The sequence below is a fragment of the Perognathus longimembris genome, chromosome 5 (genome assembly GCF_023159225.1).
Source record: "Perognathus longimembris pacificus isolate PPM17 chromosome 5, ASM2315922v1, whole genome shotgun sequence".
NCBI classification, from domain to species: Eukaryota; Metazoa; Chordata; class Mammalia; order Rodentia; family Heteromyidae; genus Perognathus; species Perognathus longimembris.
This window is the reverse complement of record NC_063165.1, coordinates 78708759-78780847: the sequence shown is the minus strand read 5'-3', so window position 1 is coordinate 78780847 and position 72089 is coordinate 78708759. Positions and strand designations below refer to the sequence as shown.

General features: G+C 35.1%; 1 long non-coding RNA gene and 1 pseudogene across 1 annotated transcript; one reads left to right on the top strand and one right to left on the bottom strand.

Moving 5' to 3' along the window:
* The first annotated feature begins 27775 nt into the window (after positions 1–27775).
* Positions 27776–42789, top strand: LOC125351133 (annotated as a pseudogene).
* Positions 42790–43039: 250 nt separating this feature from the next.
* Positions 43040–47611, bottom strand: LOC125351344. The gene is made up of 3 exons (XR_007210935.1): positions 47600–47611; positions 43998–44003; positions 43040–43145 (listed from the first exon to the last, which is right to left on the bottom strand). It is a non-coding gene; the product is annotated as an uncharacterized LOC125351344 (long non-coding RNA).
* Positions 47612–72089: the final 24478 nt, after the last annotated feature.

The window sequence follows — 72089 nt, the reverse complement described above, 5'->3', positions numbered from 1 at the left end:
GAGACAAAGTGATAAAGAGCGACTTCAGGACAACAAAATTAAAAAACATATCGAGAGACCCACTTGAGATTTTGCTTACCTGGAAGTTTTTTTAAACTATTTACTATAGGAATGCTTCACAGCCTATTTTATCAAATTTCCTCAGACTCAGTACAGTACTTTATAAATAGGAATAATTGTAGGATTGTAAATTAAGCAATACAACAACATTTATATGATTTTCATCTCTATGATCTCTAGTTGATATAAAATTAAAATACGAGAAAGAAAACTTTGTACCTTTTGTCAGTTCCCAAGATTTTTTATATGAAAGAAATCATGTTATATTTATTTGCTTTATTAGTTTTTCCTGTTAATATATTTATAAATGTTAACAACCAGTCTACATGAATATCATTCTTAAAGAAGAATGAGTAATATCTATTTAACTTTTTTAGAATACTTCAAAATATACTGGGATATCATTGCTATCATGTCTAAATTATTTTATGCTATTTTCTAAAAACAGGTATGTTTTGAAATAATTTCTCTTTTCAAAAATCAGGGAAATTCTAACATATAATGCATGGAGATGTTAACTAATAAAATACTTCAATTACTACTGCACAGTCTTAATTCACATCTCATATATTTTCTGAACAGCTAGAACAATTCTGCAAAGCAAAACGAAAGCGTATTACCGAATTTGACAGAAATGTATTGATTTATGTTGATATTCCAAAGAATGGATTTTTAATTGGAACTTTAAGGCATTTAAACCTAAATAGATGGGTTTTAGAAGATTCTGGAACAGGGAGTCTTCTGAGTAGGGCAAGGCCATCTTGACCTTTTTTTGGTTGGTCCTAGGATTTGAACTCAGGGCCTGGCACTGTCCATAGGCTCTTTCCCTCAAGGATAGTGCTCTACCACTTTGAGCTACAGCTCCACTTCCTTGCCGTTTAGATGTGTAATAAAGGCAACATCACCAATGACTTAGTTGGATGTACAAAAAATTAAATACGATTGTGTATTTTACACTTTTCCCCAAAAGGAGTCACTGAGATAAAATTTGATATGGAAGTGATTGATGACTATAAGCAAAAGGGGAGTGAAATGTGGACGTGAAGGTGCAAACTGCTTTGTTTAATGGCCAAGAAATCAATATGTAAGCTAACATTCAGGTAAATTAAGGGCAGGGTGGGTAGGGGAGGGATGGGTGAGGATGTTGAATGGGGTGACCTTGATCAAGAGGCATTCCATTCATAAACTGACTCTGAGAATGGCAACTCCTTTGTACAATTACTTAAAGATAATGAAAACATTTTTTTTTTTAATTCAGAAATACTCAGAAAGGTTACCAAACCAGGTTTTGTAGTGGAGACGACAGTGTAAATCACAACTCTTTTTGTTTTGTTTTGTTTTGTTTTCAACTTGTGAACACAGGAGTGTAGACACCCATCTTTTGTGAGGAGTTCTCAGACCTTTCCAGGAGAGTTACTGGGGCGAGAGATACTTGCATAGCTGATTCCAGGTGCTGGCCAGAGAAAGGAAAGCACACAGAAATGGCAGCGGAAATGAGCGCATCTGGGTAGGTTGCTGCCATGCTCTTAGAAAAGACGAAAAGTAATCATCCGAATGTGTCAGAGTGTCCCCAGTGGTCCTCAGTGTTCTAAAGAACTGGGTTGACCTCTGCAGGCTGAGTGTGGGGCTGGCAGAAAGGCAATGCCTTTCCCTCCATCAGGCACGCCGTGCCCCCCGCAGGACCTCAGGCCTTTGCCAAGCCGCACAGGTGGCGTCTCACCAATCTCATCCATTGGAGCAATCAGTTTGAGAGCTGTTCCGAATGGCAGCCGAGTTCCTCGTCCTCTGGCACGAAACCAGAGAGTACATTTAGATTTGGCTGTGCTATTGGAATCATGTAAACAATCAATGCTTTTACATGAAATGATGCCCAAAGCACCCTCACTAATTTTATAGTGCATTAGAAAATAGTAGATTTTCTTTAAAGTAGCTTAAAAAAAACAAACCCAAACAACCTTCTAATGAATGTGCTGGAAAAGGGATGATCTAAAAGATTTTATATGAATCACTCACATACTTGCAGACCATACAAGGTATTATTATTATTATTATTTGCTCTCGTGAGTGGCTTTTGCCTGAGTTTCTAGCTACTTGTAGGGCATCATTAGGTGTTTGCAGAGATGCAAATTAATCATTGAAATGACAAAGGTAACCACAAACAAGAGAATCACAGTCCATGTCACAAAAGCATAAAATGAGACTTGGTCTTGAAAATAACATTTAAAAAAGTTTGTTTTTCAATACATAAAATAAGAAATTTTTTATAATAAATGAGGGAAACCATGGGACCTATGTTTCTTTGGATCTGGCTTACTAAACTTAATATGATTTCTTCCAAGCCTTTCCATTTCCTTACAAATGGGGCAATGATAGTCCTACCAGAGGAACACAATAGCTCAAAAGCTATGATACTGTAACCTCTCTGTACGTCAGTTTGATAATAAAAATTTGAGAAAAAAAAATGGTTCTGATCTAAAGGAACTCCAAGATATGGAAACAAGAGAGATATTGTTAATGCATTTTGTGAAATTCTTTCTTACTTCTTTCATTTATTTTTCCTTTGGTTTATCTCCTGCTGTCACTGTTTTTTTTTATTTTGTTACCCTGTGTCTTGTACATATGTCTATGTGATTTGAGAAAGGGAAGGGGAACAACAAAATGATGAGATAAAGGACAAGGGGTGAGACAATGCAACAGGGCTACTCACAAGACAGCATGTTGGAAATGAACTTTACAACTTGAGGGGGGAGAAGAGTAGTGGGAGGGAAAGTAGGAGGAAATGAGGGAGGGGTAACACTATTCACAAGATATGTGCTCATTACCTTACTTATATAACTGTCACCTCTCTGTACATCACTTTAGAGACAAAATAAAGTGCTCTTTAAGAAAGAAGAAGCACAAGTACACAAAAAGATGTTATTGTGTGTAGATTAGACAGTTGTTCTACACTGTTGGTTTATTTTGTGTTTTTGTGCAGATGCTTGGGCTTGAACTCCCTGGTCCTGTCTTTGAACATTTTTTGCTCAGGCCTAGGATCTACTATTTGAGCTACAGTTCTATTTCTGGCTTTGGTGATCAATTAGAGAAAACAGTCCAGAGACTTTTCTGCCCAGTTTGGCTTTGAACTGTGATTGTCACATCTCAGCCTTCAGCATAGCTAGGATTCGAAGCATGAGCCAGCTGTGCTTGGATACATTTATTTTATACATGCATATTAATTGTTTTTGTGTTTTACATGCTCATATATGTGTGTGTTTATACATAAAATCTTCCTTCTAAGTTAATGTGTCATGCAAAAATTGTGGCTCCAATATTTTTTTGAGTTGGTTGTAGTATTAAATCATAGTGGAATTATAAAAAATTGAAATTAAGGTTAATTATTTGTGAAGAAACAGTTGAAATTCATTGAGCCTAAAGAACTATAGTTATGCCCATTGATACATAATCATAATAGAAATACTTCAGAAATTATGTGAAGAACCAACAAAATGCTGGCATGACTTCTGTTTTACCAACCTAATCCCAAAGGAACTAACCTCAACTGTGCAATTTCTGAATTGGTATCAACTATGGGGAGATTGTTGCCTACTCTTTTCTCACGAGCATGAGAATCCTGAATTAGCTGCAACATTGTCTGTTCTTGGCAGCACTAGTGACCACTGGGCCAGGGCCATGAAGGTCAGGGGCTTTGATCTGCTTTGTTTGCTGTTGTCTCTCACATATATAGGAGCTCAGGGGGCTTGCTGCTCAATGGATCAAGTAATTTTGATATATACACAATGGAATTCTATGCTTCCATCAGAAAGAATGGCATTGCTCCATTCATAAAGTCTTAGAAAAAACCAAGAAGACTTAGAAAGCCATAGAAGAAAAATCACACAAATTGATGTAAGCTAGACCCAAAGAAACATAGACTCTATTTTCCCCTCATTGGTAATAATTAGTGCATATCTAGGATAGTCCTAGCAGATGATGACAATAGGTCAATGGCTATGTACATATGAACACATAAGATGATGCTAATCAAAATGAACTCCAAGATATGGAAACAAGTGGTTGTTGTTATTTTTAATGTACTAAGAGAAATTATTTCTTTTATCTCCTTGCATTTTTCTTCCCTAGGTTTAGCCACTATTGTCTTTGTATTTGCTTTTGGTATTGTGGCTATTGTATATATGTTTTCCTGAATTAGGGAAGGGAAGGGAAACATCAAAATGGTGAGACAAAGGACAACGGGTAAAGCAATGCAACAGGGATACTTACCAAGACAATATGTTGTAAATTGACTGTTCAACTTGGGAGTGGGGGATTGGGAAGCAAGGAAGGTAGAGAAAAATGAGGAAGTCACAAGTTGGACAAGAAATGTACTCACTACCTTATGGATGCAACTCTAACTTCTTTATACAACACCTTAAAAATTAAATTAAATTTTAGAAAAGAAAAGGAATTAGTGACTAGTGATTCAATTTATCAGCCAGGGACAATTGAATTTAGGCTTCAACACTGTGTCTCACTTTGTGTTAATATCTACCCATATATATATATATATACACATACATACATATACACATGTACACATATATACATACATGTTGTGTGTACATATACATAATCATAATAATACGATATGTAAATATATACATGTTGTATATATACATACTATAAACATGATATAAAATATTATTTATTATATAAATATATGTATATATTTAAGGAATTATAGTGTTTGCCCAAAGCGTATATTACCTCCTTTAGAACCAGAGAAATAACTGTTGAAGTAGATGGTGCTTGAAAGTCAAGACCACATTTGGCAGCTCCTCTGAAGTTATTCTCATCAGCACAGTGAATGGAATTATTGCCATTCATTGAGTTCTCACAATCTAATTTTAAATTTAGATTTTACCAAGAACCTATAAACTTACTCTTTTGTGCATTTATTAGTGTTTTAAATTACATAATTGTATTTGTACTGTGGGAGTTGTAAAATGAATAGAAATTTATTTTCTTAGAAACAGGAAGCTGCAGGTTGCAGTTTTGTATAATTTGTCAATGTAATGTACGTTTCTTGCCTTATAACTTCTTAGGAATAATACACTATAAATTTTTATTGTAAGAAAAAAGTTTTTAAGACAAGTTGAACTGTAATCTGTTTTTCATATACACATTGGAACAGTTCAGCTTTGTGAGCCTTTTGACATGTATCTTTGGATTAGCATTATATCACCAGGTATTGCTCTTGCCAAAAATGTATAACCAAAATTTAGTCCTCAAGTAGTACTTCAAACTCTCAACTTTAGATATATGTTAACCAAAAAAGTAGCGAGTACGATATAAATATGTCAGTATTAGACAACACCAAGAAAACTCTTTCAAATTCAAGATCTGGTTACCCATAACATTTCTAATTTCCTTTTGGCAGAGTAAACCTTATTAGATCTATTGGGAATAGATGACTAAGGCTTGTTGATTGTGAATAATTTTCGATTGTTATTCATATTCTGACTTTAACATCACACTGCAATTGAGAGCTTTATAAAAACTCGCAATGTGTCATTGATAATAAGACGAACCATGTCTTATTCTCAAATAGTTTGGAAAATAATATTCATTCCTAGTTCAATATAATCTATATTGCCTAAACCTATCGGGTGTAATTAACAAATGGGCATACATACAGTTGTGTAGGTGTGTACACAGGAAAATTTGTGTACACAGGTGAATTTGTGGGGGAAGGGCCCAATTGTACCATAGCAAGTAACCAGTCCCAAGTTTATGTTACTTTAATTAAGCTACATATTAATAAAATTATACAAAATACATTAGATCTTCAGTTTATTCTTGCAAGGTATAGATATTTCAGTTTGGCTTCTCGTTTTCATTCCTTTTTATTAAACACGGAGAGCTAACATAGTTGTGGTTTAATTTAAATTCCCCTACTGATTAAAAACATTAAGCATTGTTTCATGTACTTATTGAGTGATATCTCTCTTCAGGTTGCTGATCCTGTTTTTTTTTTTTTTATTGAGTTGTTTGTTTTCTTATTATGAGCTCCAAGACTGTTTAATAAACTCCACAGACAAGCTATTTATTGGATATGTTATGAGTTAATATTTTCTCATGGTGTGGAGCTTTCCACTATCTTCATATGTTATTTTGAAGAAACAGAAAGTTAAGTTTTGTGCATTGAAATTTTTCTACTGTCATGAAGTAAAATTTCAATGTCACTTTTAGGGAAGAGCTCCAAACACAAATCAAAAGTCTTCTTTGCACACATTTCCCTCACAATTGTATAACAGCCTATGACAGCAAGGATGGCCTGATTCTTGCCAGGCCCCTCTCAACAAGAAAAGCTTTCTTCCACCACTACCCCACCCCTACATAATGCTGATTCTTTTGTGTGGAAAGTGAAGCCATTCTCCTTTCATCTGTTCCAATCTTACATATTCCTTTCTTTTGTGTGGGTAATATAGCTTGAACACAGGGCCTGGAACTCTCACTTGGTTTTTCTGCTCCAGGCTGGTATTCTACCACTTGAGCCACATCTCTACTTCTAGCTGTTCTCTGGTTAATGGGAGATGAGAATCACACAAACTTCTTTGCCTGGGTTAGCTTTGAATTGTGATCTTCAGATCTCAGCCTGCTGTGTAGCTAGAATCACAGGTGTGATCCACCAATGTCAATCTCTTAAATAAGTGATATGCTCCTTGTTTGAAGAGGTGTTTCTTCTTCTTCTTTTCTTCTTCTTCTTCTTCTTCTTCTTCTTCTTCTTCTTCTTCTTCTTCTTCTTCTTCTTCTATTATTATTATTATTATTATTCCCTGCATTTTTAATTAATTACTGACTTTTCCCAGGCATGAAGTATTGTTCTCTATTTCACACTGCTCTTTTCACATGTTCACGAAGCTACCTGCTTTCAGTTTTCTCTGGTCTCTCATTGGCTTAAAGTTGGGAGCGTTGAGTCAGACGGCCTTGATGTTGAGCCCTGAACTCAGAAAACTTTAAAATTTCCTTAACATTTATAGGTGAGGGTATAATGAGAGAACCCCATAAGTTCTGGTGTTCCCTAACTCTGTAACTATTTTACCCTGTGGATTCAAACTGTCATAGTAGGGTAAGGTCTGCCTTGAAATTGTTTAAAGACTTGAGGGAATTCTTCTCACTTAGGCATTTAAAAATAGTTCTAGCAAACAGCCAGGTATCTTTCCTCTTGGATTGGGGTCAGTTGATTACCCTGTGCTATCAGCTATGTAAGGAGCTCAGAAGTTGGGACTGCGACTATACTAAGTAATACTTTTTAGCAGTAGTTAGTAGTGATATAGCTTTGTACATTTTAAGTGGAAATTAGACCTCAAAGCTAAAAATAGATGTAATCAATTTTCACTGGACAGTTTCTGTCTGCTCAATTTGGTTACTAATTTATGATGGAAAGAATAATTGTTATTTATTCATTTTTAAGAATCAAATGTTAGCAAAAATGGTTTGAGGAGGTTAAGGTATTTGTTTTGGCTATGGTGTGATAATTTAGAAGTTAATTAGTTTCTTGATTATGTGTTTGGAAATGAAATGTGTTTATTATGAGAAAAAGATTAAAAGTACACCAAAGGATGGTTTCCTATAGTGTTTTTTTGTTTTTTTTGTCTGTTGTGTCACTTGAACTCAGGGTCTGGGCACTATCCCTGAACTCATTTGCTCAAGGCTAGTGCTCTACCACTTTGAGACATGGCGCTATCCCTGAACTCATTTGTTCAAGGCTAGTGCTCTACTACTTTGAGACATAGCAACAATTCTGGTTTTCTGGTTGCTAATTGGAAATGAGAGTCTCACAGACTTTTCTGCCTGGGCTGGCTTTGAACTGTGATCCTCAGATCTCAGCATCCTGAGCAGCTAAGATTACACATGTTAGCCACTAGTGCCTGGCTTTCCTTTAGGCTTAAGAATCATATCCCAATGGAAGGTACTTAGAAATCACAAAAATACTTTATTATGTTTGTGAAGATATAGAACATGTCTGAGATAAGTTTTAATTTGGCAAGTATGAAATGAGACAAGGGGGTGGAGAAAGAGAGAGAGAGAGAGAGAGAATTTTCTTTCTTACCATACTACCTCAATGATAAAAAAGAAACAGATAACAGGTAGTACTTTGGGAAAATGGAGATTTTTAAGGCCTATTGCCATAATTTCTGAAGAAATTAAGAACTCAGAGAAGGCTAAGAGCATGGCCTAGTGGTAGAGTGCTTGTCTAGCATACATGAATCCCTATGTTCGATTCCTCAGTACCACATAAAGACAACAAGCTGCAATTGGCACTGTGACTCAAGGGGTAGAGTGCTAGCCTTGAGCAAAAGAAGCTCAGGGACATTGCCTAGGCCTTGAGTTCAAGCCCCAGAACCAGCAGCAACAACAACAAAATAACTTAAAGAAGATTCCAGAAAGCTTCTATTTTCAAAAATATTTCAAGAGACATTTTTCTCACTAGGAGACATTGATTTTGGCCAATATTAGATGATAAACCTCAATCCTTCCTTTTAAAGATGAAAAATAAGAGGAAAATATTAAATCACATACAAACTAGTGAGGAAGGATCTAAATCAGAGACATTCAATGAAGAAAGTGAAGGCACTTGGAAAAATATTAAATTGAGGTACTCAAAATTCTTAACAGTATATAGTTAAAATTTGATAGACCTTTATACAAATAATTCCCAGAAATTGGTATAGATATAGTAAGCATCATTGAAAAGTCAAGATCGAATATCAAACATTGCCTCTAGACCATGGTTGAATATTCTCCTAAGAGGAGTAGTGAAAAACAAGGCAGTTAGAGAAGAGCTGAGCAGGAAATGGCCTTTTCCAGCCTGGTTCTCCATGGAACAGAGCTCTGGAAGATATGAAACTAAGCAGAATTTCTGGTACATCCCCAAATTGCTATTTTGAGGAAGATACCAGAAAACAAAATATAGGATTACATTTATAACAAAATATAGGATACTTCTGTACATATATGTTATTTATGGGCACAAACAGAGGTTCTAGCAATTGCAGAGTTATTGACTCTTCAACTATAAAACAGAATAAAAGGATCAAACACATTAAAATTTGAAATGTCTAATACAGGGACCAGCTATTGCAAATTACATTATAGGCATACAGCATTATGTCACAATGAAAATCTCTTCATTAAAATAGAATACACTCATAAAGACTTACAAAACCATTACACACACACATACACACACACACACACACACACACTTGAACATTTGTTCCAAAAAAGGATAATTAAGCCAGGTGGTAGTGCTCATGCTTATAATGCTAACTACTCAGGAGCCAGAGATCTGAGGATTGCATCAAAGCCAGCCTGGGCAGGAACAACTGTGAGACTCCTATCAACCGGAAGTGGCTATGTGGCTTAAATGCTAGAGAACTAGCCTTGAACAAAAGTTGCTCAGGGACAGGACCCAGGCCCTGAGTCCAAACCCTAGGACCAGAAAAGAAAAGGAAAATAAAATGTAACAATATAGTTAGAAACACATGTTACCTTCTTGAGAATGGTACTAGATAAAATATTAGTCTTTCAAGTAGCACAATTTTTCAATGACTAGAACTTTTCTTTAAAAATATAACATTTATTATTATCATCCTGTTTTGTTTTCCTGTGGAAGCATACAAATTAATTAAAAAAACAAACTAGCTTTATGATGCTTTTGGAAATGGTTACTGCAGGGAATATTGAACAACAACAAATTTACTGTCTCACCATAACTGGAAGCGAGGGCCACCCATCTGTGTCTCTTCACCAACATAGATTTTTTTTTTTAGTTCCATAATTAGCAATACAAATCTGTGTGTCATGAGAGAAAAGATAAACTTCATTTTTCACAAAGCATTTCAACCTTAAAGTGAATAGTTCTCAAGTATCACTTCATTCACATTCTCTAGCCCCTCCTTTCCTATTTTTTAATTAGCTACATTACTTGGACAAAAAAGTTTCACTGCGCTGGAATGTTTTGATTCATGAGTACAAATATCCTGAACAAACCCATCCCCTCAATTCCCCTACCCCACCACCTCCGCTCCCTCTAACCCCTTCTATGAACAATTTTAATAAGTTTTGGTGTTGCAGTTTCCCATAAGCATATAGAAGATATTGATCATATTCTTATACCTCAACAGGAGAAGATGAGCCATGGGAAACTCCCTCGGGAGGCCCCCTGGCAGTGCCTCCCCAAACCAAGAAACACTGTTTTCTTAAAGTTGACTTCCTTGAATACCAACAGAAAACTGGGTTTAAGTCTGGGGGAGTCAGAAGGTTTCCAGGGACTGGTGATTCCGGGATTTTTGTCTATATCTCTCAGTAGCAATTTGAACAAAGCTAAAGAATGTGACAACAGTGAGGATCTCTTCACATGTTTTCACATATTCCTACAAAAATTGAAAGTGACAACTGAGATCAGGCTGTGGTTGCCAGCAGTTGAGAAGCTGAGGAAGGAGGAGCGGGAATTTGAGGCCAATCTGGGCAACATAGCAAGACCTTGTCCTAAAACAAAACAAACATCAATGAAGAATACTGAATTGCCCTGACAGTGAGTATTAGTACGATATTTAAAATAACTTTTTCCACTAACACTAATAATTTATACTGAATGGCTTTAATTACACCAAAATTGAGTTACTGCGTCTGCCTGCCTTTTATTCTCTTTACCCCTTACTGAACATTTTACCCCTCCATCTGGATATACGGAAGGAGAATTAGGATATTGTGTTTGGCTTTCTAACCATGTATTTTTTAAAACAATTTGATAACATGAAGGGTCCCTCTTTTAGTAATGTACATGCACGCATTAGGTTGGCTGTCAATCGCAATATGGTACACATGATTTCCCATGAGAATCACATATTTGTTATTTCAAGTCATTAAGAAACTTTTAAAAAATCCTTATGAAAATAAATAGGACTTATTCCCTTTGTAGCAAAAAGACTAAAATTCGTTTGAAGACATAATGCAAGAAGAAAAAGCTATTCACATTTTTATAACCTAAAATTTAGTGATGTGAACTCTGGCTAATCAATTGATGACAATCAGTATTATGTTGTAGCTTTTCCTCCTCCTACACAAATAATTTATGCTCTTGAAACAAAAGCAGGAGCCAGCAATAATGATGTTAGATGCTCTGTTATTGTTAAGAGATGTATTGTTGCATGGAAGAATTGAGCCTACCCTGTACTTGAATTTGAATTTTATCTTTTTATCCTGTTTTTCTTATGGCACAGAAACAAATTCTCCCATTTCCAAAGAAAAGAGAAACAAAATATATTTGCCATATCATTATTTTGTAAAATGTTTTCCTGTTAAGTTTAGCTATTCTGTAGAAAATTTCTTGAACATTAACAGTTGTTACAGCTCAATATTGGTACATTCAAATAACGTTTAATTGATACACATATTACGGGTGTCCACCTTTTACAGTTTAATATTTTATGGCTTTGTATTGTCTCACTTAATAAAGTTTAGAAACTGGAAAAATATTATATGGGTAATTTGCTAAATTTTTTAACTCACTGAGCATATAAGGTCAACTTAAGATTCACTGAAAAATTGTCCTCTCTGACCAATCACATGGATTCATGTTTCCTCTTGTACAAAGATGATAGGCAAAGTGGTGAGCTTGATTTCCAAAATGAGTGCATTCTGTTAAAATAATTACAACTCCAGTGTCTAAGGAAAGTGAGCAAACCATATCATTTTTAAGGATAAGAATATAATAACTGCACTTTAAATGATGACATAAAAATAAAGAACATTGAGAATGTTTTCCCCTTCCGAGATTTCTCTTCACATTAAAAGAAAGATATTTTCTTCATACTTCTTGGTTTGTTTTATATGTTCAAGAGCAATGCTGACATTTTTATATCAAGGCTCAGTACAGAGAATGTATTGATGGCATTAAGTTAGGTGTACTTTGTGGCCATGAAAGAAAAATATGAACTCTCAAAATAGGAAAAAATGTATCCCCAAACCTGAACATTGGCTGGGGACCAATGCCTCACACCTGTAATATTAGTTACTCAGGAGGCTGAGATCTGAGCATCATGGATAGAAGTCAGCCAGAGTAGGGAAGTCCAGGAGAATCTTATTTCCAATTAACCAGGAAAAAGCCAGGAGTGGATCTATGACTCAAGTGATAGAGTACTAGTCCTAAGCAGAAAAGCTCAGTGATACTCAGGCCCTGATTTGAAGACCCAGGACTAACACACACACACACACACACACACACACACACACACAAACACACACACACACACACACATACACATCTCAAAGCTCAAACAAAAACAGCAACAAAAATAAAGGGGCTGGGGATATAGCCTAGTGGCAAGAGTGCCTGCCTCGGATACACGAGTCCCTAGGTTCGATTCCCCAGCACCACATATACAGAAAACAGCCAGAAGCGGCGCTGTGGCTCAAGTGGCAGAGTGCTAGCCTTGAGCGGGAAGAAGCCAGGGACAGTGCTCAGGCCCTGAGTCCAAGGCCCAGGACTGGCCAAAAAAAAAAATAAATAAAATAAATAAATAAATAAATAGAAATGAATTGAATGCATGGGAGATAGACAGGGCAGACCTACACAGTCTCTTGGAAGAACTCTAGCAGACTTTTCAGAAGTTCACTGTATGTACTACTGTATGGCGTGCCTTGGGAAGCAGGGTGCTGATTCAGGGTGATGGTCTTGGTATTGCACCTCCCCTCATTTTGTTAAGTTGAGGGGAGCATAATGCATTGATGTGAACATTCTACTGGCTTCTACATTTAACTAAGTGACACACATAAACAATGTCACTCAGAGGCCTTAATTTCATTAAAATAATTACATGCAATACAGTGAGAAGAGATATTAGTTATTGATCTACGTATAGGGTTGGGAGTCTGTGTTATGTATTAGTAGGTGATGATAAAATCTATAGAGAAGCAGCTTAGGTTCCTCTTGTTGTGTATATAAAATCTTGAAGACATTGAGAAGGACAGATGTGCAGGCACTTGGTATTTGATATTTCTAGGCATTGAGAATATCCAGTGCAGACTTGCACAGCCTGTATGAGAATTACCTTCCAAGTCATAAGTGAGAAATAAAAGAGGGAAACAGGTAGGGTTCACCAAAAACTCACATCTGATTTGCTTTAGGACGGGAAATCTTTCTCAGAGCCTCTACTGAAAAACAACAATGGCTGAGAATGAAATGTAAACTAGCATAGAAAATTCATGGAACTTTGTTGATTTAATTTTGATATCTACAATTGTAGATATCAAGGCGATCTGGTTATTACAGTTTGAAGCCAGCCTGGGCAGGAAAGAATGTGAAATTACTATCTCCAAGTTAAAAAAAAGCCAAATGTAGAGCTCTGGCACAGAGATAAAGTGCTATCCTTGTGTGAACAGTGAAGAGACAGTGCCCAGGCCCTGAGTTCAAGCCTCAGAACTCACAAAACAAAAGAAAAATGTGGGTATCAGAACCACAAAGGTAGTATCATTCTTTAATTTTCACTGATTCCCATGACTATATTTCCTGAACAAATCATAGGCTATTTATGTAGACTGTTAGTTGAGTGATGCTCAATTAACTACGAATATTTTTGCACTTTTATAGCTTTTCCTTATACTCTCATAGAAGAACTATTCTTCGGAATATACTTAAAGTTGTGAAAGCTCAGTCACAATTAAAATCATGTGCTTTCTAAAGTATAATCACTGAGTGCTCCATACTTTTGTTTCAATAATACAATTCATACTCTTGGAGAGATTTATATTTCTTTTTTACTTATTGGCATATATTAATATACAAAAAGATGTCACTATATTATCTTACTCTATGGTATGCATTTAATATATTTGATCTTATCCAGTGTCCTCATATTTGCAATTTTTTAACTGTGTTGTGATGAATTCAAACCTCACTCTGTGCCCTGAACTACTAAAGGCTATTCAAAGCTTCAGAATTCCATCTGGAAAATGCCCCCAATTCCTTTCTATTTACTATTCTAAACTTCTGGTGTTAGTTCTCATAACCTACCCAGCTACCCACTTAATAAATGTATACCTTATTTTATTTGAAACACATTATTATGTGCCAGTGTACTCCAGCTTCTTAAAATCCAATTTTGGCCCGGATACATTGAGGATGTACTTCCTCTATTGCTCATATACCTAAAGCCGTGTGTGTGTGTGTGTGTGTGTGTGTGTGTGTGTGTGTGTGACTTGTAATTACGTTCTCTTTGACAAGTTCTTAAATTACTTCTATTACTTATTTTTATCAACCACAAGTATATAGCTCAAGACCAAATGTTAGTCAAATACCATTCCTTAATAGATTGGAGATAGTTGTAGAAAGCAGAGATAACCAACCATTTTTTTTTTTCCAGTCTTGGGGCTTGAACTTAGAGCTTGGGCACTATCCCTGAGCTTCTTTTGCTCAAAGCTAACACTCTATCACTTGAGCCACAGTACCACGTCTGCCTTTTTCTGTTTTTGTGGTACTGAGGAATTGAACCAAGAGCCTCACATATGCCACTAAGCCACATTCCTAGCAACAGATTTTTTTTTATTACCTGTTATATATGTAACCGTGACAAACTGACACAAAAATAATGTGTCAAAATCTGCAGAATGGTGTTTAGTGACTTTATTTTCCTTACAGAATGTTAGACTGAGAAAAGTGGAGTACACTCACACCCAGGTCATGCAGGAGATTGGAGGAGTCTGATGAATCTAAGATACTGTTCTGAAATTTGTTAGACAATTGAAGGAAATAGCATCTCCATGACTGTTTAAATATATGAGTAAAACTGTCTTGGAAACATTTGTTATAGTCTAATAAGGAAGTAGAAACTTTTAATTATGAAATATTTCTGGAAGTATCAGAGATATTTAAAATAAGTTAATATGCAAAGAAAGTGTGACTCAGACCTAGTGGAGAATATGATTTGAATAAAGGGTATCAAGGAAGAGACATCTGAAGAGACCCCATATCATACTTCGGGCATCAGTAAGTAGAGGAACATAACAGTATTATAAAAAGAAGTTAGCAGAATTCAACTGATTAATAAATTTAAGCCTATTTTACTTTCCTTCCAGTGAGTATAGAAAAGTCAATTTCAATGAATAAAAGGAATGCATCTTACTAACACTTTCCAGATATTCCCTATCATCTTATTCAGAATTGTTCTAATGTTTCATACCACTTTAATGGCAGGGACTGAGATAAAGCATCTATTGTGGAAATTTTGATGAATATTTATATTTGAGTATTAGATTGCCTGAGAGACTTCTTCTTCCCCCAGAAAGCCACTGTAGTCAATAGATAATAATGAAGCTGCCTATTGAATAGTACATGCATATTTCATGCTACATTTTCCTCCCCGTGTACAGCGGAAGACTTTGCCAGATGAGTTTTGTCCTTTCCTGTGAAGACTGCAGGCTGCTTAGGAACGAGTTGACAAGCAGCAAAGCCTGTTTCTCAGTATGAATCAAGCTCTAATTAAAGAAGCATCAATTGCCGGAACCACTTTAATAGTAAATAGGAATTTGCACAGCAGCAGATGTAACCTATGAGTCTGAAAATTAGGTTTTCTTAATGAAGTCTATAGTTTTATTCCCTCTCATTGTTTATAAAGTTGGGTATTATCACTGAGATGCACCCACCTAAACCTGTGCTGTCATGGGCACATTTTAGGTTTTTTTTAAGAGCTCTACCATTTGAGCCATAGCCCCACTTCTGGCTTTTTCTGAGTAAATTATGGGAGATAAAATCTCACTGACTTCCTTCCCAGGCTGGCTTTGAACCACGACTCTCAGACCTCCATCTCCTGAGTAGCTCGGATTACAGACATGAGCAACTGGTACCCGACTACAGGTACATTTTATGTCATGTATTTTCTGCTGCACAAGGTCTTTCAAATATTTTTTGCCCTAAAATATTCATGTAACAAAGCACTGATATAAATAAATATAATGCATTATCTGTAATGGTGTTACTATTGTGATTATTATTTTCAAAAGATCTTTTAGAGGCGCCAGTCGGAAGTCCATAATAAATCTCTTGAAGCTAAAAATTTCAAGATATCAAAAGAGCTCCATTTTTTTTTTGGTAGATTCCAGGGCAGACTTCTCTTTGTTCTTTAAATTTTTTTGAACAAGAAATATACTCACTGCCTTACATATGAAACTGTAACCCCTCTGTTACTCACTTAGACAATAAAGGAAATAAAGAAAAAAATTGATAAAGATTCAAAAAATAATAGTTTTTAAAATTTAAGCTTATTGTCAAGCTGATATACCGAGGGGTTACAGTTGCATATGTAAGTTAGTGAGTACATCGCTTATCATACTTGTTACTCCTTTCCTCACTTTTCTTTCCCTTTAATTTTCAAGACTATTTTAAGAGCTCACAGCAGTGTGTGTGTGCACATGTGTGTGTGCGTGCATGTGTGTGTGCATGCTTGTGTGTGTGTGTGTGTGAAGGTGCTGGTCATGGGCCTTGAATTCAGGACCTGGGCATTGTCCCTGAGCTTTATTCCTCATGGCTAGCATTCTACCACTTGAGCCGCAGCACCACTGACACCTTCTTGTCGTCCTCCTCCTCCTCCTCCTCCTCCTCCTCCTCCTCCTCCTCCTCCTCCTCCTCCTCCTCCTCCTCCTCCTCCTCCTCCTCCTCCTCCTCCCCCTCCTCCCCCTCCTCCTCCTTCTCCTCCTCCTCCCTCTCTTCTTGTACTTGTTCTTCTTCTTGTTCTTCTTGGTTGGTTTTTCTGTGATTCATTGTAGCTAAGAGCAAAATGGACTTTTTTATTTAGGCTGGCTTCAAACTATGATCCTCACATCGCAGCCTCCTGTGTAGCTAGAATTACATGCTGTTCTTTTTATTTTTAACGTAAATCTAAAATAGAGGTACCTTTATGAGAAACTGCTTAATGGAGTCACAGTTCCATTGAAGTTGGGAACTTTATAACTCATCTAACTGGTAGGAAACAGAAGTCTTCAAATACTAGTCTGCTTCCCTAAGGTAGAGGAGACAATTTATCTCTTATTGTACCAAGAAATTCACAGGGGGCAAATAATATTGTATACTTCTTCATGTCGAGTTGTCAAAATAAAGGCCTTGATGACGATTTATAACCAGTGGGAGAGTGAGTGTCCAGATTGTTTTAAGTTTAAGATTCTGTATCATGAGAAATGTCTTCAATTCCAAACAAATTAAATCAAGAAGTAATACTGGCTTCTCTCTCTCTCTCTCTTTCTCTTCCTATCTCTCTCCCTCTTTCTCTCTCTTCCTATCTCTGTGACTATTATCTCTCTACCTACCTACCTACCACCTACCTATATCTTCTGTTCTCAGACATTTCTCTGTATTTGTATATATTCATATATTTGCATTCTATACGTGTATTTATACAAATAGATAAAACCACAAAGTTTTTCTCTTTCCTTCCTCTCTCCATATTCCTATAAAAAAATGTTCAGCATACTTTCTCAATCATTTTAAATCACACAAAACTCCAATCTAGCTTTCTTAAGTATCAGTGATGACTGTTCTGGAGATGGCCAGTGTATGGCTTCTATACATCCAAATTATTGAAACATACACACTTCATTGCTGGTACTTTGTTCCAAGATAATAACTGAAATGTGTAACTGATTTCCTTTCCATTGTTGGCAAAAATACATATAAACAAAAAGTCAAAAGTTTATTGTGTATGTGTGTCTAAGAGGGAAGGACAGAGATAGGAAGAAGATAGAGAAAGAGAGAGATGGGGGAGAGAGAGAAAGAGAGAGGAGCAAGCAGCTTGACTAGAAGGATTTCATTTACAAGAAACATGCACTGCTGTGGTAAGAGTAGAACTTTGTTCCCAAACATTTTTCTTCTGGGGCAGCATTAACCTGCTTCAAGCTGCTGTGGTGAATCAAGGTGACCTGCTGGCCCATTTGTGATGTATTAGCTGTGCTCATTTGGAACTTGTTCCCCGGTATGCAGTAATGAGATACAGTTACAGTAACTTGGAGTTCCTTAGAGATCTCTTTGTAGAAAAATGGGTATCATTTGAAACTCGGATGCACACATCCAATATTCCCATGGTTCATTAAGCAGCCCTGCTGGTGAGTTATTGGGGGAAATTCTATAAATATTAATATCTTGTATCATTAGAAGGAGTAGATTTCAGTATATGATTCCCAAATATTTCTAGAACTGGGATTTTGGTTAAGCCAAAATATTGTTCAACTTTCAGAAGCATTGGAAAAAATAATACACATGAACATTTCTAGGCACAAGAGAAGTTTTTTTTTTAAATAATTCCACTTTTGTAGACATTTATTCTATTATGCCCTTCCTGAATACACACTGTGGTACATACAGAAAAGTGTCCTAAGGTTTGAGGTCAAAATCAAAAGCTGATTTGTCAGTTCCACAGTCTAAGTTTATTAAGCAATTAAATACTATCTGTAAGCCTTGATTTTCTCAGTTTTAAAATATAGACACCTCTCTATTAGTGTGTGTGTGTGTGTGTGTGCGTGTGTGTGTGCGTGCGTGTGTGTGTGTGTGTGTGTGATGGTATGGAGATTTGAATTCAGGGCCTCTCACTTTGACTTGATTTCTCTAAGTTTGATACCGTGACTTGTTGCCATTGCTCCATTTCTGGCCTTTTGGATGTTAATTGTATACAAGAGTCTCAAGGACTTTCTTGCCTCAGTAGCAAACAAAGTGTGATTCTCATATCTCAGATTCCTTAGTAGTGAGGATCACAGACATTAACTCCAAGCACCCTTTGAAAAGTAAGTTGCATTTATTACTTTACTTACAGTACGTAGCTTATCATGTAAGGAATAAAACTGCAGATCCAAATAGTCTGAGTTTTTTCATATTTGAAACTCGTTTTCTGTTATATTCATAGCTGAATGACATATCCCACAGAAGGAAATTTAGAAAAACTTTATTCATGTCATTTTCAGTTCCTATTATTATTTTACATGGAGACATCCTAAGCTGAGCCAGGTTTTCTCATGTTTATCAAATATTTATGCTTATAGAATCAGTACTTTCTTGCTAAAAAAGTTCTAAGGAATTATTTTTTCCCTATTGACATGAGATAGTAAAGGATAACTATTAATTTTAAAGCTGGACAAAATATAAGTAACTCCTATTTGGAAACATTGGTGAGCAGACAAAGGTTCTGTGATTTCTGAAATCATGAATACAAAGGACAGGATGCGGGTTGCCACTTTACATACCTAAAGAAAATTTCAGGACACGGTTCTGGAAAAGGACAACCAGAGCCATATCTTAGGCCTATTTTTCTTCGTTGAGTATTTTATCACTCCCATCAGTGCACCTGTCCCTCACCAGAAACTTTGCTTCACCTGCATTCATAGATATTTGACTTTCAGGGTAAGAACTTTCAGAATTTCTTAAAAATTAAAAACAAAACATGTGAATTCCTCCAGCACTTAGGGGGGAAAAGAGGGAGACCATGGGGCCGGGATGGGGGTGGGGGGGCGGGGCAGAGACAGACAGGCAGACAGGCAGACAGATAGGCAGAGACAGAGACACAGAGGCATACAGAGACATATAGAGAGATACAGAGAGAAAAATCACAGGGAGGTGGTGCAATTCTCCTTCCTCATGTTTGGCTCTCCTGGTGCTAACTTTCTTCTGAAAAACACATTTCTATCTCTGAGGACTTTGTTAAATGAGCAGGCTTAATGTTAAAGTGTGTAGCCACAGAGGGTGTAAAGTTACTCCAGTTCAGAAATGCAGGTTAGTGAAGGTGGCTGAGTACCTAGGGCATTGCTCATAGATGAGGCTCCAAGAGCTACAGTTAACAGGGCTGGGCAAAGTTAAATAGAAGGGTGAGATTCTTCTTTCTCCTCACATTATTCTCTTCACAACTTTACTCTTTGTACTCTATCACTGACCATGGAAAGATAAAGTATCTGTTATCCTCCAGAAGGCAGTAGAGCCATCGAGATAATCATATATTCATGATATATAATGCAAAATAGTATAATATACTATAATGTAATCACATATCTTTGACATACTATGCACTGTTAGGAGGTCCAGAACAATCAAGGTAGACAATCCCATTCACTTCATGTCTAACACGACCTGTCTTTCTGTGACTTTGTAGAAATTACTTAATTTAATTTTTTGTCTCCCTGCATCCACTTCTTAGTTACTACCTGAGTTTCCTTTCTTGAAACAGTGTACTTACTTATTTTGAATTGATTTGTGGAAAATGTGGTGATCTTGTCAAACTTTATGCCATGATTTCTCTGACATATAATATTCCATTATATAACAATTTATTTTCAACAATTGCACATTTAAGTTTGGTAAGAAGACAAGTTAGGTGAATTACTTATCTTGACATGAAAATACTAGTAATTTTGCCTCTTAAGTCATCACAGTCCTCTGATGCTTTTAAACTACTGCTTATAATTTCCATTTTCACTTTTTTATTGAATTAAGAAGCTGTTTTTTTTCAAAAATCTGCCTAGATTATGTGTAATATTTCCAAATATGTATACACTGTGTAAATACTTGTATTATATGCTGGCTAAGTCACATAGAAGTAGAGTCCAAAGACAGAAAAATGGTGTTAAAATTAATACTTTCTCACAAAGTCTTAGCCTAGATGAAACCAATTTCATAAGCAATGTAGAATATATAAATTCTAAAATTTATTTCCAATCCTGTGTAATTCCAGTAAAAGTAATGTATGAGAATTAAGAGGGAAAGGAGAAAAGTGCAGCCAAAAATTCATAATATATACCCCCAAATTAAGAAAAGTAAGGGAAAGGGTATGTTAAGGGAAGGGGTGAGACTATTGAAGGAGGTGGTGCATTGTGTTCAAAATCTAATTTGTTAAGTGGCACCTACTTTGTACAACTACTTAAAGGTAATAATTTTTTAAGTCTATAATAATAATGTATCACTAGTGGCTTGCCTTTAAATGTTATTTGTCTCTAGTCTATATCTTAATAATTGTATTCATTCCAAGTTTGTCTCAAGTAGTTAAATCTACTCTCTGTATGTCATCAGTAAAAATATAAATACTGAAATATTGATATTGCTTGTTGGAGTATTACATTATTATGTCACAAAATTATGCAATATTGGCAGATAGGAAGAAGACAGGTTAGGGATGTCCTGTGTGTGTTATTTCCAGATTGATTGCACTCAGTTTTAACCAAGCACCAGCCTAAATGGTAAATTACAAATATCAGAAGAAATTTCAAAAGCAAAATATTTAAATTCCAACATATACACTACTCAGCTTAGCTAACATGAAAAAGAAAAACTTGCTCAGTGCCTTGCTCATGTGTGTTTTTGTGTGCTTGTTGCCTTTAATTGTATACAAATAATAGTAAAAGTGAATGTGTTTCCTTGAAGTGAGAAAGTAAATGTTTAGATTAACTGAAAGGTGGCTGTTATTAGTGGAAGTTGGGCAGTGTCATGGAGCAAATGAATCAAGGATCTGTACGGGACTCCACAAAGTCTGTGCAGGGGTGGTTTTTCTCAGTTCCAGTCTTTGAAAAGACATACACCTGGGTTCAAAAAGTTAATTCTAGCCAGTCAGGGACTTAAAATCTATGACAGGGTGAAAGCAACCCTTACTCAGTAGATCTATATTTTGAACTCTGAACTTTGCACGTGTGAGTGAAACGTGGAATGAGACTATGGTGTGTTCCTGGATACCTTTCTTGAACAATTTCCATTCAGATACGTAGTCATATTGGTCAACATGAAATATTCTGTTCTGCATGGTGCTGATAGGCAATAGTGTTGGGTAAATAAAATGTATTAAAATGTATTTGTAACGTAAAGTGTGTTTCATTTATTCTGAGAAAAACTTTCATTTTTTACTTACTAAGAATTGGCTGCATACATATATCTATCAATCTGTTTCAGTAATTAACCTCCATTTGTTTTGTTCTCCTAAACAATAAATCATTTTGCATAAAGAACAAACAAAGGAAAATCTACTTATCCTCTGTATGTGCTACTTTCTGATAACATCAGCTTATTATGAGTAAATGACAGAATGAAGGCAAGCTGTAATTAATTTAAACTTCAGTTACTGAATGCAAATTGAATGAACATATCAATAAAATTATAGTGCATTTCAGAAATATCAAAAGAAGTGCTTACATAAATATTAATGGCGAGTGTGATAAGAACAATTTCAAACATTTTTAATTTTTGAAGGAACTTAATTCTTTGTTGGTTTTCCTCTCTGTAAGATTATAATTGTTTTCTTTAATCAAATTGTTACAGCATGAGATAAAATAATATTAAACACATGCCCACCATGTTTTTGAAATAACTTACTTTAAGTACTTGACTTTCCTATTATATTGTGAGGAAATTTATATGATCAAGATGTTAGAGAATTATTTTGCTCAACATTTAAACTTGCTTTAAATAGGGTTTGAGCTATAAGAAAATTACTTCAGACTTCATAATTTTGAAAAGATTATTCTTTCTCTATTACATCAGAGACTTCCAAATGCTAAATAAACAGATTTATCACAATATTATCCGAGTTATTTAAAAAGTATTTGCCATGACAATGAGATTTCTCATTGCCTGACTCATTTCTCATTGCCTGTTCACTTCCTCTTTTTAATAATAAATATTAAAACTGAACTATTGCAATTTATTTAATATGTAGTGGTATTTTTATAAAATGCTCTAAAGGCTTTGTGTATTATGTGTATATATATATACACACACACATATATATATATATATACTTATGACAAAGTACATGTGTCCACTTGCAATTAAATTGTCAAATGCATAAATTTCCTTTCATTCTTACCAATTTTTCTTTAATACCATTTTGGGAATCCAAACTCAAGAACTCACACGTTATGAAATTAAAATAAAAAAAAACCCCTTAGCACATCATAATCACAAAAATGAATTTCTAAAAATTTGTGTTTCTACTCTATAGCTCTTACTTGATAATTAATTGATAAATTTACTTGATATTCTATGAAGTTGAAAGTTGATCATTTTAATGCTTTTTCAGGCCTATTTCATTTCTCTATGCTATGATACTTGATTAATATGAAGTAAAATTGGAATTTCAATTTTATGTACCTTGAAATTTCCCTTCAGAACTATGTTCATAAGCAATTTAACATGAGAAGATTTAAATAGAATATAAATACTTCACATATCTATAGATCAACAAAGAATAACGTTTGAAATAACAAATTTACATGTTGAACCATGCATGTCAAACAGTTTTACAAAAAAAAAAAAATGGGAACGATTCAGGGTGAGTGGCCCATTTCACAGTGTCCACCCATAATTACCCTGGTGAGTGTTTTTCTCTTTAGAGTTACAGAAGCAGTTTAGAAATTGATAATTGGGGGAAATTTTCCAATAAGCTGTTAATCAGAAAACTTCTGTAATCATATTTATATTTTAGTTTGTGGTTCTTAAAATGTGCAAAGAACTATGCACATTTTTGAATAGGTGATTGGAAGAGAGAGCTCTATCACCCAACAACCTCACTGCACACACTAGGAAATAGGTCATTACATTTGCTGATTTGATCAACATTTCTTAATATCATTCTCTGTTTTGCCAGTAGCCATCATAATAAACTCATCATTAATGTTTAAAATTCTCTGATTTTTACTATAATATAAACTATGTCAGTAACTGTCCGTTTGCTCTCATCAATTTAGAGCAGGTACTGAGTAGCAGTCTGTGGTTCATAATTAGTTTGTCTCCTACTGAATTTAAATATATTATCATTGAATATATATTTTGTGATCACAGATGTTTATAATGTATATTTATCTTTTCTTTCTATTTTGGAAGTATTTTTGTCTATTTCTTCCACTAATATTTAAAAAATGTAGCTCTTTCCATCCTTAAAAAGTGTAGAAAAGTTTTTAGTAAATATATACAGCCTAATTTGTGACTACACACACACTTCAATCAGGAAAATAAAAATAAATGAATAAATAAACAAACCAGTTTAAGGAGGGATTGTGTTTTCACTTAACAAATTGTTAATTCATTTGCAAATTTTTTTATCTCCAAGTTCTTTGATCTGGTTATTAAAAACGATACCTATGAGAAAGGAAAAAGAATCAAAAGATTAACAGCAGTAATAAGGAAAAATAATTTCCATTTAATCTCTATTTATGATTATATTAGTGTATTAAATAAACAGCTAGACAATCACACCCATGAATAATTTTGTGAGTATGGAAATTTTGCCCAATAGTCTATTGATTTTTGGAACCCCAAGAATCAGCTACTTTTACTCAGTGTCATTCACAAAGCCCTCAGGGTCTTTATAACATGATATTTTACACAATTATCAAATAAAGTAAGAGAATAAATATGTCTAAATTGTTTGATTAATGTAATACAGACCACATATATTATAGCATATATCATAGAATGATTTTCACATGTAAACTTGAATATATTTATTTATTGGTATCTGTGGGAAAGCATTCAAAAACTATGGTGTGTAAATTTATTTTGCTTTATATATGTATTTTTTTTCATTCAGCCTTCAGAAAACTAATTTTCTGACAATTGTATATTTGGTTTTCAATAGTATATATTGATTTTATAAAGTAAGATGTTTCATAATGACATTTTCATACATGGTTTTATGTAGCTTGGTCATATTTATTCCTCTATTAACCTCTCTTAAACTTTTTCCCTTTTTCTGCTTTTTCCTTTTCTCTTCCCGCCTAACTAGTCCTTCTCCATTATCACAAATGAACCTAGTTATTCCTTCTAGTTCCCATATGTGAGAATTGCATGCACTGTTTCAGTTTGAATCACTGAAGTGTCTCACTTAAATACAGAACACCATAGCCACACCCTGGAGGCTCACATCTATAATCCTATTTCTTCTAGACATGGAGATCTGAAGATTGACATTCAAAGCCAGCCTAAGCAGGAAAGACTGTAATACTCTTATGTCCAATTAAACACACAATAAAGAAAAAAGACAAGTTCCAGTTTCATCCATTCACTCTTCTGAATAACTGAGTATACAAAAAATAAACCTGGTATATGTTTCACATTTTCTTTATCCATTTATCTCTTGAAGGGCATCTAGGCTGATTCCATATGATGGTGATTGAGAATAGTGTCATGAGCATGTAGGCTTATTTGTAGTCTCGTATTTCATTCCTTTTATTATATACTCGGGAGAAGCATATCTGAACCATATGGAAGTTTTAAGTGTTTGAGGAACTATCATACTGATTTTAATACTGACTAGAATGAGTAACATTGCTACCAACAAAGAACAAACATAGGACTGGGAATATGGTCTAGGTAAGAAGCCAAGGACAGTGCTCAGGCCCTGAGTTCAAGGCCCAAGACTGGCAAAAAAAAAGAATAAGCATATCTCTTACCACCCAATGCCCACAACCTCACCAGCTTGTATTATTTATTTTCTTGGTGTGAACCATGTGGTTATGGTGAGCTGTGATCTCAATATACTTCTGTACATTTCTGTAAATAACTAAGAAGTTGAAAATCTCATCTTATACATATTGGCCATTTACACTCTCTCACTAGAATATGTCTAATCCATCCCATTGCCCATAGCTGTGAATTGCACAGTTTCTCAGTAAAACTTTTCAACATCTACCATTTCTTTTAAAACTTAATTCGGTAAATAATGGAGAGCATAAAATATTAAGTAGAAATTTATTGAATAATCAGTTAATATTTCAGAAATAGTTTACATATCATTGCATGATACACTTCAGAAGATTATTTTAGTAGTATTAGTTTAATGTAACAAATATGTGTGATAAAAAGTAAAGCTAATCAATATATAGACTGCATCTATCTATTCTACTTTGACATAAAATATACACTATAGTTTTCTTAAAAAAATATCCTACAAATGCTTATGTGCAAGTTTGTGGCTAACAACCTAGAATTGTAGTTCATTAAATTGTTCTACAACTAATTATGATACCGCAGGTGCTGTTACTTCAGTAACAGCAAACAGGATCTGTGCACATCGAACATTGTCAGTAAACACAATCGAATCAAAAGTGACCATTGTCAATGAATAAAGACAGGATTGAATCTTCTATATTTTAGGAAGCTCATAGGTAGATAAGTGTTTGCTGCATTTGACATCTTGCTTATGCCCCCGTGAGTGAGGAGAGAATGATGTTCATTTTGTTGTTGTTATTCCAGGAGATGTTGATCCTAGAGAGATGAACTGTCACTAGCTGAGAAATCTGTCAGACAAATCGGAACATTAGAAAAGAGTATCTCAGTGAATTTTATTTATTATGACAGCAAGTGTTTTTTTAAGTTAATATCACAATGCCAAGTAGAATGTATTTTTGTTGCAGCAACTAAGAGTAACACCGTTAGACAGAAACTATCATAGGTAACAAGGAAGGTGTTAATGTATTTTGAATAAGATTTTGAAATATATTTAAATATTTTCTTATACTCCAATTTCATAGCAAATTTGACATTTTTGGGGAGACAGAATGCTGATATACTGGTCTTATTTGTGTGACTACTAGACTTTCTATTGTGCTACAAAAAGGTGATCAAATATGTGTAAGTAGCACTTTGGTTAGAGAAATTCTTAATATTGTTTATTACTGTGACAACTGAGCAGCTGTGAGAATCTCAGTTAAATTAAGATGGCTGGTACCTTTGTTCCAAAATTCCTGCCCTTAAAAAGAAATAAAAAGAGTTAACTCATAAGCCTATTTATGATTTGAATCACTCCATTTAGTGAGGATTTAAAAGATAACTCTTAGAAGACTCAATGTTTTTGCTGCTTATTAACAGTCCTCTGTCCTGATCATCACCGTTCTGTCATTTAGATGGTAGGGCAACTTTTATTTTGAAATATGTATACTGGAAGTTACAAATTGTCATCAAATCTCATCCACATATTCCAGATTCCCCAGTAATTACTTTTAAAACAATTCTAGTACAGTATCAAAAGTGAGATATAGGCCAGGAGCTGGTGCTCACACATGTAATCCTAGCTACTCAGGAGACTGAGATCTGAAGATTATGATACAAAGCCAGGCTAAGAAGGCTGTAAGAGGAGTTCATGAGACTCTTACCTCCAATTAACCACCAAATTGCCAGAAGTGGCTCTTTGTCTCAAGTGTTTGAGCACTGTTCTTGAGCCATATGCTCAGGGAAAACACCAGGGCCTGATTTCAAGCCCCTGGAACAGCAAACACACACACACACACACACACACACACACACACACACACACACACACACACACACACTCACTCATGAAATTAGAATACTGATAGCATCAATATTTATTACATGCAAGACATGTGCATACATTTTATTCCATTTGAAACTTGGTAGGTTGTAGGCTTAAGAAATGATCTTCCCTTGAATGCTGGACATTGAGGATAGAATATTATGGAACCATAAGAACCGTGACTTGGAATCTGTCCTGTGGATGTAGATGTTTGATGCCCTGCATAAAGACGTCCTGAAGCCTGAGTGAGATGTCTTCCTTCCAGTGGGGTGAGGTTTGTGCTCCCTGCCGGGAATTCCTGATACCATTGGAGATTAAAAGGAGCAGAGCAGGACATTACTGCCCCCACAGCACAGGCCCTGATATCAGGGCCAGGGACTCCCTCACTGTTGGGCAGGGGGAAGATGCGACTTTTTATGTTACTAAACCTCCTTCAACACTATCAGGAGGGAGATGATGCGGAGGCCCAGGCTCCTGCTGTGGTCTCCTGTGATACGGAAACCTGTGTGAACTTCGCCATAACTCAAGTGGGCCAAAGATACAGAGAAGGCTGGGGCCCGAGGCAGATTTCAGGCCATTCTGTCTGCTTTTGTTGCTGTGGGTACGTGTGACCTTGTAGTCCGGATGGGAAGGAACTTCCTGAAAGCCACATGTGCTGATGCCTGGTTCTCCTGTCAGAATTCAGGACTCCTAGGATGTGACTTGATTGAAAGGTGGTGAACAATTCCACGGGTGGACTCATAATAGACCAGACCATTGGGAGGCGCTGGGCAACTTGAAATGTGAGGCCTTGATTGGAGGAGGCGAGTGTCTGGGGCTATGTCTTCCAAACTTCAGAAAATTCCACCTTCTTCCCTTCTGGTTCTCCATCCTGGCTGCCGGAAAGTGACTGTTCTCCCCTTCAGACTTGTATGTGGGTATGTGTCAGTGAGTGTGTGTGTGTGTGTGTGTGTGTGTGTGTGTGTGTGTGTGTGTGTGTGTGAAATAGAGAGACAGAGGCAGAGACAGAGACACAGAGAGAATATACCCAGGGTCTTTTGCTCTATTGTCTTGCTTGCCTGCCCTAGCTCTCTGAAACAGGAACCTCCTCCAGTTTTGTCTTTGGTCAATAGTTTTGTAGCTAATAGGTAGTGAACTTTTCTGCCCAGGTAAGCTTCAAACTACAATCCTCCAGATGTCAGCCTCCTGATAGCTAGGATTATAGGTGTGGACCACTGGCAATTGTTCAGTTATTATTTTTATGTGTTGCCATGGACCTAAGAACAATGAAGCCTGGCAAAGATGAAGGAAAACTTCTGAGTATGTGATCCCCAGTAAGACTTCCCATCTTTTGTGTGATTTTTCTCAAGTACTATTTATTCAAAAGGAGTGACCATAGATTTCTTTGGAGTTATAAATGGCGTTTTTAAATATTCTCCATCAAAATAGTCCAGGATAGACTGCACCATTACTGAGTATAGAGGTAGATGATATTGATATAGGCAGATAATGTATTTATATACGTAATTTTAAATATTAATATGGACATAGATAAGGTGCTATATGCATAGATGTAGCAATAGCTGCAGACAGATAAGTCTTATAGATAGATAAGCTTTATAGATGGATAAAGATGATAATGATATTGACAATATAGATAACACGTACAAAAATATTATTTTAGAGTTATTGCTATATAAATATATATATACATTTATAAATATATAGATACAGCTAGATAGTTGGTGGAATTATATTCATAGCTTGCACCAGATTTAAATGGGCTTAAACTTGGCTGAACTAACAAAAAGATGTCACAGGGTTTTGCAATTATTGATACAAAAACCTTTTAGTTTATAAGAAAGACGAAAGATTGATAGCTCCCAAGAGGAGAAAGAAAAGCCATATTTTAACCTCAAAGGAATGATGAAAGTTGATGACATTTACTACAATTTTAAGACCACAAGCTGTTACATTTCTCTGTAGGAAACCTTTAAAGTCAGGAAAAACAAATTAATTACTGAAATGACTCTCAATGGCAGTCTAGGGGAAAGTAGTTTATTTTCACCTCTAGAAATAAAACTTTACAATAAGAAATAACAATAAAGCATTGGAAAATAAACTACAAGCACAGAGAGAATGGGAGGAGTAAGATAAACTCACCTGGTACATTTCCAGTGTGCACAATTTTTTCTGTGAACAATTAAACCATCAAAATGGCATTATATTAAACAGACTCCAGCCTTTATATTTCCCCCTGGTTTGTACTGGTGTTAAATACAAATGTCCATTTAATATTTGCTTCCAAGGAACATACACGAGAATTAAAATAATTCTAAATCCACTTTTCTTAATATAAATGCCATCAGAATAATGTATGTACAATTACTTCTTTCAGCCATTAGTGAATTGAGAACATTGTAGACGTTTCAGAGTTTACTTTGTTTTATCTACTGTAAGATTTTCAATATTTTCTTGAAGTTTTCATTACATAAGCAACATTTACAATACCAGGTTTCAGCATTTTTATCTCCTAGAATAAACCGGAAATACAGTCACTTGATTTCTGCAGTAAAACCTGGTATTCAACTGCAGATTTCTTCCGAATCCCCTAGCTTTAATTACTTAGCAATAAGGAATGGATAATGTTACTGACATGTCATTTATAAAGTAACAATGTATCATTCTTTTGAGGATTAAAAGAAGAAATTTAAAAATGGATTAAAAAACTTTCATAAGTATTAGTAGCACTGTTATTTTTTAAAAGTTAATTTTAATGACAAGGTGATGTACAGAGGGGTTACAGTTACATATGTAACAGTGAGTACATTTCTTATGGAACATTGTTACTCCCGCTTTGTTTTTCTCCCACTTTCCCTCCCCTTACCTCACACCCAAGTTATAAAGTTTACTTTGAACATATTGTCCTTTATCCCAGTTGCATTGGTTCATCCTTTGCCCTTTGTCTACCCATTTTGTTCTTCTCCTTTCCTTTCCTAACTCAGATCGACATATATACAATACACAGGGTACCAAAATCAAATACAGTGACAACAGGGGATAAACTATAGGGAAAAAAATGAAAGAAAAAAGAAATAACTTCATGTAGTACAATTAAAATAACACCATCAAAGAAAAACCTCTTGTTTCAATATCTTAGAGTTGGTTTTGCTTAGCATCATCTTACATGGTTGTAAAATCATAGTTACTGTGCTAGTCGTTAGTGTATGTCCAGGATAGTCCTAGAAGAGGATCACAATAAGTTATTCTTCTCAACCGTGGAACTCTTAAGAAGATGCTGCTCCATTCACATATAAAATAATTCAAAATACATTATTCTTAAAGGCCCAATTTTTTTTCATTTCAAGACCATTCTTCAGGTGTTATATTAAATATATTTGCATTTTTCAATTGGAAAATTAAAAGAGAAGCCAAAAGCATATAATTACATATATGTTTTTAAAATTGTACAAAATACTTCCTCCTGAAATCATATCTCCATTACAGAAATACAGTGTAGAATTTTTAATTATTGAATAATTTAACTTTAAATGTGTCCAATTTTGTCAACTTGTACTATTTATTTACATACAATGAAAACTGTGTCATTCCTTCTCAGCTAATGAAAATGAATAGAGGAAAAGCATGTTAGACAAGGGAGTTCCATAGTCCTTGTAGGAACTTGACTTACCATCAGCCTATACTGGCAGTTTCAGACAACTGAGAAAAGTCACATTAAAATGAAATTTCCAGTATGAACCTAATGCTATTGTTGAAAGCAGCATGGAAATGTAAGGAGACAAAAAAGCCGTTGTGATAGCTGATGTTTAAGCCAATAGTGCTTATGCAAATGCACTGCATAATCAAGTGGGAAGAGAAACAGGCTGAATTGGGTTAGTTTTTTCTTACTTCTGGCAAATTTCTTTCCTTTCCGGTCTGGTAGTCATAAAGAGAAACCTTTGCTTGTATACATTATACAATTACTTATGGCAGTTCTGGTGATAGAGCTATACATAGACAGCAGGTGATAGATAAATAGATGATAGATAGGGAGACAGATAGATAAAGTATAGATAGTTAAAGGTTAGATGTATACATACAACATACCTGCATATATATATTTGGTTACACACATGTGCATACACATGCACACACATATTTGGTACCGTCAACTGAACATATGCTAAGCACATAATTTCTTTGCTCTGAGCTCCATCCTAAGCCTCAGTGCCAATCTGTCATTATCTCAGAAGGCATGCTTGCATGCATTCTACATTATGTAAGTAACACCAACTTACTCTGCTACCCAGGACTTCCCTCTACCTTATGATATTACATGACACCATTAAGGTGAGAGAGCTTGGTAGTTCCAATAAAGCATATTCATACAAATATCCACATCTATCCATTACACAGCCATGAGATTCAACATCGTGTTTTACAAATATTTGAAATTGTAACTGTCAACACATTAGCTCAGAAATTATATTAAGCCCATAGAACACATTAGTGTGGCAAAATACAGATGTCATCAACTTTCAATTAGTGCATTGAATACTACCTGGGAGTCATTTTAAGTGCACAAAAGTGGCCTTGGGCTGGGACCATTTCCTTTCATTGAGATAAAAAGCCATCTGGGCATATTGCCTTGTTTGAGAGAGCCATTCTCTGCTGTGGGCTTGACGGGTGCGTCGTTGTTCTGCTGGATCCTTGGGCACCAACCCAGGACCGGGAGCAGCCAGAAGTGAGGCCCGAGCTGGGTCCTGAGCTCTGGGGGACTCTAGGCAAGCACTGCACCTGAGCGTGCCAGTGCTGAGGGCAGGCTGCGTGTCTCCTCTCTACGCAAGTAACTCCTATTCCTCCCACTTCCGACCTCCTCATGGCATGGCCAGCCTATTAATGCTGTCTTTCTAGCATGTTTTTGAACAGGTGTATATTACAAGATAACATGTTGTTAAACAGTTAAAAAAGATATGATTCTATACAGAGAATTGTAAGCACCTCAATATTAATTAGAATAGGGCGGTGCTGATCCTGTGGTAGAATGAATCTATGTCTATCTGTCTGTCTGTCTAGCTAGCTAGCTATTGATAGATAGCCAGCTATAAACAGAAGAAAAACAGAAATTGAGTTAAAGACTTGCTGATCATTCCTTTGGTTTCCAACATATGATAGTGCTTCTTTGGGAATCAGTGACATTTGTCAAATGATAGAGACAAATACAGTAATATTATATTTTGAATATCAGCATGTGTCTCAAAAGAAGACTGGAAAATGCACAGCAGCAACCATTAGAAAATGCCAATTAGTTTCCTGTTGCTTTTTATAAAGGGATTTATGAGATAATAAGCATATCGGTCATTTCTCCATGATAACATATTTGCAGGATAAGTGACCAACAGTTTTTCCACTTCATTCATGGATGGCTTCCTAATTTTGCTTTACCTCCGGGCATCTGGAAAGGTAAATTAGGAGCAGCAAATTTGGAAGAAGGTCATAACCAAGTGTATGCTAGCGGGACACCAAGACATTTCTAGAATTAGTGACAGAAATTCACACATAAATACATACATTTGCACACACACAAACATGTCTGTGACCACATACACACACATGCACATGCAAGCACATACTTATCAATAAACTCTCTGCTGTTTCATGGATTATTTTGTTTTAAGAACAGTCACTTTTAATTATCTGTTGTGTTCTTTTTTTCCTTAATTAAATAATAGCTCTGTTGTTTTAAGGAAAAGCAATTCTTTTTTGCTGGTTTGCTAAATGTTAAGAGATTTACATAGGAAATGGGGGGGGGGGGTCTCCAAGGCAGAGATGAGGCCCGTTTGGGAGAGCAAATCCCTTGCTCCCCTTGCGTGAGGATTGGACATCAGAGCTCATGAAGGCAAAGCGAAACAAATGCGAGGTAAACAAGACCAAAATCCAGTTCTTGGCCACAGAGTTTAAGCAGTGGTGCTTAGTTTTGTCCCTGGCATGGCAGGGATGCTTCTGGGCCTCCCAGGGAAGGGTGCTGATATGGACATGGCCATTATTAACGGCCCCTCACGAAGGACTACTGTGCTTTGATCAAGGTAGAGACGGAGGTGTTTGAATCTCAGCCATGCACTCCGATGTGGTGGCTTTTCACACGTTTTTCCTGAGTGATAATTGCAACATAAGGAGAATGAAGAGGAAATTTAAACACTGCATATTTTCAATGAGATTTTCAATATTTGCCAACGGTAGAACTTGTAATCAAAGGTGTGAATTAAAGCTCTAGCTATACAAAATGTACTTAGGCTAGAAAATATTATTTAAAAAATTGCTCTTCACGAATATGACAATACACCTAAGTGTAAACTATTAATCTCTGTGGATTGAATTAAAGGCTTATATGCTACATCAGGCACTAGGAAATTGTCAGCCTAACCGAATGGAAAGTAATTAGGATTGCAGTTCAGGATGAGAGATAAATATTGCAATAAGGGGAAAGTTCTTGAATATTTCAATCTAAGTGTGTACATATGTGTGGGTTGTGTGTGTGCATATGTGTGTGTGCACATGTGCACAAGCCAGGGGTTTATCTTTGAGCTCTTTTGCTTCATATTAATGCTTGACCACTTGATCCTTCCTGCTTCTTAGTGGTTAGCTGGAATCTCACACACATCCTTTCCTATCCTGGATAGTTTTAAACCAGTTCTCAGAGCTCAGTGTCCTGAGTAGCTAGGATTACAATCATGAGCCACTGATGCCAGCTCAGAGTATATTCTAAAACAGGAATTTTATGAGGCACATAGAGAAAAGGAAGTGAGGAGGGGAGGGGTAAGAGAGAAATAGGGAGGTGAAACAAATAGCAAAGTTGCCTTGAAATAATCTCAACACTATTGATAATGTGGTATGTGGAACTGGGAAAATCAGGGGACAAAGTACCCAGGAGGTTGGCAAACATCATTTGGCATGGAGGAGAAGCAGTCTGCTGTTGGCAACTCCACACCAAGCCAGCAAAACACTGCTAGGAAAATTATAATGAATTCTGGATTTTCTAAATTTATACTTAGTATGCAAAGGTGTGTGGAAAATAACAAAGAACCCACAGCAGGGTTACTTTTTATAAGCTTTTATTGTCCCAGTCCTGGGGATTGAACTCAAGGCCTGAGCACTGTCCCTGACACTTTTTGATCAAGGCTATCAGTCTTTCACTTAAGCCACAGCTCCACTTTCAGATTTTTGGAATTTAATTCGAGATAAGTGTCTCATTAAATTCATTGTCTGGGCTACCTTGGAAGCACAATCCTTAATTCTCTGCCTCCTGAGTAACTAGGAGTACAGTCATGAGCATCTACACCTGGCTAAAATTTTTAAGCATGAGAGTTAGTTAAAAATTCTTATTTTCTTCACGTAGGGCTACTACTGTATGTAAGAGCAATTTATAACAGCATCATAAGCAGGTGAGTCACCTGAGCTTTGCCTAGTTCTTGTTATTTTGTGAATTTGCATGCATGGGTCATCTTTACAGAGAAAACTTGAGCTGAAGTTTGAAGTGTGGTAAAATCTGTTTCATGGCATTTCTTTGGAGACATTATTAGGCTAACTTTAAAGTTGAGTGCTTCAGAAAGTAGTGACAGAATCGCATATGTCAATACATATTGCCATAACAGATCCACTCCATAGCCACTTAAAAGACAACTGAAAAAGCTCATCACAATATTTTGTAACTCCACAAAACTGTATTTACTACCTTCTTAAATTTCTAGATTCATCTACCTTTGAAACCTTATATCATGTGTAGGAACAATGACCTGTTGCCCTCTGGGATGAACTCTCTCTCCACCCTTCTCAACTCTTCTCACACAGCAGAGTCTCTTCCCTGCTGTTTTCTCTCTTTGGTTCTAGATAGTCTAAGCTATGTTCGGTTTCCCAGAGTTTCAGTGTTTGAAACTGCTTTCTATTTAAACATCTCATTCAGTTCCCTTTTCTCTCCATCCTCAATATTTACTATTCATTTGTCTCAGAACCTTTGGTTTCATGGTTTCTTTTCTCAGAATTACTTCTAGGGAAAAGACATATGGATTCTAACTCATTTGAATGGTAAAGTACAGTGTTGCTAGAAAACTATCATTAATTAAGGTGAACATGAGAGCATACAACTTTAATCGGGACACGGATATTGGGGAATCCTGGTTTGAGATAAATCACAGCAGAAAGTTTTAAAAGACACTGTCTCAACTAACAAGCAATGCATGATGATCACAGTTGCAATCCGAGCTGCATGGGAGACATAAGAAGATTCCAGTCCTAGTCTGACCCCAGGCAAACGGAAAGACAGTATTCAAAAATAAAAAAAAGCAAAAAGAACTGAGCGCATGACTCAGTTGGTAGAGCACCCGCCTAGCAATTGTGACCCTTGAGTTTAATTTGTAGTGACAAAAAGAAAATCTAGGGGCTGGGGATATAGCCTAGTGGCAAGAGTGCCTGCCTCGGTTACACGAGGCCCTAGGTTCGATTCCCCAGCACCACATATACAGAAAACGGCCAGAAGCGGCGCTGTGGCTCAAGTGGCAGAGTGCTAGCCTTGAGCGGGAAGAAGCCAGGGACAGTGCTCAGGCCCTGAGTCCAAGGCCCAGGACTGGCCAAAAAAAAAAAAAAAAAAAAGAAAATCTACACCAACAATTGCTTTTTAAGTTAATCATGATTACTGTTTTTGAGAATGTGCCCTTTTCTTATCTTCTATATCATAGTGAAAATAAGAAAAACTCAGTTCTTAAAATATCAAAGCAAAATAAATATTAAAATATAGTTTAAGATTAATGTGCCATCTTTTAGTACGAGATACTTGCTAAATAAGGTAGTACTTTCAAATTGCTGACAGTGGCCGTTGCGTGTCACTTACATAAAGTGGGGTGACTTGTTCAGTGTAAATTAGCTTTGACAGCAAGCAGAAATGAAAATGCCAGGCTTCAAACCATAATTAGTGCCTGGACCATATCTCTCAGATGTAACTTAGGATGTTAAATAGATATGTATTTTGTATTTGTCCTAATAAATCTCTCCAGTATCATTGAGTCGGTGGTCTATGCTGGTGATTATTAGCCTGACTTTCCTGGTAACTCAGTAGCTATTCTTTTTCAAATTTGTTCCCCCAAATCATAAACCAAGTGAGAGTGTAATTTTCCTTAAAAAGAAAGATCCTGTAGGGCTCCTGGTACTAACAAATGCCTGTGTTGGCTGAACTTTCAGAATGCTGACATTGAGATAATTGGCAGTCAGTGGTTGAACCGATTCGCTGCTCTTATTTTACTTTATGACCCTTCTATTACTGGAGGTAAAATGACATAATACTAGGGTAGGGAACAGAACACCTTCGCCATAATTCAGGATAGCAAACATATGGACTATGTGACTGCTTTGGTTTATTTTGTGATGAGGTATTAAAAAGCCATATCTAAATGAATTTAGAGAAAGCTAAATTGTTTCTTGAATTAATAAGAAATTGAAAATTGAATTAAAAATTAATTTTAAATGTAGCTAAGATTAAGCAAATTGGAAATACTTGATAAAATCACAGCAATTTGCAAAATTGGAAGCATGCCTTGAGCTACTCATTTAAAAATTGCTATAATTTCCAGTTTTCTTGGCCTTACAATGAAATCATTGGAATAGCCTGATACATACCAAGAGTGAGTGAGTGCATATTTTAAGTTAATGTACAAATGAGGAACAACTCTCTACATCACATCTGAAGCCCAATATTCTCTTAAAAAAAACTGTCTTAAAAAATGGGCTTAATATATAGGATCATATTATCTTTCAGTAATAATCTTTCCTCTTAAATTTCAAAATATTTAAAAAATCCTACAATGGAAGTATTACAAAGAAACCTTGTAAAATTTGCATATTCTAACTTAGAAATAAAATAAATCACTAACTGGAAAATTCAGTTTAACTGCAAAGTAAGCACTATGTTGTTTTTTTTTTTTTTTTTTCAAATGCGCAGAAACATAGTGTGTTTGAAGGGATTGAACAGAATAATGCTTGGAAGACAAATTTCGAGGTTTTTTTTCTTTCTTTTTTTTTGGACTGATTACCTGTATAAAAATTAATCAGATAAAAAGCCTTGTAATATTCTGAAAATTAGTTTTTCAATGCATAGATATCAATTATAACTTCAAACTTGATTAAATGTCATTTCTCCATATATATTAGCGATTCAGAAAGAACAAGAGTTACATAAATAATTGCAAGTGCCATAATGTATTTGCTGTGGCAATAACAAAAATCAGCAGAAATTGCCTCAACAAAAAGTGAAACTAACTCTTAGAAGCCTAAATACTGACAAGTGATATAACATTTTGATTTCATTGTGCTTTGAAGGACAAGGAACTCAGTCTTTAACAAAATAAAAGTCAACAAGAATCTACACATATAGGCCAAAGAACTTACAGTACTCTGTAATCATTCACTCATGGTGTAGTTCTCTGCCACCTGTGAAATAGCAGAGGGGTATGATGAAACTAGAGCCTGTCAATCAAAGCAACTTTTGACACCCTATTAGTCTGTGATAAGTGACATGCCTGATAAATTTTGGGTAGCATTTAATTTACAATATTTTTATTTATTCCAAAGGGTTCATTGATCATTGGTGTTTTAAACAAAAGCGTACTTTCTTTTCTTGAAGAAATCTGTTCTTTAAAATTTCCAGTCTTCATTCATTTGTTATAAGAGATAGTTTCTTTTAAATATCTGCACACATGCACATAATGTACTTTGAACTAATCCATCACATGTTCCCATTGATCTTCTCCTTCTTCTGAGCTACAAACAACTTTGGTAGATGTCACTATGCCTTAATATATAACATCTCATATATATGTGCACATATACATGCATGTATATATATATGACTGCAATATATGATGTCCCATATACACACATAAATACATGATATGTCATGTATTTTATCATGAACAATATTATATAAAATAATGTAATATATTATGCATGATACATAGTATATTATATACTATAGTATATAGCAAGCTGATATAATACACTATGAGATTATTTATATATGTATGCATATTTCAACTAATGAATGAAAAGAGGCAATCCAGAAACAGTCTTTTAGAGGTGTTTCTATACTATAATGAAAATTTAGCATTCAATAAGGAGACACCATTGGAAGTATTGATGCAATGTCTGGTCAATAAACTAAGTTCTGAAAGTGGAAAGAAGTAAGTACTTTCTATTTCATCTCCCAGAGGGAAACTGCAGCACCATGTAAGATCCAGCCAAAGCCTCAACCAAGAGCCTCATATATAAATCCACTGAGTAGGAAAATTCACTCACAGAAAAGAGCAATTTTACTGTTTGGGAAGTTACAATAGTCAGATGTTTGTTCTTGTTTGTTGAGATAGAGAATGTTTGTTTTGGAAATTGACCAGTGTGAAGAGTTTGGTCCAGGATTCATCTGAGGAGTAGAGCCAGGCCTTGTCAGGCAGATTTTCTAACCAGGTCTCCAGCTCACGAATCATCCCTTTTCAAATGAACAAAACATGTCCTCATTGAATTCTTAATAATGAACTGTAGTCACATGATGACACATAAGAGATATTTGAACAATTAAAAAATGAGTCAACCTTGTAACAGAGTTTTAGTCTACATATATTCATTTTAAATCAACTTTGGATAATTATGATTGTCAGGATTTTATTTTTACTTCATAAAATCTTCATTAATTTGATGTTCAATTTTTTTCTTAAAACAAAAAGTGACTTTCCTTTTACTATACAGATATATTTTAATTTTGTTATGTGTGTGTGTTCCTGTCCTAGTACTTGAATTCAGACCTTGGGCCCTGTCCCTAAGTTTTTTTGTGAAAGGCTAAAACTTTACCACTTGAGCCACAGCTCTACTTCTGGCTTTTAGGTTGTTAATTGGAGGTAAGAGTCATAGAATCTGGATTCTCAGATCTCAGCCTCGTGAATAGCTATGATTAGAGGCATATGCCACTGGTTATAGCTATATATTTTAGTTTTAATGTCATGAAAATTATTTACTTATTTTTCGATCTGTGGTTTTCATTCTAAATATGACTGCATTCTAATTCAGCATAATCTGTACTAATTATTCAAGCTTCTATTTATCCACATACATTTATATTTACATAGTTTTCATCACATTTTCTTAACATATTGTATAAAACCAGTTCAGTTTCCAATGATAAAAAAATTACATCAGTATTTCTTAAGAGTTTTTCTTTTTCCAATTGTTTGTACAAAATGAAAAATTCTGTAACTTTTATCAATGTAATTCATTCCATTACATTTAACATAATTTTGATTACCTACTTATTTTTACAGAAGCTCATTGAATCTTGATCTTACTGTCTACTGTTTTCCTTGAACTTTTTTAAAATAATTGCTTGAGAATCATCAAGAAACAGAACAAAAATGTGATTTCTAGTGACACCATTAATTTAAACAAATTAGTGAAGGGGATAACTCAAAATTAAATAGTACTCATAGGAAGATCCAGAAGTTTTACTAAATGATTTCCTGAAGCTTATAACAATCGGAATGAAAGTGAGTGTTTCTTCCTATGAATTCAGGAAGCCATAGCAAAATTTTATGGAAAGTTAAAGGAATAAATATTTTTTGAAAATTATACTACAGGGGCTGGGGATATAGCCTAGTGGCAAGAGTGCCTGCCTCGGATACATGAGGCCCTAGGTTCGATTCCCCAGCACCACATATACAGAAAACGGCCAGAAGCGGCGCTGTGGCTCAAGTGGCAGAGTGCTAGCCTTGAGCAAAAAGAAGCCAGGGACAGTGCTCAGGCCCTGAGTCCAAGGCCCAGGACTGGCCAAAAAAAAAGAAAAAAGAAAAAAGAAAATTATACTACAAATAATTTTGTCTCTATTTTATGGTTTTCTTCCTCATTTCTCCTAAGCAGAATTTATGACTACACTCTACTTTTATCACTAGCATTCCTTTTTCCATTTTTAAGATTTATTACTGCAGAATTTTACTATTGTATTAGGTTATTATGCCATTGGTATTCCACATAGAGATTTGTAGTACTTGTGAATACAATATGAATGAGAACGTGCATATTTGCTTGCTCCCTTTTTTCCGTGTTATATGAATGACCTGCATTTGGCTTTGCATATGGCCATCCAACATCTATTACACTTTGGCTGTAAGGACTTTTGCCATGTATAGTATCCCATAGGGAAATAGCATAGTTTTTTGTTTTTTGTTTTTTGGCCAGTCCTGGGGCTTGGTCTCAGGGCCTGATCACTGTCCCTGGCTTCTTCTTGCTCAAGGCTAGCACTCTGCCACTTGAGCCACAGCGCCACTTCTGGCCATTTTCTGTATATGTGGTGCTGGGGAATCGAACCCAGGCCCTCATGTATACAAGGCAAGCACTCTTGCCACTAGGCCATATCCCCAGACCCATAGTTTTTATATTTTACTTTTCATTCTATTGCTTACTCCTTCCTTTTGACTGTTTGTCAACTAGCATTCAATATCATGTGTCACAGGATTAAGAAGAGAATATGAAGCAAAGAGCCCTGTTTGCCTTTTCAAGTAGTTTTTATGCTGGGAAAGAAAATTATATTTCTAGCATTAAAATAAAATTGCTACTTTTAAGTCATGTTTGGCATTAGAATTCTTCCTGAAAGGACAAAGTGGAAGTTGGTGATTGTCTCTGTGGATAAGTTTGTTTCCACTCACATGTGGTATAAAGCAGATGAAGTCATTTACTTAGAAGAATCTATACTCCCTCAGCCATAACATTAAATCCTAATCTTTTAAAAAGTGGTCAAGCAATGCAATTAATAGAGTTAAAATATATATATATATATATATATATATATATATATATATATATATATATATATATAAAGGTCAACTCCAGCTATGTGGCTCAAAATCCATGTTACAGGTAAAGAGAAACATTTCTTTGTTCCCAATAAGTTATGGGACTTAATTCCAAAAAGCTAGATTTTGAGAGGAAAAATTCATACACTTCTGTTTTTACTTGAGGTATTTGTATATGAGAAGCAACTATACTTCAACCTACAGAATTTTTATTTGAATCCAATATAATTTTCTATCTAAAAAGCTATTTTTCCCAGTGTATACCCAGTGTATAACCCAGTGCAGCAGCAGCACAAAGTACATGCAGATACATACAAAGAAAAAAACTATTTCCAGAATAAGAAAAATCAACTTAATTGTAGTAAATGTGAATCATTCATATGAATTGGCAATATATAAAATAATTGGATAAATAAAACTAGGAGTTTAGGGGAAAGAGTGCATATAATAGGTTGTACTACTTTGTCAAATAAGTAATAAAATACATGCTCATTGAAGGTAGGCTGAGATGTGAAGAGCTTTGCGAGGGACTTAAAATATGGCTTGTACAGGGGTTACTGTTCCCAGAGTGAAGACTTGTATGTTGGTAATAGAATCTGATATCTTCACTAGGAAAAAACAATTAACCAGAGTAATGTAGACTTGTATTTTCAATTTTGAATTTTAAAAATGGTTAGTCACTCTTTTATTTCATTCATAGTTGCCTGACTAAAAGAATTAATTTGGGCTTAATATTTCATATAACTTCAGCTCAGTTCAGTTACACCAAACAGTTTTGCAAGTATTGCTTTTGTAGTTGTTTGTCTTTTTTTTTTTTTTTACCCTGTGTCTCTCAATTTTGGTATTCACACGAGCTGGCTGCTGGTGAACACCTCTGCGCACAGGGAGAGCATGGCGCTCACTTGCCAGGCGGAGCACGAGGGCCAGCCCGCCCTCACTGCCAACCTCACCCTGGACGTCTCTGCTTAGCAGAAGGAGCAGGGCGTCGACACGACCCCTAATGGCAACACTAGCTGGAATATCTTCATCGTGGTGGACGTGGTGTGTGCTCTGCCGGTGGTCTTGTTGATGGCCGCCCTCTACCTCCTCAGAATCAAACAGAAGAAAACCAAGGGGGTCTACTTCTTCCACGAGGTTGCATGAGCCGGAGAAGAATGCCAGATCCAGGACACCAAAGACATCAGTGATATCACCTACGTGGACCTGAATCTGCCCAAGGAGAAGAAACCCGCCCCCACCCCCCGGGCTGCCGAGCCCAACAACCACACAGAGTACGCCAGCAATCAGACCGCCCCCCACCCCAAGTCGGAGGACACCCTCACTTATGCAGACCTGGACATGGTCCACCTCAACCGGGCCCCCAAACTGCCAGCTCCCAAGCCTGAGCCATCCTTCTCAGAGTACGCTAGCGTCCAGGTCCAGAGGAAGTGAACCAAGGTTCCAGTCAGCTCTAGGGTCTGGCCCCACAGGCTTTCTTGTGCCCCGTGTAGAGTGGCCATGATGAGGACTGCCAGCCCCATTTCCAGAAGGCCTCGGGACCAGGAATGAGGGTGGTTCTGATCTGCCTGCCCACCTCCCTGCCTTGGCTCTCCACCATTTCCAGCTCAGCCATGCCTCCATCTTTGTCCCACCTCTGAAGGAGGAGAGATCATCTAACCAGCCAAGGACTTGGCCAGAGCCACTCAGGAGTCCAAGGACTCTTGTGCCTCTGACTACGTCAAGCACGGGTCTGGGCCATAGTTGTTGAGAGACCCCAGGGCTACCTCCTTGATGTTCCACAAGCCTGATCTTCCAGGTGAAGAGGGAAGAAGATCCCACTTCCTGCCTGCCACCTTCACCCAACTGGGGGCTTTGGGGACATTGCCCTTCCGATCAAACTGTCCCATCCATGGAGAAGCTGGGGAAGAAACCACAAAAACTTTGAGATCCTCAATCTGAGCCCTGGTGAGGCTATTATTAACATCCCCGGCGTGCCCCCCCTTCTCCCGGCTGATGAGCCACGAGCCCTGGGGAAGGTGGGGGAATGGCTCTTCTTCCTGGGGACAGCTGTGACTCCTGGGACAACCATCAAATTCATCCGGGGTGCTCCCGCCTCTCCTTTCTAGACCCGAGCTTGCTTCCTCCAGCTAGCCCTAACAGTAGCACGCTGTGGACGCCTGTAAATTATTGAGAAATGTGAACCGTGCAATCTTGAAGCCGAGGTGTTAGAAAACTTGATCTGTGGTGTTAAAAAAAAAAAAAAACTGTGAATGTTTAACAGCAACGCTAAATTTACCTGTACATCATAAAGATACTTATTAACTTAGCATTCTGTTTCAGTTCATTCATTATGCCAGCTATTAATATTTTGAAACACTTTTGAGCACTTACATTACTGAATTCAACATATCTATAACACGTGTGGGGAAGAATAATATGTTCATTAGCTTAATAAAATAAAGCCTGTTTAAGTAAAATGATTTTAAAAAATTGTCCAGAGTATGCTTTTAATCATTCTATGATGATTAATAAAGCAGCAGGAATAAAATGGAAAAATTCATCAGCCCAAAGGCTAGAATTTATTTCATAGTAGAACTATCATCTCCACATATCTGAGAATGTTTGATCAATACAGCAAGAATTAATACAAAATTGAATTTAGTCATGAAGGTAATTGTTATTGCTCAGAACACTGTTGACAATATTAAATACCAGTGCAATCGGTTAAGATAATACATGCATGAGAGAATAGTGTGATCAGTCTTTTGTTGCCATGACTCTCACCTGGGACAAACAACTGAAGAATGAGAAGGTTCATTTTTGCTCATGGTTTTTGGAGTTACAGTTTGTGTTCACCTGTCTCTATTTATAATGAGCCTGTGAGGAGAAGAATCATATAGTGGACATGTGTGGTAGAGAAAGTAACTTACTATTGAGAGTTGTGAAGGAAACAGAGACACAGAAAAAGAAAGACTGAAAGACAGAGAGAGACAAAAATCCAGAGGTTGAGAAAGAGAAAGAGAGAGAGAGGTATATATATAGAGAGAGGTATATATATAGAGAGAGACAACGACACAGACATAGAGAGAAACACACAAAAAGAGAGAGATTGGAATCTACACGTACAGATAGATACAATATATATACATATATGTATAACTTTTTTTTTCTTTCTATATCATTCATATGTATCATCTAGCTACCTGTCTATCTGGCCATCCGTCCACCCACCTACCCATCTATTTATCTATCTAATCTATCTATCTTTGTAGTGTGGAGCACTTATCCACTTACCACCTCCATACTCCATAACATTCTTCATGAATGTCCAACAAATAGAGTTTCCATCATCTCCCAATTGGTGCCATCTGAGCACCAATAGCTCAGCAGATTCACCACATGGTTCCTTCAAGATACATTCCATTTTCCAACCATAAGAGAGATAATATACTATATAATATATTCTTTCTTTTCCCCAACAGTGATGGAAACTAGAAAAACATGAGTTATGGAATGTCGTTAAATAAAATGATTTTGTTAAAGATTGGATTCATTATTAATACAAGCAAATCATTGAGCTGCTAATGGGAAGGGAGATGACCTGGGAGCTCTTCCAAGGTGCATATCTCCATGTGTCCTTAGTATTGAAATATTCATAATGTGCAACTTTATGTTGGTGGAAATGAGAGTTAAATTTTTCAGGAGGAAAGAAGAAGACATTCGTCCTCCATCTGTAACTGAGTTCATGAAAGAGATGCTTTTTAAATGTTAATTTGAGGCTAAAGCAGATTTTTACTTAGAGAAATTACATTTTGGCTTATGAAAAATAATCAGGTAAGAGAAAAATTACAATCAAGTATGGACAAAGTGAAAAAAAATAGACTATGTAAGGATGTTGCCAAAGATGATGGGTGAATAGACTGAAGTATTCAAATTTATGGAAGAATTAATAAATGCATAACCAACTGCCGGTTAATTAATCTACTGGCATTATATGTGGATTTCTAGTAAATTAAAATATTGGCACCTATTTAATAAACTGCTCTATATTAAATTTTAAATATGACTTTGAAAAGGAATACTTAAGAAAATATGAATTACTGATGTTTAAAAAGGCAATAGGTATACTAATAAATAAAATTTGCATAGTATACATATATATTTCTAACAGCATATGAAAATGTATAGTGATAAAACATTTTCTTTAAAACCTGTTGATAATGCATAAACTGGTATAAGACAATTTATATTGTATAAATATTCTGAAAACTGTTTTGTTGTTGGTTTGTGCAGGTCCTAGGGATCAAACTCAGGGGCCTAGGGGCTGTCCCTGAGCTTTTTTTTTTAAATATATTTTTATTATCAAACTGAATTACAGAGAGGTTACAGTTTCATACATTAGGCACTCGATACATTTCTTGTACTGTTTGTTATCTCCTCCCTCATTCCCCCTCTCCCCTCCCCCTTTCTACCACTTTAACAACTCTGCTTCTGGCTTTTTGGTAGTTAATTGGAGATCAGAGTTTCACAGACTTTCCTGTCTGGGCTGGCTTTGAACTATCGTCCTCAAAATTCAGCTTCCTGAGTAACTGGGATCAGAGTTAAGAGCCATCAACACAGAGCTGAACATTGTTTTAGTCATTATAATAGCACTTGGAGAAATAACAAGATGTGTAGTGAAAAATTAAATTTATCAGCTGTAATCTACTTCAATAAGCAGGTATTCTGTGGAATTACTAACAAATTGATAAATCATTAATAAAGGGATTATTTTTCAAATGATAGCTATCTCTCCAGTTAGAGTGATTATAAACTTACAGACACATTTAATAATCAACAAATATGACTTTCAGTCATAACTGGTGATTTGGGGAAAAAGCAATTTTATTTCATGTTGATTATATAGTAAAGATATAATGCAGTAAATGGAGTTGAAATACACGTACTTAAGTTTGATATGCTCTTTATCAATCAGAGCATATAGGAATCCTAGCACGCAGAAGGGGACAATTGTGAAAGGAGTTGATGTCCGTCACTGTCCACTTCAAAGGTCCACACATCTTTGCCTTAGTTGGAGAGTCAGACACATCAAAGTAGGGGTTTGTGACCAAACACATGTGCAGTGCACTTGGAGCTGTAACAAATAGTGCTGATAAGATGTGTTACTTTTGCTACAGTGAGCACTTCGGTTAGGGTCCCTTCTCATGTGTGACAGTGTTAAAGATCCCTGGAGGGCTAGCCCGGGATCGTATCTCCAAGTTAAACACATCCAAGCCTTAAAATAATTTCCACTGTTACAAACAAGAAACACCATAGAAGAGACAGTTGTTAGAGATGGTGATATATATATATATATGTATATAAATAAATATATATATCATACCTACCTCACAAACAAGTTAATTAGAAGTTTTATCTCAAAAATACCTATCATACTGATTCTCTACAAAGAAATAGACTTCAAGCAAATCTCATGGTCAAATTTGGTGGATAAAACTGTGCCACTGCATCTGGATATGGTACGTGGTACATGAGGTATTTATTGGTATTGAAATTGTCAGAATGTAGATGTGTCCAATCATCTGAGTCTCCTGTTATCCTAATAACCATTTCATTATAGATTCACTAATTATGCAACAAGTGTCGTTATTAATCAGATTAAAGAAGCAAATAATTTGTAGCCTGATATACATCCAATAAGATTTGTTTGAAAAAAGTTATTTTATTAAAGTGTGTAATATTACATAATAATAACTCCTGGCTCATGCCTACAATCCTAGCTACTTGGTGGGCTGAGAGCTGAGGATGACAGTTCGTAGCTAACCCATGAAAGAAAGTAGATTGTTCCTCTAACTAAATTTTTACCTCTGTCTATTGAATATTTACTAGATACAGATTAATAATTTGAAAGATTTACTGGTTTAAGAACTTTAAGCTTCTGTTCAAGGACCATTGTAATTAGCAGAAGCATTTATCTGACAGCCATAAGCACCCAAGAATCCTCAACATCTCCTGTTTTTAACACTCAGAAGTAATTGGGTTTACTGTCTTCCCACTTCCAGGAATAAGCAGGTGAATATCCATGAACGTTTTTCAGTTTTCAACTTGTGATGACTCTGAGACTGTTCACATGTGTCATGATTCTGTCTGACCTCGCCTTTTGCCATCTCAATAAACCAATTTATTGGGTACAGACTTCAAGTTACAAGGTAGAACAAATGATCTCAATTGCAAGAATGAAATAATGTTGAAACATAAAGCTACAAAGGCCTCAGAAATCTCCCAGGTACTTAATAGAAAATTACCCAGATAGTATGAAAAAACAAAACACAAAAATAAAACAGAATAAATAGTTGCAGAAAAGTAATTACACAGTCAGGACACTTAAAAGACAAACCTTGATACTACACATTCCTAGCACAACCTTAAGTACAATAGAACTCAGGACAGTTTCCAGGCACCCTCCTGTTCCCACTTTTCCCAGGCTTCTTAACACCAATTTAATATTATTTTATAACGAAATACTATCACAGCAGTATGTCACATATTTCCACTGAAGCATCAAACTTTAAAAATGGAGAAAACATTATATGTGTAGGTGGAAATCCATTATAGTGGAACCAAATTAAAAGACGGACATACTGTAATTTTCTGGCACAGTAGGAGCCCCGAAAAGTCTCTCTTGAAGTCGCATTTTCCTCTGTTAATGGTCATAAAGTGTACTTTCTAATTAAAACTTTTTAAAGACCTTAATCACTTAATTTTTAAGGCATATCTCAAAATTAATCCTTTGTGCCGTGATTACTCATTAAGATCTCAGGTCAGAGACTTGTTCAACAGAAATAAAGATGAGATTCTGTAGGTGAAGCTTTAAATTCTGTAATATTTGTTATATTTATGATTGTGTGATTTGCTTCCCTAGGTGTGAACCTCAAGTTATAGCGCTTCTCTGTCATTTATAAACTGAACCAAACAATCAAGATGTTTCTCTCATGGAATTTCATTAAGGAGAAAAGTGAGAATAATTGCTTCAAGGTATGTTTGTTTCATTTACTTTCGGTAAGTTTCTTCTCGGCGCTCTATTCCAGTGTGTACATCTGTAAGGGTGAATATCTACAGAAATTACTGCCAGTACATATTCATGCAATTTTCCCATATTCTACACTGCTATATAGTTTGGATGCATAGATATCTCAAAGGCCCAGCTACTAAATCACACGTTTAAGGCAGGTGTTCCCGAGGAGTGGGCCCCTGCAAGCCGGCAGTCTTCCAGCAGGTGCATAGATCCTTGCAGGTGTTTCCTATAAAGGGGATAATGGGACGCGGCAAGGCCCGTGTCTCCACTTCCTGGCTCGCAGTGTACGTGATTTTCAGCGCCACAAGGTTCCAGAATGGCGTAGTGGCCTTTTCCCACCCCCTAAAATGAAGCTGCCCAATCTTGAGTACTCGAAGCCTGTTATTCTTTATAATTTATTTGCCTCAGGTATTTGGTTATGTGGCCAATAATTTGAAGCATGGAGACAATGAATGCATCAATTGATGTAATTTATTCAACTTCTTTTCATATTAATATAGTGACTGGATATTGTGTGCTCAAGATGACATTTTCAATTATCTCGGTGTCCTTTGATAAATCATCATCATCATCAACATCATCATCATCATCATCATCATCATCATCATGCATGTACTGTCTGCATATGTATATTTGTGTATACATGATTTCTCTCCACCATAAATTATTCTAGGTTTACTTTGTATTATCTCCTGCATAACCTTGCAATCTACCATTTTTTTGCAAAGGAATACTTAACTATTCTATCATAAAATTAGTCATAGAAATCAATACCTGGGAAGTAACAGAGCTCTTTGCTACTCTGGTTGCTTCTAGGACCTCTTAGTTTTCAGTGGAAGAAAATACACAAGAGTACCGCATTTGTTCATATCTAAAAATACCCACATGTGTTATCAGGTATGATATACACCATTCATAACTTCACACTGACATTCCCCAACTCAAATCCAGTGATATAGTTGATGCCTTACTCCTCCTTACTTTAATATCGATATAGATTCTCCTTAATTTATTAATGTTATAGCTGGCTCCTACCATGCTGTATTCATTTGTCTTTCTGTTTAATTTTACTGCACATGTATGTGTGTGATTTCAGAAGCTATAATCAAGTAAAGTAATATCGACGTGGCCTTTATTCTATGTGTGTGGACACGTGTGCATACCTGTGCATGTGTGTTTTATACATATCCACTTATACATGCTTCACTTCACTGGATAATACTGCATCAGGACTTGTGACTCTGCATCCCAGCACAAAATTGAAGCGTGTGAATCTTCTCCCGGTCCCCAGCTCTCCTTCAGAACTTGCCGCGTTCTTCCTTGGAGATTGTTCTTTCTAGTAGTGAAGATTATATGACCGTCACTTGTTTTAAATTATTTTTATTTTATGCGCATTGGAGAACTTCCAGAACTTTCTTTTGTAACCCAGATTTCCATTTAGCATCCTGACTCTTAATGTCCAATCTCTTTTTGACGCTGGTCTCAAACTTAAATAATTCAATATCTACCCAACCGAACTTCATTAAGTTAACAAGTCTTCTGTAAGTCTAAATGCTACTTTCAAATTTTATATCACAAAATTCCATGATGTAGTGTTTTAGCATTTACATCTCCTGTGTGTATAGGTATTTTGCACTAATTTTTTATGAGTTTAAAATAAACCCTGATAGTTGGGTGCCCCTCATGGTTCATGCCTATAATTCCAATAACTTAAGACAATAAGGTCTGAAGGATCCTAGTGCAAAGCCAATCCAACAGGAAAGTCTGTGAGACACTTAATCTCAAATTAACCACCAGAGAAGCCAGAATTGGAGCTGTGACTCAAATGGTGGAGCCTTGAGCAAAAAAGCTCAGCTAATGCACCCAGATACCAAGTTCAAGCCCCAGGAGTGGCACAAAAAAAGTAAAATAGAGCTGACATACAGGTCACCATTTATTTTGTGCCAATGTACCAGAGATGCGATCAACTTTTGACAGTTCTTAGTATTCTGTGCTTAAAATATAACTTTAAACATATAGGCTCTGAATTATTTTTACAATAACTCATCAACCTCATCTTTTATAAATATAATTATTCATTATTCTTTGAACAATCAATTTAAATATTTTATGGAAGCATTATCTCCTGAAATACCTTGCAAGGTTAAACACATTAGACATATCAGTTTTAATAAGGTTGGTGGTAGGTTGTATGTATTGATAAAGATAAAAAGTGATGAAATGATTCACTTTAATATCAGACAACACATTAATGCCATGAAATTACTTATAACTACATTTATATTAATGCAATGTTACTTTTTATTTGTACAATAAGCAGAGAATGCTGTACTTTTTTCTTTTTTTAAGGAAGCTAAAATGCAAGAGGGGAAAGCAATTCCAGATTGACAAGCATGCTGATGAGTGCACTAACAATCTGTCCCTTTAATTCAGACAGTAGCTCTGCAACCAAGGCTGCAAATATTCGTCATCCTGGAGCTAACCCCTGTTCTCCTCACAAATCCCATCTCTATTCTGAATGTGGGATTTTGCAGATACAGCACTCATTCTCACATCCGCACCTTGACTTCTCTGTTCCTTAATTCTGGACCGGACCAACTTGCGATCTGCTGCCACTCAACGTTAATTCATTTTCCTAGAACTATCAGAATGCTACCTATATATAAAATTTGCCCACAAGACAGCTCAGCATTTTCTTCGGCAAAATGTAAACTGTAGTATAATTGAAATGTTCTTGAACACAATAGCATAAATGTTGTAGAGACTTTTTACTGAATGAATATTTTCTTGCTAAGTTTTTATCCATTGTTCTTATCATTAACCCTGCATTTAATTATAAAGAAATATATGCATACTATATATTCATGTCATTCAACATACACATTTGTAATAGATTTATCCAAGAGTATTTATTTTAGCATGAAGAAATATAATTATTTTTCTTATGTGCGTGAAAAGAAATTAAGTTGATAAAAAAAAATACTTTATAGTCAGGTGCTGGTGATCCATGCCTGAAATTCTAGCTACTCATAAAGTTGAGATCTGAGGATCCTGGTTCATAGACAGCTCAGGCATAAAAGTCTGTGAAATTCTTATCTCCAAGTAGTCACATAAAAGCCAGAAGTGGAGCTTTGGCTCAAGTGGTAGAAAGCAAGCTTTGAACACAAAAGCTCAGCAAAAACACACAGTCCCTAACACTTAGGAACAGCACAAATACATATGCATATATCTCAATATAAAACTCAGTTCTAATAATTCCTCATAACTTATCAGAAAAAATAATTTATCTTTCATGGTATAGAATTCATCTATTATCCTAACGTGTTTGCTATAAGTAGAATATTATAAATACTCTTATACTATTAAAATTCTTACCTTGAATCCACTATCTCTCACAAGTACTATTTGGATGGTCATGAGTGCGACTCTTACAATAATAAATTATCCTGAGCAAATTTCTGATTTTCTAATCTATTTTTTGAATAATTATTTATTTATTGTCAAAGTGTTGTACAAAGGGGTTACAGTTTCATACGTAAAGCAGTGGGTCCATTTCTTGTACAATTTGTTACCTCCTCCCTCATTAACCCCTTCCCCCCTCCTCATTTCCCTGTCCCCCCATGAGTTGTTGTTCAGTTGGCTTACACCAAATGGTTTTCTAAGTATTGCGTTTGGAGTCATTTGTCTTTTTATTCTTTGTCTCTTGATATATTTTATTCTTTGTCTCTCAATATATTCTATAAAGATGTTGGGTAGAATCTTTACAGGTGAATGATGAGTATTACTTGGCAGGCTTTCTCAAGAATCATTGCTAAGACAGACATGCAGGATTTCTTTCTCTCACTCACTTGCTTTTGCTAAAACGTATATTTTAAGGAACTAAACATTGTTTCTTTATTCTATTACTTGTTGTTCTCTGCTTTATGATGCCATTTGAAACATGACATTTGGTCTCTTTTCCACTAACAAAATAAATGGTAATTACACTTTTGCATTTTAAATATGTTTCTAAACTGACTAGTTTCATTGAGTAAGAATAAATTAATTAACGCACTCCCCTTTTTAGTTGTTTTGTTGAGAATCTTTCAAAATATTTGTCCATTTTATTTGTTTGAAGACATTGTTTTAGTTCTCACTAATATTCACTCAGAAGTCATATCAAATGATTTTCTTAATTTTTGATTTTGTATTATATTTTTGAATACATATTATCTTTTTTTTTTTTTTTGGATGGTTGTTGTAGATTTTCCTGAGTCTTTTGCTCAAGCCCAACACTCTACCACTTTAAGTCACAGCTCCACATCTGGTTTTCTGGTGGGTAATTAGAGATGAGAGTCTCACAGACTTTCCTGCCCGAAAGGTTTTGAACCATGATCCTCAGGCCTCAGGCCCCTGAGTAGCTGGGATTACAAATGTGAGTTACCAGTGCCCAGCTTAAATATATATTTTCTAGTGGGTGCTCAAAATTATGATTACAATAATATCAAGATAAAAAAATCCAGCACTTTATATTTTGAATATTCACATTATGAATATATTGAAATAAAATATTACTGAAGGAGATAATCTTATTTAAAAATATTTGTTTGTATACCTTGTTTCTTTGTGTAAATAGTATGACTTTTCAGCAAATATATAAATATCTTCAGATAATCTTGAACTGCAGTTAAATTTACCTCTTTTGTTAAGTAATATCAGCAGGAACATTTTTCATTTGGCCTTCCTTTCCTTCTTTCTTTTTCTTAAACAAACAGAAACTTTCCATTGTAAAATACATTGACGTTATTTTGTAACCCATGGTTCTCCTCCTTTGTTCTGTTTCTTTATTCTTATTTTTTCTTTTACTAACTGCATTAAAATGTTGGAATATGTATTATTCATTAAGCTCAGAAATATATTCATGATCATCTTGAACATTCTCTTCAGTCAGAATAGAATGCTATATTCTCAATGGATTTTATGGTTTTCAATTTTCCTTCACAAGTCCTAAGTGGGTTCCATTTCTCAGAGTCTAATGCATTTCAATGTATGCCATCTGTAACTCAATTTCTCCAACTTCAAAATTGCTGAAGTCTACTTAAATTCCAATATATTTGCAACTGTTGGAGAATTTTCATCAATTTTTTCTCTTATTTTAAGCTCATGATTTCAACACTGAAAGGAAAATATGCTACAACCAAAAAAAGTTTTGACTTTTGACACCCTTACAATTCTCCAGAGTCAGTTCTTCTTTTACTACTATTTTAATTTAAACCATTATATAGGGCAGAATAAATTCCACAGGAAAATCTTTTTAAAATTTTAAGTATACAAGTAAATATTCTCATATAAAGCTTTTGATAAAGCAAATCTTTCGATTCTCTACTTTTGAGTTTAATTAGGAGCATTTAAAAATTTTTAAACTGAGGTATAGATGCAGCTGAAACCATACTTACAAAACCATTTGGGGTAAACCAACTGAACAACACATGGCAGGAGAGGGAAAGGGGGAGGGGGAGGGGAGGAAATGAGGGAACAGGCAACAAATTGTACAAGAAATGTACCCACTGCCTTATTTATGAAACTGTAACCCCTCTGTACATCACTTTGACAAGAAATAAGTAATTTTTCAGAAGAAAATTAGGATTTTCAGTATCTCATCATATACAAAGTAAAACTAAATTTTCACTCACATGCAAAGAACTTTTTTCCAAATAAATCTTAATGTATGTTAAAAGTTGAATTCGCTTCAAATTCACAATTTCACAAGCCCACTAAAGCATATATTTCTCTGTTTGCCACTTCATCTGCTAAACCTTTAAAAGTACTTTTATTTTTTATTTTTTGCCAGTCCTGGGGCTTGAACTCAGGGCCTGAGCACTGTCCCTGGCTTCTTTTTGCTCAAGGCTAGCACCCTGCCACCTGAGCCACAGAGACCCTTCTGGCCGTTTTCCATATATGTGGTGCTGGGGAATCAAACTGAGAGCTTCATGTGTTGGAGGCAAGCACTCTTGCCACTAGGCCATATTCCCAGCCCCCTTAACAGTAATTTTAACAAAAGAAGATAAATATATTAAGGAACATAGCACTAAATAATTGAATGAAAGAGCTACAGAGTTTTTTAAATTATTTTTTTATTTTTGTTTTTATGCCAGGGTTGGGGCTTGAACTCAGGGCCTGGGAAATGTCCCTGAGAGCATTCACTCAAAGTTGGTAATCTACCCCTTGAGACACAGTTCCATTCTTGGCTTTTGGTGGTAAATAGAAAAAAAAAAAAAAAAGTCTCACAAACGTTCTTGCCATGGCAGTCTTTGAACCACAATCTTCAGATGCCCAGCCTCCTCATTGGCTAGAATTACAGGAATGAGCAACCATTCCTGGCAACAGTCGGTTTTATTTTTGTTGTGTTATTTTGATTTGTTTTAAGTTCCCTAGGAATTTATTTTGTTCGTTTAGGTAAATGAAAGCCCAGGCTTTTCAAGGTTAATGGCAAAAAGAATTTCCGATTTAAAACAAAATACCAGCAGCTTTGAAGAACTTGAGGCACCTTTGGAATCCGTATTCCCCTAACTGGATCTTCATGCCAAAAGTAAAACTATCACATGTCAGCCAAAATCATATATTCATATATACTGACTGCTGAAATGAATTTAACAGCTTTCCTGGGAAAAGGTTTTGTTAAGATTGTCGACCTTGTAAACAACTTCCTGTTAAACTGGGCATCTCAGGAGAACAGATGATTACAGTTTTTCACCTAGCACGAAGTTTGGCTACAGCACAAATGCCACGTCTTCAACTCCAGTCTTTTAAACTAATCTCTATTCTGACATTGTGAGACATCTGTCTCTGCTGGGAGAGAAATCTCTGTAGTTAACAACCTTGAATGGGATGCTTTGCACCCCCTGAACCCTAGAAGCAAGATGTGTTGCCTCTGGGAACCAGAAACACCTCGCTTGTGAGGACTGTGCTCTGGTGGTTGTGCAGTCAGCATTGCTGTCTTCTTTCAGCAGACTTCCTCGCTAGCTGGCTTTCTTGTGCGACAATCAGTAATGCTAGGAAAATTGGAAATCCACACGCAGAATAAAACTGGATCCCAATACCAAAGTCTACTCAAATGCATTAAACATTAGAATCTTTGAAACTATTGGACAGTGGAATATGAAAAGATTTTATATGAGTGTATGTAATGTATTTACTATTTTATTTATTTTTAATTTATATTTTTATTTAATTTATGAATATTTTATATGTTGTGTATATTATTATATATGTATTACACACATATATATTTATATATATATTTACATATATATATATATATATATATATATATATATAAAGGGGGGACAGAAGTAGAAACAGAAACATGGGATTCGATCCAACCAGATTATCTATTCTGAAGAGAGAGAAAATGGCTCAGTGAAAATATGTAATACAGAATGGAAACTATTATTTTTCATATATATATATATATACAAAATACACAAACACACACACACATATATGTCTTTAAGTAGTTGTATATAAGCGTTCCATTGAACAAAGCAGTTTGTGAATGCAATGTGTCTTGATTAATGTTAACCATGTCAAAATTCTTACCCATCCCTTCCAATCAATGCCTTATTTCATTATTTTAAATTTTGTACGAAGTACATTGGATTCTTTTTTTAACTTCTTCCACATCTTTTTTAAATTACTTCATTATTACTGAAAAGTAATGTAAAGAGGGCTTACATTTACATAAGTCCGATAACAAGTACATTTCTTCTTTTTAAAAATTCATTTCTTTATTTTCAAAGTGATGTACAGAGTGGTCAGTTTCATACATAAGTCAGTTCATATATTTCTTATCCAGCTTGAGCAGTGTTACCTTTTGCAGTTATCTCCAAGTTTTTCTCACCACTTCTCAGCCACCAGCTGTAGAGTTCACAGTGACTATCAGGTGTATTTGTTCACTTTGTCCCCTTATTTCTGTGTGCTCCCATTACCCACCCAAAGGCATGCCTGCATCAATTCCCGCTTCTCCACCTCATTCATCTACCATTTTCCCTTTGACTTATCCCAACTCTTAAAGTACCTGCTTCCTGATGTCAATTTTGTGGAACTTTGACTTTGCTTTTATAAGGAATTACACTATTTTATCATATTTCAATGAATATATTTGTAAATATTATTTTAAACATCATGTTTAATGAGTTAGCATACAGAAAATATGAGGAACACTTCACTCAACAGAAAAAAATATATAAAATTAACTATAAGCAAATAAAAGTCTAAATAGAGATTCTTCAAAGGACCCCATATACTTGGTCTAAAGGGCCTTGAACAAATAGTATCACCAAATCATTAAGGAAGGATATAGGAAAAGTATAACAACATAACACCTCAACTCATCTACTATCAACTCAGGAAGACTGACGATAATCCAAGAGGAAGGAAAACAACTTCTGGGAGAATGTGGAAGATAGAAACTTAGCACACTGGTAGCAGTACTCTAAAAATGTGAAAAATACGGAATTCTCTGAATCAAAGTGTAATTTCCATCTGTTCCTCCAATCATCTTAGGCTGTGTCCAAAGGAAATTAAAATCAACAACTTGACAAGATAACTGTAATGCCATGCTTATAACATGACATGAAATAACTAAGTAATTGAAACAAATTAAGTGTCCATCAAAGGGTGATTGAAAAAATAAAACATTTTGTTTATAAACAAAGAAATATTAGTCAACAGTGAGGATGAAATCTTGTTATTTGTGATAATGTAGGCAACTAGACATGATTATGTGAAGTGAGATAAAGCTACACCCAGAAAGATAGAATCCCATGTTCTATTTTATATGATTGATTTACAAAAAGCAATGATTTTTACATAGAAATTGAGATTGTATGGTGTTTACTGGAGGATGTAACAAATATAAACAATTATCAGAATGAAAATAATTATCACAGATTTCTATATAAGATTTCAATAGATTGCACATTCACTTTGATTTCATCCATTATTATTGAGTCAGCTTTGTGGAAACAATTTCTAGCATATGATTTTAATCACATTTGCCTATGTTTTATGTTGAACTTAATATTGTAATGGCTGTCATTCAAATTCACTTCCATACATTTCCCTTGAGCTGCATTCCTTATTTTTGGTCTATCTAAACAATATTTCCCACCACTTATCTCATTCATATGTTACTCCACTGAAAACAAGTTATCAGATTATGAATGTGCAGTATTTACGGGAGTGTGAATTGTGTGTGTATCTTGCAATAGACCTTGCTATTTACAGCAAAAGAGCTATTTCTTTTTCTAAGTTTGTGTCAAGGTTAATGCTGAATATGTGCATACATATATGAATACAAATATATCAACTGCTTATAACATTCTAAATGTTCATTGTATTTTGTCAGAGATGATTTTGCTCATATTATGGAACAAATTTATTTTAAGGTTCAATTCATAGATTACATAAAGCTGAACACTGAACATAATGTAATAAGAAATAAATGCAACGTATGCAATTTGTGAGTTAAGATTTTATGGCATGAGTATGAAGAGGAAAATTTTCATAGGGAAAATAGGTATCACAACTGATTGTCCAAAAGTGACAGTAAGATTTTCCCCTTATCAGCTACAATTTGACATAATCATGGCTTTTCATAATGGCAGACCCTTGTATTAAATATACAAAAAACCATATTCTGAATCCTTACTTTCGTTAATAAAAAATGTCTTAGTTTTCTATAGCCTTTCTCATGTATATAAGTTTATCTTATCCATGAAAGAGAAAAGGAATCACAGAAACAGCAGGGCAAAGGTTGAACTAATGCAACGATGATACTCACTTGACACTATGTTTAAATGAATTATTTAACTTGGGGAAAGGGGAGTGAGGAGGGGTAAGCAGGAGAAAATGAGGGAGGGTGTAACTTTAAAAATAAATGCATTCGTTTCTTTACTTATGGCTTTATATAATTTTATGTAACTGAAAGGTAACTTACTAATGTAATTGTAACCCCTCGATCATCACCACCACAATAAAGATTAAAATAAAAAACGTTGTGACTTACTAAAATAGTATCACAATTACCAGGAGCTTGCAGATTGTAATACCAAACTATGTTCATAACAATAGAAATCCTTTGAAAAACTGTACACACCTATTTGAGGGATGTATTGACAAGAATTCTTGGTTTATTATAAAATATAAAAATATGCATTGTAAACATAGAATGTTTTATATACCTACAATGCATATATTATATAAATATATATTTACTATATTACATATTTTATATGCCATGTGTTATATGTGTACAATATTACATATAAGTAAATGTAAAATGCCTTTTTCTATGTTTTTCACTTGTGATACACACATATATAATCTCATTGATTTTCAAATGGAGAAATAAGGTATGGGATAAATAGGAAACTATTGTATCACAGGCAAGGTTTAAGAAAATAGGAACTTAAGTTTCTCTGCCCTGAATATACTGGTATGTAGTCCTTAGGCACCATTGATTACTTTGTTAAACTAGACAAGATATCAAATTATTATAGGCCAAATGCATTAATACCCTAACAAATTTCACTATATTAGTCCTCCTAGATTATTGCAACATTGAATTGCATTATTTTAAAAATATCAGCATTGTGTTGTTTTATTTTCTGAATTTTCTATTTTTAATTAATTGTCAAAATGATGTACAGAGGGGTTACAGTTTCATATATAAGGCACTGTGTACATTTCTTATCTAACTTGTTACTCCTACATCATCCTTATTCCCCCCCCCATTTCTCTCCCCCACCCATGAGTTATACAGTTGGTTTAGAGCATATAGTTTTGTAACTATTGCTGTTGTATTGGTTTGTGTTTTATCCTTTGTGTCTCCATTTTGATATGCCCCTTCCCTTCCTTAGTTCCAATACACATATATCCAATATCTAGGGTATCAAAGTCAGTTACAGTGACATTAGGGGTAAAAACATGGGGAAGAAAGACCAAGAAAAGCATGTTTTCATAAGGTATGCTGAAAATAACAACAATGATAAACTACTTTTCTGTAACTTGGAGTTCATTTCGCTTAGCATCATCTTATGTGTTCATATGTACATAACTATTGAGGTGTCATAATCTTCTGCTAGGATTATCCTAGAAGTGAACCAATTATTCCCAATGAGGGAAACCATAGAGTCTATGTTTCTTTGCTTCTGGCTCATTTCACTTAGTATGTTTTTGTTTTTTTTTGTTTTTTTTTTTTTTTTCCGAGTCCTTCCATTTCCTTACATTTGGGGCAATGCCATTCTTTCTGATAGAATTATAAAATTCCATTGTGTATATGTACCACATTTTCTTGATCCATTCATCTACTGAGGGGCATCTGTGTTGGTTCTATATTTTAGAGATGACAAAATGTGCTGAAATTAACATCGTTGTGCTGGTGGCTTTAATGTGGAATTGATTGGGAATTACTTCAGATTTTTCAGCAGAGAGAGCCTTGAATGACGTATGCCACACCCTAAAGAAAAATAACTACCCACCAAGAATACTGTACCTAGCTAAACTCTCATTCATAGCTGAGGGTCGACAGAAACCTTCCATAGAAAGGAAAAAAAAAACTGACATAATATATCTCCACTACACCAGCATTACAGAAAATCCTAAGAGACGTCCTACACATTGAAAATCAACAAGATCACAATACTGGCAGAGAAACTTACCCTAAATAGAAAACCAGGTTATTAGAACAAGAATTGGGAAGACACAGCCCTTACAAAGATAAATATAATGAAAGGAACAAACAAACATCTCTCAGTAGTAACTCTCGATATTAATGGACTTAACTCTCCAACTAAATGACATAGATTGACAAGTTGGATCAAAAATCAAGATCCATCTTTCTACTGCCTTCAAGACACACATCTTTCCAACAAAATAAAGATATTCTGAAAGTGAATGCTTGGAATAAAATCTATCAAGCAAACAGCCCCCATAAGAAGGCTGGAGTTGCAATCCTCGTATCAGATAAAATTGACTTAAACTTAAAATCAATAAGAAGAGACAAAGAAGGTTACTATATACTAACAAATGGATCTCTCTTTCAGGAGGAAATAACCACCCTAAACATCTATATACCAAATGCTGGATCACCCAACTTCATCAAACAAATACTACTGACTGAAAACATATAGATTCAAAAGCAGTGATTGTTGGAAACTTTAACACACCGCTATCACCCCTGGACAGATCAACTGACCAAAAACTGAACAAAGAAACCTTAGAACTAAGCAATTGAATATTCCATATTCTATAAGTTGAGTGTATTAATATTGTAAGTCATGCTTTCAAAATGAAACCATAGTGAAAAGACACTATGTTAAAATATGGAAATGTTAAAAAATTTTATTTTCTTAGTTGGATGAGTAACTAAAAAATACAACTGCATCAGCAATCATGTTATTTTAATGGACAGATTCATTCTAAGCCTCTAATGCAATATACAATGGGAGACAGAAAATAAATTTTGTTTTTTCATGGCTCAAATACATACATATACTTTCAAAGATGTAAAGTACATCAATGTGGGTGTTATCATATGTATTCATTTGTATATGTTAATGTACAAGTGTACATACATAGCATATTTTTACTAATTGCTATTAGGAAAGGAACATGGTAAAATATTTTTCTTTGTAATTCAAAATGTATAAAAAGAAATAGATAGGATTATGAATAATGAATAAATCTTCTGGGCCAATAAGTAAATTTGCTGTTATTTCAAAGAAAATAACTTGTTCAACAACACTATTAGAAATATGATCTCATAAAAACATAAAAACATAAAATTTTCTGCACTATGCTGAATATTTATTCGATTTTGTATTAAATATTATTTTATATACCAATAAGATACAACTTGATATGCTTTTAGAATGATCCAATAGGTTTATCTTGTAGGGCAATATTTATTTATTTAGTACCATAAGACTACAAAAGAAAAATAAATTAAACCAGACAGAAAGCTCATGAAGAAAGTGCATATTTGATAAACAATACATCCACACAGAATAGGGATTAAACTCTAGACAAATTACCAGAGAAACTATTCATGCTAGTATTAAATGTGAGCAGATGCTAAAGAAATCATCATGCCTGGTGTTTAATAGTCAAGTTGTTATATAAACACCTTCCTAATGTAGGAAAGAAATTTTCTCAAATCAAATGCTTCAATCAACCTTCATAAGATGGCATCGTGTTTCTACAAGAAATAAAATGATTGTTTTACCTTCCACTTAGACAACAAGGCAAATGTCCTTGCCTATATAATACTTAGAAAAAAATGCCCTATTCCAAAGACCATAATATTATAAAGATAGCTAGGGAATGTGACATTGGAAATATAATTGTTTTAGGAGAAAAAGACAATAGTCAGTTTAGACTGGTACAGTCTCTCTTGCCCTCCTTAAGGCATGAAATCTGATGGGTATTTGTCAAGAGGGAAAACAGAAAAAAAACAGTGTTAGTTATCAATGGCCTGTGTAAACTTCTCTGGCCTAGGGGAGGGGTTTTAAATACATTAACTAGTGGAACTCACTCAGTAGTAGCTTCATCTTTTGGACTAATGTGAGGAAAGCTTGTTACAAAATATAATCAGCCTGCAAAAAAGCAATCTCCTCTCAAAGGCGTCCAAAGTTAGGCAAATGCAATCTATCATCAGAAACTTCAATCCTGGTCATTTTGTACATTAAATGGCAACTGAACTTAGAATTTAGAGTAGATAGTCAAGTTTAAACTGTGCATTTAACATAGAGACTTTTATTCTAATGTAAGTAGAGAATTTAGCCAGTCCATAGAAATGTTTTCATGTAATATAGATGTATAACTCAATTTAATTTTGTAGAAAAGGCATCAACACATCAGATGCCTCTCATAGGTCATACACCTTAATGTTACCGACATTTAGATTGACATAGTTGCAATGGTAGTATTATACAATGGTGTTACTGATGCCATTCTCTAACCCTAATAAAACAAAATTGTAGGTACTAGTGTTAATTTAAAACAGAAAGTAAAATTACAAGCAGATAATTTCCTTTCACATTTCAGCAGATAGTATTAAAGGAATTAAGAAATTAAATTAGAGAAAAAAGAAATAGTAAAATGAGGAGAGCCACAGAAGTTCTGAAAACAGGTTGCTCACAGACAAGAAAGGTAATTATAAAAATACTGCTATGTGGTAAGTGTCATGTAAAAGTAGATCCGATAGAAATCTTTACCAGCAAATCCCAATAGGATATTTTAGAGGAAAAGGAAATCAAAATGTGTAATCAATTGTTTGATGAAAATGATTAAAATTATGGTGCACTTATGAATTTAATCTGTTTTTGCATAACTTCTACTATGTACCTACCCACATTAAACTCTTAGAGCAATGACACAGGCAATATCTGCCCTTGTAGATTTGGGCTACACACAATGGACACACAAGTAAACTAAAGTTTGTCAAGATTCCTATGGTAGAGTCGGAGAGCAATTCTACTGAAAACAGCCAGGCTGGAGGTTTCACAGTTCCTGAGCCATAGTACGTAAAGCAACCCAGTATTGGCACCAAAATGGCCACACATACCAAGGGAACGCGACAGAAAAATCACATGTACACCTGCACAACTACATATATCTAGTCTTTCACATATGTCAGAAGAAATGACAACGTCTACCAGAGATTTTACTGTGAGTGCTAAATATGCAAATATCCAAGGCTGAAATGAGATGCCGGTTCATCTCTGGGACCCAGGCTAGCTGCACCTAACCAGAATGCAGGAAGCACCCGGCCTCGACCACACCACCCATGCCCGTGGCCCTTCTCAAACGTGCAGCCCTGACCCTCACCCTGCCAGACTTCTGAGCAGAGCCCGTGCCCATGTCATATCAGGTTTTTTTTTTTTGTTTTTTTTTTTACGAATGACATAATTTAGTTCTTCTATAAAATTTGCCTCGATCTCACAATTGAGTATAACACAAGTTTAGAGGCAGTCAGATTTAGAATCAGTAATCTAGGTGCCTGCAATAACTAGTATATAATGGAGTGGAAAGTTATGGACATTGAATGTCTGTGAATGACCTAACTTTCTTGGGCAATTCTGAGATGAGCGGAGAAATTGAGAAAACCCTGGCTTTCCTGGTTAATTTGAATAGTTCCATTACAGGCTAATGTCCCTGTAGACACATTCTTTAAATCCTCACCACCCCTCTTCTTACTGCCAAGCATAATTAACTGTTTATTGTGTAGACATACATGCGGGCACACAGGAGAACTGTTTTACTAGTAGAATCTGTACCTGAAGGTTCATCATGATACTGGGGTGAAGTCTTCAGAGGGAACTTCTGATTTAAAGAAATCAGATGGTAAACCTGCAGCGTAGGTAGGTGCTTACAATCCATGCTGTTAGTCTCCACCTGTTCTTGGCCCTCAATACACACTGGAAAAGTCTCTTCAGGAGACATAAGTATACACAGGGGTGGTACTCCTTATTCAGGGCAATCTAGCTGCCTGTTTTGTTTGTGGATGGACAGGTGCAAACAAAAAGACACTGAATGGATGTAGAATGGAATTCTGGGGCCACAGTTAGCACACTTTTAGATCTTCACACAGTTTTCTCTTGGAATTTCAGTGACATTGGAGATCTGTTTTCTGAAAGGTACTCAGAGATATAAATTGCTTATATGAAATGAGAATGCCAAGCGAATTCAGTGGAAGGTTTCATTACATACCAGGTTGGGGCCTAGTTTTTTAGATAGTCTCATACCTTGATTATATAATCCTTTTAAGTGTTTTTTCTACTATCAAAATGGAAAAGAAAATATTCATGGATGATATAGTTCTCTGTATAGTACTTGAAGTACGTACTACTAGAATATTAAAAATAAAATAAGCTGTAATATTTGGAATTGAGTCTTCCATTACTGACCCTTGATGTACCACTTTTAAATCATGCAAATGGAAAAATTCCACGCACCACTACATGCCATTTTCTGAAGATCTAATCCATATATTATACTGTCATTTGGTTAAAGTAGCAAGTGCCAGCAATATTTCAATGCTAATCTGTTCAGTCAAGGTAAAATTCATATTTACAAAATATGCTTAACAGGAAAATGTGAAAAGCAGGTTATCAGAAATTCAAAGCCTAGTAATACTCTAAGACTACTGTAATGTTACAAGCTCAGATTTTTGTGTTTTGTAAAGGATAAATGCAAACCACTGCACCAGTGAGTTTCTAAACCAACAGACAGAAAGAAAACTGTTCTAAGGGTAAGAATCAGTCAAGCTGCAAGCTGTGGGAATCTGGAAGCTTTTTTAAAAAAGTTATGAATCCTCATTTCACTGTAGACACAATCATCTCCACAACTATACATTAAGACAACTGTTTGTTTGAAGCCCAGGGAGAGGTGAAAATTATACAGTTTAGTAGAGTGATCCATGAATACCATGCATAAAATAAAAGTGCTCCATTAAATAAGTTTCTATGTTCAATCAGTATGTATTTTTCTGCATATCAGAACTTCTAGTAATAAACTTTAGAATTCACAGAATTCCAATCACTTTATAACTACACTCACTTAGGTGACATTTAACTATAGGGTAACAATACATTACTAAATTAACATCCACAATTTTCATATACTTTTAGTAGCCACCAAAAGTTGAGTAACTTTGAGTAGAAGATGCAGGGGAGATTTTGAGTAAAGAATACATTTGTTTGCCATTTCTTCTTTCCTTCTTGTTTTTCTTTTTGCCTATATCTATGAGTTCCAGTGTTTCTCCATTTCTCAAAACTCATAGCTGAAGCATATTTTCTAAAATCAGAACTCAAGCTCAATTACAAAATCGGATTATCTGTCAAAAAACAACCCCATTTCATGAGAAATATTGCTTCAAAAGGAATATAAATTTTAAAAAGCCATTGAAGGATATTCATTGATATTATTCATCATAAAATCATTATACACAGTATCTGGACTGTATTTATTGGACTCTAACTGCATCAGAAATCATTAAAAATTAAAATAATAACCCTTTCTGAAAATCAGACACATCAAACAGCAACAGATTTTAGCCACACAAAAAGACACATGCCTAAAATCCGAGGATTTGGGTGGGAGAAGCAGAGAACCATGAATTTCAGGATGACTAGGGCAAAATGGTGAGACTGTGTTTGAAAGAAACAAAAACCAAATGTCTAAAACTTTTGAAAATTGGGTGGCAGAAAATTTAAATCATAGTTTTCTTTTTTTTAATTTTTTATTATAAAACTGATGTACAGAGAGGTTACAGTTTCATATGTTAGACACTGGATAAAGTTCTTGTACTGTTTGTTACCTTGTCCCTCATACCCCCCTCCCCCCTCCCCCTTTCCCCCCCTGAGGTGTTCAGTTCGCTTACACCATACAGTTTTGCAAGTATTGCTTTTGTTGTTGTTTCTCTTAATTTACCCTTTGTCTCTCAATTTTGGTATTCCCTCTCAATTTCCTAATTCTAATACCAGTATACATGGTTTCCAATATACTCAGATAAGATTACAGAGATAGTGTAGATACAATCCAAGAAGGTGATACAAGAACATCATTAACAGTATAAACCACAGATACACATGGGATGTTGTAAGTAGTTACAACTGTGATATAACAATCATTTCCATAAAATGGACTTCATTTCAACTTAGCATCATCTTATGTGATCATAAGGGCAAATTTGTGTTGTCAGAGAAAAGCATTGAACATCCATTTTTAGATTGGAAGCAATTTGAATCTATGGTTATTTTTAAGTAGGAACCATTTTAGCTTTCTTCATACCATAATATTATTTTCAATAAAACTCTTCTAAACAAGATTTTTCTTAGTAATTTCTGGTGAAATCTTTAAAATATAGTTATAAATGAGCATGTAACATTATGTTCAGTGATTATAAAATCACTGTGAAATTTTACTAAATGTATGATGCAGTTTTTAATATTGTATACTTTATTCATGAGTTTTTAAATCTTGTACATATATTTTAGAATAAGTTTGTCACATTATTTTACTAGGCAGACTATAACTGTATTCACCATATTTTATATGAATAACATCTTGATAATTTTAGATTATAGCATTCCTGAACACTGCATTTTATCCCTATATTTTTGTTTTTTATATGATTTATAATAGTTTTTAAATTACTTCATGAAACATTTGGAAATCTTGTTAAATCCATCCTGATAGGATAGCTGATTTATTGTTTACTTATTATGTGCTTTTTGTAATTGAAGTAGCTCATTTCAATGCATTTGGAATATTTCATAAATGATTACTGTACCTCCAAATAATCCTATGATTTTTGTCTAGTGCTAAAGCCACTTACAACTTATTCCTATTTTACTACATTGTCCAAGACTTAAATGAATCTAGAATGCTATATGTATTATAAAAATGTGTCTACTATTGGAAAGGATATGAGATTATCTCCCATCTTTGGAGGTAATTAGACAATTTGCATTTATATGTATGCACAAAATATTTACCTTTATAGTACAAACATTTTAAAATTCATATATACACATATGTATGTTAAATCAAGATTGTTTTTTAAGCTAAGTTCACTTTAATAGTATATTTGAAAAGTAATGATAAAATATTGAACTCAAAAATAATAGTGGGAGAAAATAAAGATATCTGGGCACTGGCAGCTCACACCTATACTCCTAGCTGATTAGGAGGCTGAGATCTGAAACTCATAGTTCGAAGTCAGCCCAGGCAGGAACGTCCATGAGCTTCTTTTTCCATTAGTCACCAGAAAAGCAGAAGTAGATCTGTGGCTCAGAGTGGTATAATACTAGTCTTTAGCAAAAAGAGCTCAGGAACAGCACCCAGATCCTGAGTTCAAGCTCGATGACTGACAAGAAAAAAAAAAAAAGATAGGTAATGAGAAAATAAATTAATGTTAATATTGGATTTAGATTTGCATTGGGGGAACGAAAATATTAAACAGTGACAGGAAGCTAAACGGTTCCTACTTTCAAACAACAATGATCATGAATTCAAACGGTGTCATATATATGTATACATAGAAATATATGTATATAGTGTGTGTGCATAAAATATATAAATTAAATTATTAGTCAGATTACACATTCACATATAATAGCATTCTCCACTATGACCACATTCCTGCCACAATTTTTACTGAAAAATTGAGTCACTTTGCTCAGTATTTTGTGTCATTGAAAGGTCTACTTGATTAACCCTTATAGTTCCAATAAAGAATCTCTAATTTCTCATTATTCATTTCTAAAAATCACTCTTTCTTTTCCAAGACTGTATGAAATGGCATTCAGTTTGGATAATGTTTTCTAAGCCCACACTCTGTATTTAAACAGTTCAGTAGTTATATAAATTCAACCTAACAATCTTTATTGAAGAAAGTGGCCAGCCAGCAGTATGTATTGTGATCCTGAGGTTTTGTTTACCTATTTAGAGAATAATTTGCAATATACTCAGATCTGGAATGTTATGTAAGAAAATGGATGTCTTGCAGAATATTTGATTTATCTTCTGAACATATACAGAATTTATTGTTAAAGAGAACCAAATTAAGCCTTGGGAAGAATTACACTATTTATAGATTTCACTAACTTAAATAATTGAGCTGCACAACGTTTGGAACATTTTGTGGGATGAAATGTAGTGCATTTGTATAAGATCTTGTCACAATAATTTTATACACTATAAAATATTGTCTCATCTAATAACCAAACATATGTGATTCTTGTGCCTGGAAGAGACACAAAAAATAATATAAGAAGAGAATTAAATTTATAGCTAGTGATATGGTTTCAAGCAAAACTAATTTTGTTGATTTTAGGATTCAAGTGCTAGTTTTGTTGTTGATAGTTTGCCTTAATAGCATTAATCAATCCACATACCTCTTCTGTTGGCTCACTGTCTTAATAAATCAGTTTCAGGTATCTGCATGGATAATTTGCCAGTAGAAAGTCACTTTTAATTTTCTGCCAAGGTCATTTTGAATTAAAAATAGGAAACTGTTACAATAAATTAAAATTCTGTAAAATTTTATCATTTAGCATAACATTTATAATGAAAAGTTTTCATATCAAAGAATAAGGGAAAATAAATAATTTCATAAATATGAAGGACAAATGAAAGTATCCATTTTTTGTTTTATAATTTTCTTGTTTATTTGTGAAAGACCATACATTAACAATTACATACAAGGTAGGTGGTATCTTTGCAGTCATTTTATATGAGAACAGTGTATTTTTAAACAATTCACTTATAAGTATGTCTATTTCCATGCAACCTAGCCCTTCTCCATTTTCAAAGTGTTGGATGGGTTTCATCACGCTATCTTTGTGTGTGTGTATATGTGTATATACACAAATACAACAGATTTGCATTTTCATCACTCCTCAGTGTCCTTTCCCATTCTTTCTACCACTGCACACTGATTCGCAATTTATGTTAGAGTCCCAGAGTTATTATTAAGTATGATCATTATGATTACAGAATTGAAGAGAATTATGTGATATTTCCTTAGCTTATTCCACTCATCATGGTAATACCCAGTTCTATCTATTTTCTGGTAAATGACCTAATTTCATATTCCTTTATGTCTGAATCATTTTCCATGAGATAGACAGTTAACTAGCTAACGAGGTAGATAGACAGACAGACATAAATTAGATATTACGTGCTATATCCTATATATAGTATGACATGTATACATATGTCATAGGAAAATGTTTGTGTATTTTATTTACCCATTCATCAGTTTTGGGTACCTCAGCTAATTGTACTATTTAACTTTGGTGAGCAGAGCTACAATAAATGTGAAGGCTTCTGCCTCTCTTGTGTATTGACTGAGACCTCTCCAGCTACATGCACAAAAATGGTATGGTAGATTCATAACGAAGATGTGTTTTCACTTTAAAGTTTGTCAATGATACCTTCAAATCATGAAGCTACTAATCTCTGTTTCCCAAGGAGCCTGCAGCACAAATGTGATCCATCCTGCCTGGTATTTATGAACTCTAAATTTACTATATTTAAAGCCTTGAAATATTGTCATTTCAAACAAGTTCAAGTGATTATGTGTATAAAGTTTTCATATATGTGTATTTATCATAGATACAGAAAATTATAATTAAGACCACTTGGCTTTTGATACTTTTCATGAGAAATGCAAAAATATTCATCACTGGTACTATAGTTTAACCTTTTTTTTTTTTTGCCAGTCCTGGGCCTTGAACTCAGGGCCTGAGCACTGTCCCTGGCTTCTTTTTGTTCAAGGCTAGCACTCTACCACTTGAGCCTCAGAGCCACTTCTGGCTTTTTCCATTTATGTGGTGCTGAGGAATTGAACCCAGGGCTTAATGCATGCAAGGCAAGCACTCTACCACTAAGCCGTATTCCCAGCCCCTATAGTTTATCTTTTAAAATGTTCAACTAAAGTTTGAAGACACAACATCCTATGCTAATTGCATGAATGGTTGCATAAGACAATTAAGAGTCTGTTTTAGAATGAACTATTTAAAAATATAAAATTATTCCTGCAACTAAGGGGGCATTATTCTTTTTTTAAAAAAATCAATTAGTCTCAGAAACATACAGTTACCTTTCAGAAATTACAACAAAGCAAACTACTGCTAATCTAACTACTGTAATCCATTTCTCAAATTTGAACAAGCACTTACACACACACACAAGGCATTTATTAGAAAACTTCCTTCAAACATTATTTTGTTCTCTAAGCAGGCTCCAGTTTTCTGTTTTGTAAAAATCAATTTGCAAAAAACAAAATAGGATAAAAAGCTTAGCCAGGGAAATTCATTTGTTTTATACATATGCCGACTTGGAGGTGATAAAGATATTTCCTATTTCACTGAATGTCTAAGTGTATAGCATATTTTAATTAGCATTCCTGGACTCTAACCACTTGACAATGGCAGCATTGTCACCTTTGCCATTAATAATTGTTAAAAGGCCATGCAAGTACAAGTGTGTTGTGAAAACAAATGCTTTCACTAGGTAAATTATTGAAAAACAGCCTCTCCAAACTATAGAGACTTCAAAATATCTACTATTGGGTTGGGAATATGGTCTAGTGCCAAGCGTACTTGCCTTGCATACATGAAGCCCCAAATTCATTTCCACAGCACCACATATACAGAAAACGGCCAGAGGTGGCGCTGTGGCTCAAGTGGCAGAGTGCTAGCCTTGAGCAAAAAGAAGCCAGGGACAGTGCTCAGGCTCCGAGTCCAAGGCCCAGGACTGGCCAAAAAAAAAAAAAAAATCTACTATTATTCCTTTGAAACATAATTTCAGTAATTATTTTATTATTCATTTGAAACATAATTTCAGTAGTTATTTTGATCGTTCAACAATAAAATAATGTGGAATTATTTTAACCCTTGTTACTAGTTATAGTTTCTCTTTTTTATTGCTGTGGATTAATACCATTCATGAAGCAAATCTGGATTTTTGTTGTCCATTTGTTGGTATTTGAATTTGAACCACGGGCCTCATGCTTGCTTGGGAATCTAATGTCTACTTGCACCATGCACCATGCACCCATCTTTTCTCACTTTTATAATTTGTATTGGGTGTGAGGGGGTTCAATCTTACATTTCCTTCTGGGGCCTACCTCAAACTACAATCCTTTTATAAATACTTCCTTTAGAGCTGGGATTATAGCTGTGGGCCATAGTATTTAGTTCTATTAGATTAGACCAAGACTGGATAAGGATTTTTCTGGGCTGCCTTCAAACCTCAATCCTCTTGTTTTCTATGTCCTAGGTAACTGAGGTTGTAGGCAAGAACCACCATGAGTAAGCCAGACTTTGGAGCTATGACAACTGAATGTTCACATATTGTTGGCCCAAGGGAAGATAAATGCTGAACAATTTTTTTAAAGGAATTGCTTTTCCATCTTGTCTAACTCCTACACTCTTATTTTGAACATGTTCTAGAATATTCTTCTCATGGAAATTGTCATTTCCCACAAAGAACTACATATTTCAGCACCTATAAGCTCATGTTACTAAAATGGGGAGTAGGAAACATGACTTTTATTTTTGCCATTATTAAATTTCTTTCCTGTAAATTACATTAGTCAGAAAGAGCCCATCCTGAAACACAATTATTGTTGAACGTAAGTGTTTATTGATAGATAAGAATAGCCTGGTAGTTAAGAGCTGCTTGTGCTCTGGGGAGACAGACCACAGATGAATAGGCAGAAAGGCCATGTGTGTAACTTCAGGCTCCCATCACACTTCCCTTTCCAGTAGACTTAGTGCCTCAGTGCTTAATTCTGATCATCTCAGATAGCTACATTTTAGAAACACAGAGCAAAAAGGTAGCCACAAATGAATATACTTTCTTGTGTTCTTTCCTCTTTGTTCTAAATATTATTGGAGAGAAAATTAATTGTGAGTCTTTCAATGTGCATATTAACATTGTAGAAAGTTAGCATTATTATTGATAACACATTGCTTCATTTAACTGAAAAATAAAATTCCTTATCCCATTAGCTTACATTTGTCTATTGAATTATTGAAGGAAATAAAGTGTGTGTATATTACTTTATATATATAAGATTTAAACACATGCATGTTCTACAAAATCCTTTATGCAAAATCATGTTGGATTGAATGCTGTAGATAATAAAAGGCTGTCTATGATCTTTACAAGTTTGTGTTTTAGTGTCATTGTGAATGGACTCCTCTGTCAACTTGTGAGCCAGTAGAGTCTATAATTTATATTCCTTTATCA